We start from the raw sequence: 72,089 nt of genomic DNA, 5'->3' as shown, positions 1-72,089 counted from the left end.
CCTGTTAAGAAAAAAGCTAGATAGCAGTTCATTGGATGTGCTCAGTGTACACAGTAAACATGAAGCATTTTAAAGTTCCAAGAAAATACACCTGTGACTATGATTAAAGATGGCTGACTTGACTAAACACACATGCTTCTCTTTCTTTGCAAAATCTAATTGAAATAAAGGTAAATAGGTATTAGCTAGAAAAAAAGTAGAGAGTACCCTGATGGGTAAAATTTTTGTGGAATTTCTGGAAGAAAGTTGGAATCAGTAAGAGAGGGAATGAGTGTTTAAAACACACACGTACGTATACACACACACAAACACAGATACACACAACCCAAAACAGGCAGAGAGGACTACTGCAAAGATAAGAGCCATGCATTCCAAAAATCTCCAGAGGAACTCGAGAGAAGTTCTACAGTATTTCATAGGAAGTTATCAGAGAGCAGGGGCTGTCTAAATAATCAAGGTAATTACTTAGAAGACTACGGAAATACTGACCCAGTCATGCCCTGCGACCTCACCTTATTCCCTGTGATGCCACGTACCCAAGTAATTTACCCCAGGCCAAAATCAGAAGACCTTTTCTGAAGGAATGTTGGCTTTACGGTGAAACGGGGGATACAGAGCAGAGCCCAGATAATTCTAGGCCTCTGCAGTAAAGATGAAAAAAGAGTACCTCCTTCCAAAACTGAGATAAATAAACATGAAGTAAATCCACTTACAGAAGAGAATCCAACTAATAAAAGACGTAAGTGGCTGTCCTTCCAAGATTCAATTGAACTAAGCTGAGAATGGAACTCAGACTCTCACATTCCTGAAATACAAGCCATCCACAAAGCATAAGTGAGAAGTTTCAGCTTTTATCAATTATTTCACGGAAAGAGTGAGAAAACCTACATTCCATGTCCCATAGGAATAGCTCATTAACTGTCACACACATTTAAGTGTTTTCCCTACAGACACCCACCCTTCATTTCCTTTCTCTCTGTTCTGGATGCAAGAATATCAAATATTTTCCTCTGTGCCTCTAGGGTTCTTGCTGATTCCAACATGTTCTTACTTTCTGTTTAAGTAATTATACTGATGCAACATGTTTTAATTCAAGCAGGCAAGCACACAAAGTGTTCTCAAGTTTGCATAACCCTATAATTAATTGTATCTCTACCTACAAATCATTTTGCAGTACTTTTGTCCTAAATATTATTTAATTGAACCATTTCTCTGAAAATCACTACTGACCATCACTCTTATACTGTTGCATAAATCTTCGAATTATTTATTTATTTCTCCATAAAATGAGTCCGTATATGCCTTTCCAACATCTGTCTCTCCTCTGCAATATTTCCCATTACCACACAGGCTAATTTTTTGCAAATGTTTTATGCATTCTGTATCTTATAAGACTCTTGTACAAAAGGAAATGGAAAATGGAATGGAAATTGGGTCCCCATATGGAAAGAGTAAAGAGAATCTTTGGGGATGTGTATGATTAGTCCCTATAAATCTTCTCTCCCTATGGACCAGTTGACATTTACTATCCTAAGACGCCTTCCATCTCACCTGTCATGCAGTTGTACATTAAGAAAAAAGACATTTGAAGGATTTTCCAGAATTCCAAGAAAGTTGCCTACGTGACATCCATTGTAGTAAATAAGTCTATAATACCAATATGGCTTAATTAGAACTTTTCAGAATGGCAGCTGGAAAAGATAATTTCCTTGAGAGGTCAGATAGCATCTTCAACGGCTTGAGATTTCCAGACCAGCCTCTGCAATCCACTATCCTGATAGAACTATGAAACCTAGTTTATTTATCTTGCCTAAATGAATTCTACCTGTGACAATAAGTGCCACTATTGCTTGTCTGTACATTAGAGATGTTAATTATTTGAGAATGTTGCTGAAAAAAACAGCCTCTGTGCCCCAAAAGATGAGTTCAGACTTGGAGGCAGAGTTTTGGGAATATCAGAAAAGAGCAGCTTTATTGCTTTGCCAGGCAAAGGGGAGTCACAGCAGGCTAACACCTTAGAGACTGTGAATCCGTCTTGGGGTTGTGGTCTTGTTGACGTTTTATAGAAAAACTAGATGGAGCAGAAGAGTGATAACCATCAGGGGCAGTTTGTGGTGCTTTATTCTTCGTCTTGATAAGTCCATCTGGCGTCATGGAAAACTCCCTAAGGAGTCAACCCATGACTTTCTTTCTGGAAAATAGCTTCTGGGTAAAAGAATGTATAGGGAAGGTTGGGGACTATTTTAGCAAAGCAATTAAGCCAGTTAAGAAAAAGAAAAACAAGATGTGTCAAAATGAATCAGCACACAGCCTTAGCATCAGGGAAGCCATTTTGTTAGTTATGCTAGTTAGGTTTCTACTCTTTCAAGAATATTCAGCGTTACCATGCTAGGGAAGTCCATTACTATGGCCATATTTTTGAAGGCTTGGCCCAATTTCACTTTAAACTGACAAGTTCTAACTATTCTGCTGGAATATCAATGAATCCTGTATATTCAAATCCAGATCAGTTACCTATTCACCTTCTGTTCCCTAGTTTGTACCTGATACATTAATTGTAGTTTTCATATATCATATATCATTTTGAAAAACATGTGAAATCTGGAACATCAGAAATGCATGCCAAAAATAGTAAACAAAAATCGTGAGCAGAATAAAATAAATTTTAATTGATACCAAGACTAAGAGATAAAAGTAGAACAAATACAGAAGGGCCATAAAGATACATGCAAGGCTTACAAATATAATTCTAAGTTTTCTATTTAAAATGAAAAGAAGACTAAGTGTTTCTAGTAGACACTGTTGATTGCTACTCAAGATATGTTCATCTTTTCTTATTAAGAAAACTCTTCTTTATTCAGGTAACAATGTAAGTTGGGGGTAAATTTAAATTCTGATTAACGTAAGCCAGCTGTGGTCATCTCATCTCCTTTGCCAGTAGCTGTTCTGCTAGTAGTTGTTCTAGTTGGGCATCTAACCTGGTTCTGGCCTGTGGAATGATAGGAGATAACTGAGGGGTCCTCTGGAAAGGTTTCTTTGAAATTAGCTAGAACACACTGAGAAAGTTTGGCATATGCTAGTCTTCTGGATGTTACTGTGTGAGGATTGACTCCTGGTGCTGTGGCACCCATTCAACAACCATGACATGGACTAGCCTAGTAACAGGCGTGGCCCTGAAGGTGCATAGCTGAAAAATCTAGGAAGTTGTGAACACTCTGAATCTCACTGAGTTGCTGAATTCACCATACTCAAGACGAATGATTGCCTGACATCTTGCTGAGATTGTACATTGACTGATGCTTTAATAATTGGCGATGGTGTTACAGATAATATTCATTGTCTATGAGGGAAAAAATCAGTTCTTTGGGAGAAGCAAAATTTCTCTAGCAATTGACAGAAAATTTTCTAAAGGATATTTTCATGTGAAACTTCGTAGGGAAGGCAGTGGGCATTGTGATGGACAGTATCCTCAAACAGCATTCCTGTAGCAAATATAAAGGTAGGTTTTGTAATAATTCTGTGAGAACATAGCACCAAAAAGCAGCTCCATGAAAGCAAACCATTGGGGCTATGCAATCTAGACAGACTAGTTTTCTCCTAGTCTGACTTTATTTCAAAATAAATTCTAACCTACCTAGAAGAGTTTTCCCCCAAAACACATCAGAGATTAAAATGTTGTGTTAATAGTGGATATTCTTCCAGAAGAGAAGAAGGAGGAGGAAAGTGGCAGGGAAGGAAATAAGAAAGAAGATGCAGAATGGTCAAGTAAGTGTAGAAGATTCTAGAATAACAATGTTAAACAATTTCTCAAAGGTTCCTAGTGTGCTAATGTGTGTTAAGAATGTCCAAGAGAGCATTTCTTACATTATTCTGACCCCAGAGCCCCCTTTACTCTCAGAGCTGAGACTAGAGGGAATATTTTTCTATATTCTTATCATACAGACTACAAAGAAAGTCACATTCCATATGTTCTTCTTTGTAAATCAAACAGTAGGAAACTGAGCAATGAATATACTGAACACTGTCAGAATCACCACAGACATCACTGCTATACAGTAGGCTTTCAACCAGTGCACAGCCAGCAGTACCAGCCTGGTTTCCCACATGCTCCCTCATGTGCTGCCTCCTGTAATCTAGACATTATTTATGTGAGTAGTACAGATAATACCCATTTTATGGAAAAGGAGGAGGCTGGTGAAAACTCTGCTGGACAGGTAAATATCCCACATACACATGGCCTTCAACCTGGAGGGCTGGCAAAAAATAAAATAAGCATTTATTGCTACTGACCTTACTCTAAATCTTAACTCCATAGTTAAAGGTTTGTTGAAATTTTACTAAGGCAACTTGGGGTTCTCTAATTTCCTTCCTGCAGTGAGAAGAGAAGCAATTCTACTTCTTTACTTGCTTTATTGGTATCTCGTGAGAACTCTTAAGAGTAAATGTTATAAACTGGAAAATATTTACTGAAACTTCTAACAAACTTTTGCTAGATCATTAAGTGGACAAAAAATCTCAATCATATATCAGAAGGGAGAAAAAAGTCATTATACACTTTTTTTATCAACACCCCAGACAAATCTGAAAATGAGTTAAAATCCTTGGTCAGATGATTCAATCTAGAATGTTAATATGATTCTTTTTGTATCTCACTCTCACCCTTCCCTGATATTAATTTATTTAAAAGTTATGTATTATTAAATGGAGACAACAGTTGATGATTAAACAATGTGGATTTGAACTGCAAGGGTCTACTTATACACGGATTTTGTTCAGTAAATCCATGTGACAGCACTACATGATCCTCGGTTGGCTGAGTCCATGGATCCGGAACCCCAGATATGGAGGGCCAATGGTGAATTTACACGAGGGTTTTGAACTGTTGCAGGGGTCAGTGCCCCTAACCAGCTCCCCACCCCAGCTTGCTCTGGGGTCAGCTGTAGTTAGAGACTAGTTAGTCTGAAAATATTACAAATAATATGGTCCCTAGGGAGGTGCAATCTCTTACCTGTTTTCTTGGAGGTCTCTTCTCTTGGATTCATCCAAGAAAAACATAATCTATTGTTTTCCCTACACAGCTCCCCACCACCTAATCCTAACCTTGCTCATAGGTCAGGATTATTCCTTTCAATAAGCTTTGATAGAGCACATACTTAGTATCAGATACCGTGACCGGTACTGAAAGCACAAGCCTGCACAAGACATGGTCTCTGATTTCAAGAAGCTCAGAGTCGTGTAAATCTTAACATTTGTCCGCCAGAGATTGATGAGTCCTTAACGGTCTACAATCATAATGAGAACAGAGAGTGGAAAATACGTATCGGTAATCAATAGCAATTGCAGCAAAGAACGGTTGATTCTTATTATTGAGGTGAGACATTTACTTTGAGTAATGAGGTTAATATTCAGAAATTGCACCTACAGAACACTAAGACAAGTGTCCGGTTTGATCATTTGAATCAAGAAATGGTTCAAATTCAATGATTTTTGTGCTCTGTCATGTGTCATTGTCATATGTTAAATTTGACAAATGAGTATTGAGTAGGTCCTATATTTAGACTGTGGTGTCTGGGAGTCTGGGTGGAAGAATAGGGAGAGAAGATAAAGGTAGGAAGAATGAATACAAAAGTGAAAGAAGTGTCTGGAGGGGCTCGAGAAATTTACAAGACAGTAGGAGGAATTAACACGTAATTTTCATAGAAGAGTTAATTTTCATAGAAGACCATATCAAAAGGACAAAAAACAAAGTGGTACGGAAACAGAATGGAAAACAAGGTGAAGGAGGGGCAATTGGGAAGGTTTTATGGGAGTAAGTAGCATTTTGACTTGGCACTGAAAGAAAAGTATGATTTTTATTACAGGTTAAATAGGAGAAGTTCATCCATCACCAGACATCCTCCAGCTTTAAGCTTTAATCTTCCACTCTCTAAAACTCTGCTTTACCATCATTCTTGGCAGACATCATTCTTGTTCCACTGACTCAGTCTTGAATTTATGGCATTTAAGTACTTATAGGGTTATCAGGAGGGAAGTTGCTTTTAATACCAAATATTCTAGGTCATAATGAGATTTGGGGAAAATCCACCTGTCATGGGGGTTATTTGACTCTAAATTTATATTAGTTTCAAGATGCTTAGATCACAAACTCATTCTACATAACTTGAAAAATAGAATTCATATATCAAATGTTGTAGCTTAAAGATACATGGCCAGCATGTAACGCAAACATCTTGAATTTAGAAGTGAGAAAACAGAGTCTGAAAGATGTTAAGGGAATTGCTGAAGGTCACACTGGAATTTCTGTAGAAGAAATAGTGCAAGAAATTGGGACACAGGTGACCTCATTGTTTTCTCTAAATCACACTCACCTTCCTTGATTTGCTGGATTCACCACTGGTTCAAAATTTCCCAGTTGCCAAGCCATTTGGCTCTGTGGGAAGATTTGTTTGGGTGTCTATACTGACACTCCATATCTACGAATTATTGTTACTGTGATAAAGCAGGAGATCATGTCTTTCACTGGAAACTTTCCACATATATCCAAAAATGGCTTTCACAGTACCCCTGTTGTCTTTTTTCAGCCACAACTTATGTATATTTTCCTGTCAAAAGGAATATGCTTTATGCACAAATTAGCATCTGTCTTGTTCATGCTGAATCTGCGTAATCAGTATAATAACAAGAGAAATGGCTCATAATTTTTGCCTTATGGTTTTTTTTTTTCAATTTGATAAATTAAAAAGTAATGCTAAATTGCAGTTGTGAGGATGCAGCTGAGAAGTATGTTTCACTGCTGCAGCCTCACACAGTCTTTATGGGAAGAAAAGCCACATCTGTTTCTTCTGTAAGCTTGTCTGAGGGATGATGACACTCAGGAGAGGAACACCAATTCAGGAATTCATGTGATTTTTATGAACCAAGCCAAACTCAACAACAACAACAAAAACTCCAATGTCCTTGAAAAGAAGTGTCCTTGAAAAGAAATGATATTTAGTTCCTCCAGCCTGTGTTGTATTCTCTGGCAAAAAAATGTGGACCAGATGATCCTAATTTCAAGCTGTTTAGATCACTTATGAGTAATTAATTTGCTTAAATATTAATAGGATCTCTATCTCAAGGGTTTTCTACAGAGAAGTATTAAGTTGCAATATTGTATCATATGATTCCTGTATTTGATTCTTATAACGGTTTAATTTTAGCATGACACAAAAATATTTATGTCCTAATATGTTAACGTATTGTACTGATGTGGAGAAAATTCATTGGCAGATGACTTTGTAGCTATGGGTAGAATTAAAATCATTTCCATAAATCTTATGTGATCATTTTTATTGCTAGACATGTATCTGCAGTCCAGTGACATAGGTAGGTAAACCTCTAGTAGGAAGTATAAGAAGCCAGAAAAATACATTGTCAGTAGAGAACTTTGAAAACATAAAAACTAAATAAGTCAGGATGCTAAAGAAATAGCAGTATCCCCTGTGAATTATATGAACGTATCTAATTCATTCTTACACTTTAATGTTCTAATGTATGATGAATGATTTGAAGCCCTGTATGTTTAAAAGGAACTACAAATTGTTCTTTGAATAAGCAAACTGTATGACCTGTTTGTGAAAAATAATTTTACTGAAATCATAGGCTACATTGCTAAGAGTATAATATTCAGATCAAAGGAGATCAAAAGTACTCAAAGCACATCGGGAAAGGCAAAGCTCTTCTTTATATTAGAATGCAGGTTAATAAAGGTTAAAGGGATAAAGTTAGAAATGCTGCACCTGCCAGTGTAATAACTGGTAAAGACAAGGGTCATCAATAGATGCTAAATCTATGGGTATAAATCAGATATAGATCAGCTGCAAATACTCAGACTTCTGATTACAAAAATAATATATATTTAAAGAGCAGTACTCCCATTATATGTCAGAGATTTTGTTAAGCACAAGAATTCAAGGAATGTTAAGAATGATGAGGTTTCTGCACTTACGGCTTTTCATTCATTCCCCTCATAGTTTTGGGAAACAGTGAAGACCAAGAGAACAAGTTTTTGTCCACTTTTCAAGAGTGTTCTCTTGTGCTTACAGAATAACTATAAAGGCTATCTTGAAAAGCCAAATCTTTATGAAAATATCTATGAAACTGTGTTTTGTCCTATTAATATCTAAGCACATTTCTAAGGAAACTGCCCTGGTGTTTAGGACCAGAAACACCATTACTATTTACTTTTAATTTCTTAAACCTATTTGTACTGTTTGGTACATATGTATCTTCCCAATTTATGTCAATGTGAATTTATCTGGGCTTAATAATTCCTATATAATTTTTCAATATAGGTGTTGAAATAATTGAATGTTCCCTGCAAAAGTAAGGTTGATAATTACTCTCTGTGATTATATGTTTAAAAGCCAAGCACATGTTGAATATCAGTAAATTAAGAGAATGGGCTTTTTTCAATGAATTTGTCAATTTTCTGTTCCTATAAGATCCTTTTTGAGGCTCTTGTCCAGGATCTTCATAAAGCTGGAGGGAAATCTGTTATTCAGAGGGGTCTGTGCCAGAGGAGGTGGTCCTGGTTGACCAAAATTGGTAGGATTTTTTTTTTTTGAGGAAGCCTCAGATACTGATAGAGGAAGTATCAAATTGTGTGGAGGAGAGGAATGGAGGGGAAAACAGTGAAGAAGTCCTGAGCATGTTAGAGCAAAGATCTTGGTGAAAGTGTAAACTGAAAATGATTCATGTGAAACAAAATCAGTACAAGTGGTTCAGGATCAGAGCTTTGAAGGTTTAGGGACAGGCTGTTACATGACCGAGTTTACTTGGTGAGCCTGACGGCTTCAAGGAATTAAAGAGAGACCAACCTATTTTTTCCGGACAGACTCAACTTCTGTACACTTCCAGAGAATAACAAAAGTTATCTTTAGCATTCATATTTAGACTAGGGCATCTTGCTTTTCCCCACAAAGTCAAACTAGTTTCTTCAAGTCTTTATTGGCATCTCATGCACGTGAGAGTCGGCTTTGTCTTTCGTCCTCAGCCTTGAGAAAATTGCTGCTTATTCACCCTTCACTACTCTGTTCAGCACAATAGGGTCCAGAAAACATTAGCCAGTCCCTTCCCATGAGTATGTGAAATGTGGAACTGTGAGAATTTATGCCCTTAAGACTTTGTTTGGTTATTATTTATCAGTTAACTCAAAAGTACTTACAAATGAAGTGATTTATTATCAGATACCACAAGAAGTCAGAGTTAGTTTCAGTTAGTGATTCTGAGATTGCTGTTTTATGGCCCAATACCATTCTCAGAGACACAGCTCTTCTTCCTCAAATTTTGTTTCCTGTGGTTACAAACGTTTCAGTTAGCTTCAAAATTCATATCCTGACATAGCAGCATATAAAAACCAGAAGGGACCATCCCCTCCTCACATGGGATGTCCCAGAATCCCCACAGCAAATTTTACCTCAGATCTGTCTCATGGACCAAGATGGAATGAAGTGATCTTTTCTAAAGCAACCATGACAAAGGCAATAGAACTGCTCCTATTGAGTTAGGCTGATCAAGATTTAACCCCTGGGGCTGGGAAGAATCCAAGCCTTCAGTGATTCATAAGGTTACCAGAAATAAAAAGTCAGGATGTGGATAGCAAGAAATGATTGAAGAGGAAATGATGCTTGAAGGGGCAACCAACAGGGTCAGGGACATAGTCCCTCTGTTTGAAATCTTTCATCTTCCTTGACTTCCTGTAGAAGTCTTACTCATCGTTCAAGATTTCTCCCTTGGGAAACTTCCCTAAACCTACAGGCTAAGTAATTTACTCTCCTCTGAGCTCACACCACCTCTCATACGTACCGACCTCCTTATAGAACTTACCACACAGGATCCTGTTGATCCTCCATTAGACCAGTTACCTCCATTAGACCATGAGTTCCTTCTAACAGGAATCTGCTTTCTCTACTCTGCAAGCCAACATCCATCCATGCTGAAGACAGTGTATGTTCTTTGTGACTACTTACAGAAGAAAAGGAGAGGAAAAATAGACAGCAAGGAGAAATAAAAGAGGAAGAATGGAAACATTGAAGATTGAAATTATAATTTTAACTGACAATTACATAGGCAGGGGTATTGATATTAAGCATAGGCATGAGGATTAGCTGGGCAATTTTAATGATATGTTTAACAATTTACAAATAAATAAATATTGAATGCTATTTTTATGCAATCTACTTTAATAATTCCTTTAATAACTTACCCTCTGGCAAAGTCACAGTGGCAGTCTCCTCTGTGTCCCACACAGAGGCGCAGCTTAGGTGATGGTGGGTAGCAGGGAGAGTGGTCTCTTCAGCTGAATAGAATTTCAAAAGTGGTACCTATGAATGTTTAAGATATTGTGTCAGTACAGTAGTTGTTAGGACTGTGATACAAAGATCTCAGACAAAAATAGTATGAAAGCAAGACCATGAGATATTTGGAGAGGGCAACCAAAGCATAGAACCTTTCTTCTGTTTTCTCTCTCAGTAACCAATAGTGCAGCCTTCTGGCCCATCTCACTCCCACCCACCCCCTCCCTGCCTCCTGCGTAAGATTAACCCTTACTAGGCTTCCTGTTCCCCAAGAGCATCTCATTCAGTAAATGTTTGTGTGCCCACCATGTGCCCAGCACTGTTCAAGACAGTTGGGATGCATCAGTGAGCAAAACAGAGAAAGATCCCTCCTCCTGAGGGATTTACATTCTAGAAGGGGACAGTTGAGTTGGGGAAGCAATAAGAGAGTCACCTCATACCCAAACCATAGTTGTATCTTTGGAGATAGATGACAAAAACAGCATTAATTTCCAAGAACAGTTATACCTGTTCTCATTACCGGGTCAGATAAAAGACTTTCAGTGAACCCATGAAGACTCAACCAGAGAAGAAGTCTGCCAGCAAAGACTGTAAAAAACCCATCCATTTTTTAACTTTCTATTAGGCTTCCCTGGACATATAAAATGGGCGAGGTAACAAGCTCTAAGATATTGCCTCGTGTACATCTGAGAAGGAAAAGGAAGAAAAAGGCAAAGGAAGAAATAGAGAGTTTTAACAAATAATAAAAAGTCGATAGAGCTAGCCCACTTGGCTCTACAGAAGATGGTATTCAGATAAACTGAGTGTGAGATTTAACTTACTATATGTGGCTAAATCGACGAATACCCGGAAAGAGTCTTTAACTGATGGTTTCATGAAGACCGCAAAAGGAATCCATTGAAATGAATTAAACTACTACTAGTTCTTAATGTGATGACTACACATTGAAAGCCATATACATGATATTTGCACATATCTTCAGCATGATTATATATAAAAAAATGATAAACATTGTAAGCTGCACTTTAACATGAGTTTCCAGGTCCTCTTTGCTAGCTCACTAGCTAAGTGATTTGATCTGCTCTGGCCAGAACAGATTTTCCTTTTCTTTGTGTTCAGGTTCTGCTCTTTGACTTCCCATTGCCTCACATTTCCAAGGGCTATTGCATTCACTCCCTTGGTCTCACCATCTGAAATTTCACTTGCTTCCAGATCACTTTACATAAGGTATTTCTCAACTCTGTTGCTAGGAAGTCTCCGCCATGTGCCCGCTGCTGTTTGCTTATTACTAAGAATCAGCTTCTCTTTTGACTTCTATGGCCCTGAAGCTCTGTGTCTCTAGATCATGTTCATGACCAGATGCCTTATACTCGGCTAGTCTTTTTGACTGAAAGAGTTATGGAGACCAAGAGGAATCTGAAGACCTGTCCCTTCCTTAAAACTAGATCATCACACTCCATATATTCATCTATCAAGTATCTCTTCCAGCTGCCTCTTCTCTCTTTAGCATGACCATCATCAAGGGCAGGATAATACTGAACTTGGTGGGTTGTGAGTACAGGTGGTGAATAGAGACGAACAAAAGGCCAAAATTAGAAACACAACTTGGAATTTGGGTGTGAGAGACCCAAAAATAAAGAGAATAGGAATCAAGGCAGGAATAATCCACATTTGCAAATAATAGAATTTGCAAAATAAGAAGAAATTTCATCTCACGTTGCAAGAAAGCCATGTAAACTAATATCTTTATTTTTACTTTATTGATTTAATCTTTTGTTAAATTATGGTGTTATTTAATGAAATATTTTAACAAATAGTATATCAATGGAACAAAAATTCAGTAACTTACTGCCATGGGTAAAAGACATAGCCTTTCATCTTCTCCCTCATATTTTAGCTGGCATTTAGAGCAGTAAAGTCTAAAAGATTAAAAGGAGAAAAAGTAAAAGTAATGCCATCCATTGAGGGCTTACAGTGTGCCAAGCACCTTACTAAAATATTAAGACATTACCTCGGTTTTCCTCATAATAACCCAATGTGGTAACAGTAATTAATTTTACAGATGCAGAAACTAAGGGCTAAAAAGTAAAATGCCCATGATGACAGATCTCTTAAGGGAAAGAATTGGGCTTTACACCTGACTTTCTGATTTCAAGGCCTTGCAACCAATGACAAGCTACACCAAAGGTGGAAATTGGGAGTCTAAAAAGCTAGCTTCCAAAACCAACAACATAACGCCATTTGCAGCAACATGGAGCTCCCGGAGAATGTCATTCAAAGTGAAGTAAGCCAGAAAGAGAAAGAAAAATACCATATGAGATCGTTCATATGTGGAATCTAAAAAAAAAAAAAAAAACACACACACACAAACAAAGCCTAAATACAAAACAGAAACAGACTCATAGACATAGAATACAAACTTGTGGTTGCCAAGGAGGTGCAGGGTGGGAAGGGATAGACTAGGATTTCAAAATTGTAGAATAGATAAACAAGATTATACTGTGTAGCACAGAGAAATATATACAAGATCTTACGGTAGCTCACGGAGAAAAAAATGTGGCAATGAATATATATATGTTCATGTATAACTGAAAAATTGTGCTCTACACTGGAATTTGATACAACATTGTAAAATGATCATAAATCAATAAAAAATGTTAAAAAAAAAAAAAAGCTAGCTTCCCCCTGAAGTAATCTCTGCATTCAGACTGTATCTCGTTTGTGACACTAGCGCTCTGATATCCTTAGCTGAACTTGAAGTGTTCTGTTTGTCATGCATTTCCCTTTGCTTGTCAGTCAGCTGAAACCATCCAACGTGAATGACGTCTTTCCATTGAGTCCAGTGTGTTGCCAGGCACACAGTGGGATACAGGCTAAGCTGGAGGAGGCTGAATTATGTATCAGACTCCTCAGTCTGTGGACTTTTAGATAAAGTGTATTTGCCAGGAGAGCTCTATGTTCTGTCACTTATTTGTTCCTGCCGGAATCGAGGTGGGTGCCCCACACTGCAGGCTGCAAAATAACAGATGAGGCTGTGTTGGTCACTGTGGAAACCAGACTTCTGAGATGAAAGAACCTCTTGGCACTGCTGTGTGAGCACACTTCAGTAGCATACAATCTCTGCCTTATCGAAGTCTGATTTCTCCCAATTACTTAAAGAACTCCAACTATAAAATGTCAATTTTCCAAGGCGCTGGTCTGGATACTTTTAAAGGATGTCTAACAAAGCTTTGAACAACTTGTGGTAGGTGGAATGATGGACTTCTGAAGATGGTGTAACTTCTGGAACCTGTGACTGTATCACCTCACATGGCGAATTACAGTCGAAGATGCAAGTAGGATTGCTAATTAGCTGACCTTAAAGCAGAGAACTTATTCTGGATTATATGGGTGGGCCCAATGTAATGACAAGTGTCCTTAAATGTTGGAGGGCGGGAAGCAGAAGAAAAATCAGAGTGATGTGATGGGAGAAGGACTCAATTCATGGCGATGGAGGAGGAAGGCCACCAGCCTTGGAATGTGGGTGATGTCTAGAAGTTAGAAAGGGCAAGGAAATGGAGTCTCCCCTAGAGCCTCCAGGAGAAACACAGCCCTGCCAGTACCTTATTTTAGCCCAGTCAGACTTCCAGACTACAGAACTGTAAGAGAAGAAATTTGTGTTGTTTTCAGCCACTGAGTTTGTGGTCATGTGTTTCAGCCAAAGTAGGAAACTAATACACCTATGAGAGATATTAGTGAATACTTGAAGACCTATGGTTTTGTGAATTTAGAAGTTGTGTCTGGGCCAAGACAGCTCCATGGTTAGAAACAGGCACAGGAGTACCAAGGTGGGGATAGAACAGAGCACAACCCTGGGATTAAACAGCACTTTGAAAGCTGATTGAAGGTATAAGAGCAGGGCTTCCTGGATCATGTTGCCAGTGTCAGTTACCTGAGCAAATTTCTAAAATTAATTTTGGTTAGTTACATTTGAAGTATGGAAATAATGGATCTGGGCTCTAGAAGGTTGTGAACTTATAAGAGAAAACAGCGGCAAACCATTAAAGGGAAAATATAAATGTTCAGTATTCTTGCAAACTTTTACTCAACTTCCTCTATCTGTATAATATAGAAAAAATTACTATATTGATTTCCTAGGTTCTTGGGCAGTGTTACAGAATTCTTAATGTAAAGCTAAGGAGACTCACACAAAATTTAGTGTATCCTAAAGTACTAAACTTAAACTAATATTAATTTTTTCTCAGCTGATAATTTCTGAGTGCCCACCACATTTAAGATACTAATGTATGTGCTATGGAATATAAATATATGTTTCTTCCATTTCTCAAGGACTTAATACTAGAACATGTATACATATATTTATAGAAAGAGAGAGAACGTACACACACACAAACAATTTTGTCATAGAAGATAGAAAGAGAGATACAAAAGATATAGATAGAAGCCATGTGAGGTTACAGTGCAGTGAACAACTATATTTGCTGCATATAGCCATGTTTCAAAGACAATCTTTAGCCCTCACTCTGTAGTTAGGTACTGTATAGTCTCCCTATTTTAAGATTAAGAAAGTCAGACTCAGAAAAGTGACTTACTCAGGCCAAATGGCCAGGTGGTGACTCAGACAAATTGCTTATTCTAAAAAAAGCTGGTTTAAATTGTCTCAGCCTTGTACCTGGTGCGGTTCTCTATGTTTTACTTCCGCATCACAACCTATGAAGTAGGTCCTTCTATTATTCCCATTTCACAGGTGACAAAGCAGAGGCACAAAGAGGTTAAGTCTCCTCTCCCGAAGTCGCACAGTCAGTAAGCGGCAGGGCTTACGACCCAAGCCCAGGCACTCTGGCTCTGCAGTCCTTTGCTTAACTACTATCCACACGAAGTCCTCACAGTGATTCTTCTCTAACAAACAAAGAGGGTTTCCCTATAAACCTGTCTTAAACTGGAGCCTAAAACACTGCCCAATAGGGAACCTTAGAACTTGTCATTTTTATGGATGTGAATTAACACTGTACTATTTTATTGGGGAGAGTGTTCAAACAGAAAAGAATCTCTAGCAAAGTCGTAAGGAGCAATTACTGTATTTGTGACAAGAGCCTCAGGCTCGTTGTGACTCCTGCCATGACTTCAGTGGAAAGATGTCAAGGCTTAAGCCGTTTATTCTGAAATTCCTGAAGGTTTGAGAACCCTCTCGTTAATTTTCTTGGTGTTGTGTAAATATTACATGAAACTGTGGTTGCTTGCTTTATTCACAACTTATTAAAACAAAGCACTTTTGCATGTGTTTCCTTCTCCTTTTATTTAGTTTTTAACATTCCTTTGAATTGCCCTTCAAACATATCTGTACGTTCTGAGAATTGGACAGTTGACTAAAACAACAAAATATGTGAAGGAGAATTTGAGTGAGAAATTCTCTAGGTGTCTGTTTCTCCACTTCAGAACAGTGTTATTTTCATCTGTTTGCATTTCCCAGGCTTGTGACAATGTCAGAGTGTTCTGGCAAAGTGATAATAGAAGTTTTCTGGAAAAACTGGAAGGAAAGGACACATCCGTCTTCATCTGGCAATCTGTGGTTAATTAGCTGATTTTCAGTGAAGTATGACAATAGGTGAGCACTGCCTTACTTATATACAAGACTGGGTTTATATCGGGCTGTTGGTGTGAGATTATTTTGTAATTATTTCTTTCCTCAGAATGAATAGAAATCCAAACTTTTTATTTGCAATTAACCTGAAGCTATGAGTTTTACTCTCAGCTCCGATTTGCTGTGAAATGATAATACGGATGTGGTAAGCAGTACCTTGGACAATGAGGAAAATAAATAGTCTTAAGGACCCCCGTTGGCTTGGATTTTGTCACCTGTGTTCTTATTTAATTCTCAGATAATCCTGTTTTGCAAGTAAACAAACTTAAACTCACAGAAATTGAAAATTTTGCCCAAGCTCACCTTGGTAGTTATCAAAGTTCTATCCATCTGGCATCATAAGAATCTTTAAAGTTACCGTATATACTAGGTACTGTTTACCAGCATTCAGATGAGCAAAAGTAACACTGGGGTTGTATTTTAAACTATTGAGTTTGCATCTGAATTTAAATTTAGATTCTGCTCATTAGTTGTATGATACTGGATTTAACAACTTCAGTCCATTTGAATCAATTTCCTTACTAGGAAGGTAGGAACAGTATTACCTATTTGCAGTTTTTGTTAAGAATATTAGAGATAATATATTTGAAATGCTCAACATAATGCCTGATACAGAGCAGCCACCAGTGAGTAGTAGCTATTGTTATTAATTTATAAGCTACTTTTCATTATGTTCCAAATACGCAAAAAAAGTTCAGTAGGGAAAAAAATGTTTACCCCCTTTACAAATATATCTCTGTGAGGAAGAGTTGTCAGTGAATTGCTAAACATGTCAAACTGCAGTTATCTTTGTGGTAGCACGTGCAAAGTAATTCAAGGACACTACAGTGAAGGAAGGAGTCATATAACCCACGCCAGTGCCCACGGGCCCAGGCCCGGGGCGTGCAACAATAGGTAACAAGGCTGACCCATTGGTAGGATAGTCTTTCTGGATTCATATTGGCTCAGGCATGTGGGTGTAAATAAACCTGAAGATTGAAGCTTCCCAAAATCTACAGCATGGTTGAGGGGAGTACTGGGGGGAGTAAAGCCGACTCAACGGCAGTATCGATGACCTGCCGTGAAATGCCACATGACCTTCTTAGATTTTCCAAAATGAAAGGGCCATATTCCAAAAAGACCACCAATTTATATCCCAATTAGTAGTCCATGGACTGCTTATTTTGTTAAATTTTGTCAAACCTCAAAAACTGGTTTTTTTCCCCCTCAAAGGATTAATTTTCTTGATTCCTTATCAAGCTAAAGCCAAAATTAAAAGGCAGGAGTAATACTTCCCTCTGATGAATTAAGAGATTAATTGATCTGAGATTTCAAAGACTTGAGCTAGCAGGGAAGTCAAAAATAAATAAACAACAAATAATGAGACAAATCTTGATAGCAGGACTCTCACGGCAGCCCAAAGTAAAACTGCAGCTGCTGAAGTTACTGTTGCCTGTGCTATAGAAGGCTTCTGAAAATGAGAAAGGGAAAAGCATCAGGGTCCATTATGACATTTCTACTTAGCCTTGAAGTGATCCTGAGTGTAATGGAGGTGCCTCTTAAAAACACAGATTTCAAAGTGTAATGCTGAAGACTCCAACCTACATTTTAAACAAGATCCCAGGTGGTTCTGAGGCAGATAGTTTTTAGAGCACATGGGGAGGAACATGGGCCCCCTGGCCTCCACTCTGGCTACGCACTGAATTAACTGGGGAGCTCCAAAAACCTCGGATGGCCAACAGCCACCAGTGGAGGGACTTGCAAAGTGATGAAAAGATTGTGATTTTCCAACATATTTTAAAACCTTATGAAATGCTTTAGGCACATTCAGGACCTTGCAGTGACTTCCATGGTACTTATGTTTCAGTTATTAGAAAGGTGTGGTTAACAAAAATTCTAGACACCCAGATTTTATGGGTGTCTTTTTATTTTTGCTCAGAGAAAAGGAGGAACAAAGTAAACTTCTCAGGCTGTTCGTGAAGAATCTGACAAATATCAGGTTTTATGAGAAGGTCTTCACTAAAATATAAATAAATACATTTTATTACTTTTCTGATAGTTTCTTTGCAGTTAGGATGCAGTTTTATTGCTATTGTTGCGACGTTATGTCCACAGTATGTCCCTGAGTTTGGACTGAGGAAAAGCTTTGAATTCTGATAGCACATATGTATGTATGCCTCTTTTCTAGTGTTAGAATTAGTGATTGTTCACTTAATTATTTTAACAACCTACTTGTAGAAGGCTTGACTCTTCAAGGTTCAAACCTACTTCATTAATAGTTATCTCTTACATAAGTGATCCATAAAACATTGACAAATAATTTTTATAAATGATAAATTTTGCTTCTACCACTATCAGTTGCTCCAAAGGTTAATGGCAGGCTTGTCATTTCTCCCAGAGTTTCATTAGGCGGGTATTGTTAGGAAGGTATTTACCAGCACTGACATGTTTACAGAATCAATAGTGGTAATGAGGAGCTGCTTTCTTCTGGCAGTGGAAGTAAAATACAGGTGTCATTTTGCTTGTCACATGCCTTGAATCAGGGATCTGGGTCTTCCTGAACTTGCCAGCTATGTTATTGGTTGCCCACAGGCAGACAGAGAATTTGGTAAATGACAGCAAACGACATAGATTAAGGTGATGGACAAGCCAGTATGCCTTTCAGTATGTTTCTCGAAAATAATATTCTATGGCCACAGGAGAGGAAAAGGGTTGGTTTAAGTAGGGCATGGTGAGTGGTAAAAATAAAGTTGGGGCAACCACATGTCACCTTATCTTTCTTTTCAGCAATATATTTTAAAAAACCACACATTTAATTATGTAAGACAGTGACTTTGCTAAGAGGATTTGGGATTGAAACTGGTTATTCCTGTATTTAATTGCTCTGTAAAGCCCCCAGTGTTTCTGGCTTGAACTAATTCAGGGGCCTCTCGTTCTGCTCAGTGACTTTAAGAATGTGACTCATTAAACAAAAACTTGGGAGCTTAGAAGAGATGATAATCCTCAACTGGATAAACATTTTTACCTGCATATTTATGAGCTCAATAAAGATAAGCATATATTTTCATATTGGATGATGTTAGATTCATTGCTTATTTAAAAGCAAAAATACAACAAAAAGTGCTGCATTTAGAGGCAACTGTCATTGTTGGTTTGTAAGATTACAGTATCTGAGTTCCCCTAGAATGCAAAGGGGGGACTTTGTTTTATTCACAACTTTCTCCTCAGAACACAGAACAGTGCCCACCTCAGAGTAGGCACTCAGTAAATACCTGGTTGGAGGTTGAACATTTAGCCACTGATAAACAGACTCTAATACTAAGAATTTACCACATTTTAACAATATGCTTCCCTTTGTGTCAAAGAGAGGAAAGTAGTAAAACATATTTGTAAAAAAAAAAAAAAAAAAATGGTGGGAAGTAAGAAGGCAGGTGTTGCAAGCTGAGGAAAAAGTCTCTGTACAAAGGCCCTGATAGAAAATTTCAAAGATCTCCAGGGGAATGAAAAGTTGGGTACAAAAAGGAAAGCCATTAGAGTTGAGAATATAGCTTAGCTGTTAACAGTCATAACAGTGTAAACACTGCAGATTGATCTACCCAAGACTACAATATGACAATTAGAAGAACGATTAATGAGAAGGATATTAATTTGTGGTGTGAGAATGCACCCCTTTTCACTACCCTGATAGAAAATGAAATGGCAAAGCCCCAGACTGAGTGAAGAAGCAGCAGTACAAGCATAAAATGTTAAAACATGGGAAGAAATCCCAAAAAAATTAGCTAAAAAAAATGGAAGTGGTGGCCTGTGAGCAGGGGAGAATAATGTGGCTGCTGGTTATATGTGTTTTGTTTGTTTGTTTTATAATAAAAGTTGCAGAAGTTCTTCAGAAAACCAGAATTACAAGGAGTGTCACGTTAAGGCTAGTGGATTGGCGACATCATCCTAGGACCATGTTGTTGGTTATCTGATGTTCCTGTGGCTGCACTAAGGAATCTTAATATCAAATCTAGGGCAGGTCCACATCCACAGCCCTATGACATGCATTTCACTCAGTAGCACAGTGCCAAATAGGTGTTAAAAGTGAAGAAATCATGGACTATAAAAATGAATCAGCTAATTCCACAGCTAGATTTAATCTGTGGGTAACAGCTGGGGCCTTGCTGTTGGGGAAACTGGGGCACCCAGAAGAAAAGTGTTTTCCAAGACTGGGGTTAGAGAACAAGCCTATTACTTCTTGCATGAATCTTTCTATCCAAGTTGTTTAACTCACTCCTTGACAGATTTACCTCCAAATGCTACATCAGATCTATTGCTCTAGACTGAATCATGTCCTCCCAAAATTTGTATGTTGAAACCCTAACTCCCCGGGAATGGTATTGAAGATAGAGCTTTGGGGAGATAACTAGGTCTACCTAAGGGTATGAGGGTGGGGCCCTCATTATGGGATTAGTGCCCTTATAAGAAGGGACATCAGAGAGCTAGCTTTCTCCTCTCTCTCTCCTTCTCTTCACCCCGGTCTCTCTGCCATGTGAGGACACAGCAAGAAGATGACACTCTGCCAGCCAGGAGGAGTGTCTTAGAGTTTTGAAACACAGAGCAGGATATTTGGCCTTGTCCTGGTACGTGCACTATAGTAGCTATCTTTCAAACTTTCCTCCAATCATGGATGTATTTCACTTTTCAGTTATGGGGAAAAAGTAAGTTGTTTATTAAAAACAGTAGAAGTTAATTTCAAACTTTTTTCAAAAACAATAGGAATTCTTTTTCATATTGTTACCATGTACAGGAACAATATAACCCAGCAATGTACGGGAAGCTTTAATTACTATATATTCAAATAATTTTATTACTCATAAATGGTCAATTATTACTTTTTTAGTATACACATGGTTACTTCAGTTTAATATATGAGTTTAGCTTCAGGCTTTATGTCAGTAGGAATGTGTCATAACTTAAGCCTCAACTCTGATATTTATGTGGGTATTATCAGTTGAACCGGTCAGAGAACCTAGATGGAGCTGATGTGAGTTAATTTGTATCAGTATAAAAAGAGCTAAAAGGAGAGGGAAAGGTTTCCAAAGGAAACTAACCCAGGGAATTTTGCTGAAAGAAGTAGAAATACAGGTTGACAAAAGAGTTTCCTGAGAGTCTTAGAAATTGAAGGGGAGTGAGCTATTCTGCTTTGATACCCAGTGAAAAAATGTGACCCAAAGAGAGAGGATTATCTCAACTTTGCACCCACTGTTTCCATTCCACCAAAGCTTCCTACTGTAAGCACCTGGGACCGTCTTTCCTCAGGGTGTTCTCTGGCTGCAGAAGAGTGTTCTGAAGTGCTGGGGTGTTAACACCCCCAGGGGAAGCCCTCAACCAATAAGAGACAAGAGTTGGTGGAAACTTTCCAGCTTCCCAAGTGGGGCAACTTTGAGATGCATTCCATAGGATTCCAGAGTTCCCCAACAAGAGTGACCCCCAGTTGCCCACAGTGGCGACCTGCCCCTAGGACATCCTCTGTTGGCTTCTTTCCTTTCTCTGTCTCACATCACACCCTCCCCTTTCCTATTAGTGCTTCCTAGAATCCTCTCCCAACAAGCTGCTTGTTAAATCCTAGTCTGTGGAAATTAAAGTCATCGGCTCTGATTCATGCTACACTCAGCTGCCAGAGAGAGCCTTTCAAAACACACATTTGATTATACGGGCTTCTTATTTAAAAGCCTCCCGGTGCCCTAACATTGCGCATATGACCTGCCCCTAACCCACCTTTCTGCCTGTTCTCATGTTGTCATTTTCTTCATCGGTCATTACTCTCCAGCCACAGTGGTTTCTGTGCTATTCTCAAACAGCATCCTGTTTTCTTTGGGGTACACTGTAAGAAACACCCCTGAAAATCTCAGTAATGTATCAACTACAAGGATGTTGTTAAGTGTTAGGATTTTAGGAGCCAATAAATAACAGTCTTCTTCAAATCCAAGACCTGACCAGTTGCGAGAAGCAGAGGCATCTGATGGATGAAGGTCAGTATTTCGACTTCCTGCTGAGAGGGCCAATGGAGGAGGAGTCTGTCTCTGGCGAAATGGACTCCCTGAGGCTTCGCCCACGACTGAGAGAGACTCACCAGCTGGGTCACAGGTGAAGGTAGACAGCAGCAATCTATCCCGCATCTCCCTGAGGCTGAGCTGCACCCTGAGATTTGCCCTGAGGAGCTTCAGAGAATTCAGACTCCCAGAAAGCAGGTTGGTTCCAAGAATAATAAATGAGGAAGGCTCTGAGCTATACACACTGTTTCTCTCAGACTCCTCAATCAGCTGAATCATTCCTCCCTATGGAGGGAGGGGGTGAAAGAGAAGCCTCTGGTGCAGGTCTCCTGCTTTCCCCCCTAGAGGGGCGTGCACCTTCCTTTCTCCCAGGCCCCTCCCACTAAAATACAGGACCAGGCTCACTAAGTTCACACCTTGTCTTCTATGCAGAGACTCAATAGCAAAACTACCCCTCAGGTTTTATACTTAAAATAGCTATTTAATAGCTAGTGTGCTCTTAAGGCTTTTTTAGACAATGTTGTTGTTGTTTTCAGATTAGCTGCCAGAAATGCACAGTTAAATTTGTGGCCCACTTCTAATAAATCAAATAGGACCATGATTAGGTACATTGGGTACCAGCTGTAGCTCAGGATCTCATTTTTCCTCCCTTAATTTCCACTTCACCTGATTCACGTACATTTTTTAACTTATTTTATTCTGATAGTAGTGTCTGTATCTTTGTGTGTACCTAAAACACTTCCCTGAAAAGCTTGGTTATAAGGAATATTCTTTAAATTATCATCATAATTTTAGTGGATGTATAATATTCATTTTTCTAGGTTCCTAAACCGCTTCTGTATTATTCATTTCTTAAGGAGGCTGTTTCACTATTTCACTGTTATATATAAAACTGCAATCGTCTTTATGCAGATAGCTTTTTTCCTCTATTATTTTCATTATTTCTCATCTCTCTAAGAAGACTTCATATGTGTTTGATAATTGGAGATAAGGGATGTAAGCAGTTTTCCAGCCTCTATGTATTTTTCCACATTGCTATCATAAAAAGTTGTGACAACTTACTACTGCCAGTAACAGATTATTTTAGCAGTTTCAACAAAACCTTCCCAGGTTTGGGTGTTAAACGTTAAAAAATTTTTACTAGTTTCATAAGTGTAAAGTAACACTTCTTTGTTGGCTAATAAGATCATTACTCCACAGTTTTGCTCATTAATTTTATTTCCAGTTATATGAAATAATTTTCATATCACTGACTTCATTGTTTCTATTATCTATGTGTTCTTTACCTAACATAGCATATTAGTCAGGATTCTCAAAAGAAACAGAACCAAGAGGGTATTTGTTTGTTTGTTTACTTATTTATTGATTATGAGGAATTGGCTCATGCAATCACAGGGGCTGACAAGTTCTAAGATCTGCAGTTAGCAAGCTGGAGACCCTGGAGAGCCAATGGTGTAGTTCCAGTTCCAAGGTTTGTAGACTTGAGATGTAGGAAGAACCAATCTTTCAGTTTAAGTCTTAAGGCAGATAAAATCTGATGTCCCAGTTTGAAGGCAGTCAGGCAAGAGGAATTCCCTCCCACATGTGAGAGGGTCAGTCTTTTGGCTCTATCCCGACCTTCAACTGGTTGGATGGGGCCCACCCCTTTTAGGGAGGGTAGTCTGCTTTACTCACTCTACCAATTCAATTGTGAATCTCATCCAAAAACACCCTCACAAACACCCAGAATAATGTTTGACCACTTGTCTGGTCACCTCATGGTCTGATCAAGTTGACACATAAAGGTCACCATCACACATGAATATTAATCTCTTGCCTTTTATACTTGCTACAAAAGGGAGCATTTTTAATAAAATTTATTGTTTTCTTTTCTAATATACCTTATATGTCAAAATGTATTAAGATTTCATTCTTTACAAGAATTAACCTTTAACCATTATGTTTTGGCAGGCTTACAATTACACACACATATGTGTATACAGCTATTTACATGTATACACACACACACACACATTTAACTCTTTGACATCAACTGTAGCATAAGATAGTATTTCTTATTCTAGGAATCCTGTTGTTAGTAGAACCAAATATCTCAGAATTAGGTAATTTCTGGGTTCTCATCAGAGAAGTGAGAAAGGGCAAGGCAGGAGACAGAGGGTAGGAATGTCCTGAAAGGCTTTTGTAAAGAAACTAGCTCAGCTACTAACTCAACAGTCGCCACATCAAACCACTAGTGTTTACGTAGAGAATTTACCCGCTTGCTGGATTTTACATGCATACAAGTGAGAGAATACCCTTCCCTGTGATCTGTTGGCAGTTTTTATTTCATGACTGAAGCCTTGAGCCACAGTTTTGAATAATAATTCATACCCCAGGGTAGTTAATGTGGCCATGCCATCAGCCCTCACTCACTCACTCAAGATTAATATTTTTTCCACTAGGTGATTCAGAAAATATTGACTTTGTATGTTTTATAGATGTATGTCTATAAAGAGACAAAAGCTATTAGTGAATTGGTAATTTTTTATACCTGTTTGAAAGTTTTTATTAACAGAAAAATACCACAGACTTGTTGAATCCAATATAGAATTGAGTGTTGTCCATTAACATTCCCTTAGGAGTCACAATGTGCTTCGGACAGTAGAGCAGAACCAAGGAAAGAAAGGGTTTAAGAATTGAACTTTAAGGCCCTTGATAGCTCTAACTTTCTACTATATAAGATTTCAATATATCCAGCTCATTTATTATGATGAAGTTACTTGCTGAATCTGGGACACATGGCTATCATATTAATGACCCTATCATTCTTTCTATGTCATGAAGATCTCACAGCAGAAAAATTTACGTGGCTCCTTTGACTCATGTTGGAGTATCACATGGTTCTTCAGTCTGTTATAAAATATTTGAATACCTATAACTGTACTCAGAACTAGCATCAAAGAGGCTGAGTAACCTGACATTTGGTATCACTCCAGGTTTTCCCCCCACTACTGTCATTGGCACACTTTCCTTGGGCTCACATTCTAAGACTGAGAACTTAGCCATCCAGACACACCTGACTCCAAACATGGCTGAAAATGTAATCCTCAGCTGGGCAGCCATGGGCCAACTACAATTCTAAAGTTGTGTAAGAACTGAGGAACAGATTTTGTGGACAACTAGCAGCTTCAGCGACATCATCTAAGAAAGTCAGACTTTATTTACAAAAACAGGCAGTAGAAGAGATTTAGCTCAATGGCCATAATTTACTGACCACCCTGAAGGTAGACTGTTATTAATTAAATATGCATGCCATAAACCTTAAAGCAGCCACTGAAATAACAAGACAAAGAGTTATAGCTAATAAACAAACAAAAAAGATAAGTGGAATTATTAAAAAATTCAATTAATCCTAAATAAGGCAGAAGAGGAAGTAAATAGCAAAGAAAATAGGGAAAAGGGAGAAAACAAAAAACAAGAAAATAGACTTAAACCCCACATTAATAATCACATTAATGTAAATGATCTAAACACCCAAATTAAAAGGCAGAGATTTTCATAGTGAATATGAAAGCAAGAACCAACTCTATGCTCTTACAGGAAATGCACTTTGACCATAAACTCAAACAGATTAAAAGTAAAAGGATAAAAAAACACACCAACACGAATCAGAATATTAGAAAAGGAGATTACAGCCCAAATGGCCATAAACAGGTGAATGAATACACAAATTGTGCTAGATCCAGCCAATAAAAAAGAATGAAATACTGACACAGAATACAACCTGAATGAATCTCAGAACAATTAATACTATGTGAAAAAGTTCTTTTTTTTTTTTTTCAAAGAGTAAATACTGGATGATTCTATTTAAAAAAAAAAAAACTAAAACAAATGCAAACTAATTTAGAGTAACAAGAAGCAACTCAGTGATTGGGGACAAGGTTGGAGGTGGTATGGGAGGGGCAAGAGAGAAAAATTACAACTGGGCACAAGGACACTTTTGAGGGTGATGGGTATGTTGGCTATTTGAGTGTAGTGATTATTTCATGGCTGCATACATATGTCAAAAATTACCAAACTCTACAATTTAAGTATGTGAAGTATATTGTATATGTAGTACAGTTATATCTCAATAAAGATCTTTTTTTTAATTCACGGAGAGACTTCACAGCAGGAGTGTGGTTTCCCACCAGTGTCAGTCTGTCTCACCAGTGCATTTGCATTTTGGCTTTGGTTTTCTTCTCACTTCAACCACTGATTTACCTCAAAATCATGAGATGTCTAAAGTCCAAGTACATACAAAAATGTTTTTACCACCCACTCATACTCCACAAGCATGCTCTCAGGAAAACATTCAGCAATACTTGTCTGCAGCTTTGTCTTACTGAGGTCAGTCAGCCTGTGTCTGGATGCTCAAGGTCAAATCACACGTATATAAAAAATATGATCAGTCCTGTCGGGCTTCTTTATTAAAATGGCTCATCAAATGTGACACTCAGAATATGGTTTGACCAAGGCAGGAGAAACCAACTAAATTGGCCAATTACACATAATTCTCCTAAGGTCACATCTACATAATTAAAATCACATTAAGTGTTCTTTTATGGGGCTGAGTGGAACCATTTTTTTGGCATTAACTTTATGAAGATACGGATTATCTAACCTATAGAAACTCCCTTTAGCAACCACTACATTACTGAGACCTCAGAAATAATGAGAAAAGTAATCATAAAGTAACACTAATTATGCTCTACATTTTATAGTCTTATAATTTACAACACACATTTGTGAGTTTTATCACACTAGAAAGTGAGTGATGACTCTGAAAATATTCTGAGGTTTATGGCAGAGGGCAGCATAATTTGGAACACAGTTTATTTCTATGATACTTCATATAAACTGTTGACATTAAGCAAGGCCTCATTGCCTAGTGATTCTAAAATTTTTTGTAAACAAGACTTAAAATCAAATAGAAAAAGGGGACGTTATAGCTCAAGAGGTAGAGCGCATCCTTAGCATGCGTGAGGTCCTGGGTTCAATCCTCCTCTAATAAATAAATAAATAAACAAACCTAATTACCCACCCCCTCATTTAAAAAAACAACAACAACAAAAAAAAATAAGAACCACACACACACACACAAATAAAATAGAAAATGCCAGTCAAAACAAGCAACATACTTTGTGGAAACTTGAGAGAACAAAATCATCAAATTCCTTTCTTCTTAAATAAACTTTTTATTTTAGAATAGTTTTAGGTTTACAGAAAATTGACAAGGATAATACAGAGAGTTACTACATACCACACACCCAGTTCCCCTAGTGTTAGTATATTAGTGTCACATATTTGTCACAGCTAATAAAGCAATACTGATATGTTAGTATTCACTCAACTCCATCCTTAATTCGGATTTCATTCATTTTTCCTCATACTATCCTTTTCCTTTCCCTGCTACAGGATTCAGTTCAGGGTACGTGGTACATTTGGTCATCATGTCTCCTTAGTCTCCTCTGGTCTTAGGCGTTTCACAGACTTCCCTTGTTTTTCAAGACCTTTTTTGTTTGTTTTGAGGAGATCTGGTCATGTATTTTGTAGACTGTCCCTCAGTTTGGGTGCGTATCATGTTTTCTCTCTTAGGTTGACTTTGTGGGGTTTGGGGGAAGAAGACTACAGAGGTGAAGTGACATTCTTGTCACATCACTTTAAGGGCACATGCTATCGAGGTGACTTACTACTGATGATACTAACATTGATCACCTAACTGAGATCACATTTGCCAGGTTTCGTCACTGTAAAGTCACGTGGGGTTTTGTTTTTTTTTTTAATGTGCTTCTACTCTTTGGGAGCAAGTGGCTGAGCACAGCTCAAACTTAAGGAATAGGGAGCTAGGATTTGCCCCTCTGAGGGATTAGTAGCTACATAAATTACTTGAAATTCTTCTGTACAAGAGATTTGTCTCTGCCTTATTTATTTATTCAATCAATTATCTATAAGGTGTGTATTCATGGATATCTCATACGTGGGTTATAATCTAATACTTTGTTATTGGTTTTGTTGCTCAGAGTGATCCATCTTTGGCCACTGGGACTTCTTTCAGTTCGGCTTCTGTATCCCTTTGCTGTGCCCCTCCCCCATGGTGTTCAGTTTTTGAGAACTCTTTTTTCTTTTTAGGACTGCAGACGCTGTAGACTCTGTCCTCCAGCCCTAGAATCAGCCATTTTGACAAAAATTGAAATTAGTAATGGCTTTTCTGAAATTCACGGATAAGATTTTGTTGTAATTCATACTGTGATCTTTAATAATCATTTATCTTTATCCATTGAAGTCCTTGAGTAGTTTACAGTCAAATCATAGTTGAAAAATAGAAACACTTCTTAACAAATCAGTTGTTAACTTAAGTTTAAGCTTCTAAACTCAGTTTTTTTACTCTGTTTTGTAACTGAAAATTCTGTTACCCACAGCTACCCCTCTCTTTTATTACCTGTCCTCCTGATGCTCTGATATCTGGGATTGGTTTTAGTCATGGAGTTTAAATATGAAAATGTAAAGAGATAAAAAGTCTAATGCAATCTCAGAAATAAGTACAGCTTAATTTTAAATTCTTTTACAAATTTATTGCCACTCATATAAGAAAAAGTAGGACAGTTTTGCACAGATGCAAATTGTCTCAAGGGCCTCCTGTTTCATACATTTAAGTGTGAGTTACAGAAAAACTCCAGTGGATAATGATTCCATCAATAGTAGGTAGAAATTTCTCAACATTTATCTTGAGAACGATGTTCTGAAATATCTAGGTATAATTTGAAGTTAGAGAACTATCTTTAATTTAGAAGTAACTTTAAGTGATACTGTAGAGTGGTGCCTTTTTTTTTTATTAAATATAGTCAGCTTCCAATGTTGTGTCAATTTCTGGTGTACAGCATAATGTTTCAGTCATACGTATACATACATATATTTTAGATCAGCAAAAGTTAAATCTTGAATTACTTTGAGGTCAGATCATCACAGCTTCAAAAGTCACACTTCATTGTGAACAGGGTATGGTAGAACCATAATCTGCTGGAGCTGAGAGCCACCTGTTAGGTGGCATAGACCCATTTTACAGAAGATGTCAATCATCAGATCATGAGAAATTCACTGTTTTTAGTTTGTGTATAGAGGACCATTTGTAGAATGACTATGAAATCGGTACTAAAAATTTTTAATGTATGGGGTGATGAGGGTAACTCACTAATTCAGTTAACAGATAAAATCATATTAAAGAAGTGTCCAACTTTTCCTCAAATACATACTGTCTTTGTTAGAAATTTATTGTTTTTAATCATGAAGTCCTGAATCAGCTTATCTGTTGCACACCAAACAATTTCTCAATCTGTCATCATGCATTAATTCTTAAACCCTATTATCTTTAACTCTATCAACATAGAATACACAGATTTTGAAAGAGCACTAGAATGGAAGTCTGTAGGTCTAAATTTTAGACCCATTTCTGGCAGTCACTCTCAAGTGCTCTTGGCCAGGTGATTGAACACAGCTCTGCCTCTGTTTCCTTTTCTGTAAAGCAACGAGGTGAGTCTGCAGCGCTCTGAGATCCCTGCCAGCTTTAGCATTCTGTGATTCCATTCTTTTTATCTCTAAAAGGAATCGTTTCACATTGTATATGTCCGCTGTGTGCCTGTGTCTGAATAGCTTGTCATTCCTTTGTGTGTTTTTCTTCCTGGAATTCTGTTTCTATAGAGAGAGTAGCTAATCACTTAAAGAGGGAAGTCATCCAAAGTAAAGAACTTAGCTTCCAGGACGTGTGACTTTGTAATGATGCTCTTTGCTTGTTTTCATATTCTCATTTAACAGTTTAGGAGCAGTTGCCAGGGTAAGTAGCAATGCCAGGATAAGAAGAGGAATTTAAGGGAATTAAGGAAATGTGCCATAGATTGCATGTCTTAAGCTATCAAAGTATATTCACTCTCGGGAAAAACTGCTTTTTTTTTTTTTTAATTTGATGTCGCCTTGTTGCCATATGGTCTGTATCTGGCACTTAGTGATAGCAGGCAGCCCGTTTCTTGTCATTACTATTGTGAACAGCAGGATGTAAACGGCATGACCTACACCAGCTGGGCATGAAGGTGTTAACTCCCTCAGTACTTAACTAGAATGTACACCATATGCATGTGTGTAATTAGCCTTCTGCTTTTTATGTCCCGACCTTGAGTCATTTTCTTTTTTTTGAAAAAAAGATGTTATAATTTAATTTTGTGTTTTCGTAATGATGCGATCTTTTTTTCAATTGAGAGACGTTATTTACTTTTTTTTTTCCCTTCAATAATCGCCCTCTTATCTGAGTTCATCACCAGGAGAGAAAAATTGCTCCACATTATCTTGAGTAACATTTGGATGAGCTATCAGTCATCAACTGAAATTAACCTGAACATGTCTCCAATGAGATGAAGAACATTTAGGCATGCCAGCTGGAAGGCATTTACAGTTTCATTTTTCCAACTGCCTCAGAAAATCTTTTCTAGTGCACATCTGTGAAGGTTTCATAATGATGAGAGTGATGTGAGCTTTGTGTGGCATTAGGGCACTCACAGCCATTTAAACCACCCTGAAGTATCAGAAATGTACCCAAAAATTAAGAGCCAGAAGCTTTTCACTGCAGCTCTGCCCTCTGGTTTATGATTGATTGAAAGGCTACGGCCAACTTTCTAAAAGGCAGCTCAGAGCACGGAAACCTCTTTAGTGTCGTGTTTGTTCTCTCTGATCCCTTCATTTTGATGATCATTAACCTTAAAACTGGAAGGACCCTGCAGATCACCAGGTCCAACCCAATAAATTTTATAGCTGAAGAGACTGGCTTCAGAGACTGAGGGATTACCCAAATCTATACACCCACCTTGTGACAGAGTGAGGGCAAAGCCCAGGGCTCTGCTGTGTTTGTTACATTAGGGTACTTTCCTTGTTCTTTCAAAATTGTAAATAAGTGAATTATGTTGCTAGATTGTATTCACATGTCAAGACTTTCATGAACTGGGATTACAAACCAAAGGTGATGTACAAAGCAGTATAAATATACTTTCAACGACATAGAAAAATTATCTTTGGTCACTGTGAAAACTGCACTTATCCTGTGGTAGATAGACTTTATGTACACATATAGATAGATTATCAAAAGCAGTGATCCATAATGTTTATTATCTTGTTAGGAAAATAAGAAAATTAGTTAATAGCTTTAGTTATGTTAATATTCCAAATCAGATCCTTTTTGAAATTCGCTTCTGTTTAAGAAAAAGAGGAATTTAGCACCACCTGTTAAAATTAGAGTGTGACGATTTCACAATGCCTCAGAGACTTAATGTATTCTTTCCCCTGTTTCTAGGAATTCCTATATTTAAACTATTTCAGATGCATAAGAATCCGCTGTTTTTTTTTTACTTGACGTATAGTTGATTTGCAATGTTGTGTTGGTTTCTGGTATACAGCATAGTAATTTAGTTATACACATATACATATATTTCTTTTCATATTTTTTCATTATAAGCTATTACAAGGTATTGACTATAGTTCCCTGTGCTATACAGTAGGACCTTGTTGTTTATCTATTTTATGTATAGTAGTGTGTATCTGCAAATCGTGAACTCCCAGTTTATCCCTCCACCTCTCTCTTCCCCGCTCTGGTAACCATAAGCTTGTTCTCTATGTCTGTGAGTCTGTTTCTATTTTGTAAATAAGTTCATTTGTGTCATTTTTTTTAGATTCCACATATAAGTGATATCATAAGGTATTTTTCTTTCTCTTTCTGGCTTACTTCACTTAGTATGAGAAACTCCAGGTCCATCTATGTTGCTGCAGATAGCATTATTATTCTTTTTTATTGCTGAGTAGCTATAAATATATATGTGTGTGTGTGTGTGTGTGTGTGTGTGTGTGTGTGTATACATACATACCCATAGGAACAGGGTGCTGATGTACACATACATACATACATACCACATCTTTTTTATCCATTCATCTGTGGATGGACATTTAGGTTGTTTCTATGTCTTGGCTATTGTAAATAGTGCTGCTATGAACACTGAGGTGCAGGTGTCTTTTTGAATTAGAGACTCCTCCAGATACGTGCCCAGGAGTGGGATTGCTGGATCATATGGTAAATCTGTTTTTAGTTTTTTAAGGAATCTCCATACTGTTTTCCATTATGGGGGCACCAAACTACATTCCCACCAGCAGTGTAGGAGAGTTCTCTTTTCTCCACACCCTCTCCAGCATTTATCATTTGTGGACATTTTAATGATGGCCATTCTGACTAGTGTGAGGTGGTACCTCATTGTAGTTTTGATTTGCATTCCTCTGATAATTAGCAATATTGAACATCTTTTCATGTGCCTGTTGGCCATTTGTATGTCTTCACTGGAGAGATGTCTGTTTAGGTCTTCTGCCCATTTTGGGATTGGGTTTTTTGTTGTTGTTGTTGTTGTTGTTGTTGTTGTTGTTGTTGTTGTTATTGAGTTGTATGAGCTAGAATCTACTATGTTTTTAAAGAGCTTTGCTAAGTAGTTTTTATTGGAATCTTTAAAATCTAATGAAGCTTTATTACATGGTGGAAACCTACCTGGACTCAAATCCAACCTCTGTCATTTACTGGCTATGTGATTTGGGGGAAAACATTCTCAGCATCAATTTTCCCCAACAAATGAGAAAATATGAAAATCCTGCTCATCAAGTCACAGTGTGAATTAACTGATAATCCATAGCTTAGACCCAAGCATATAAAAGGTGCTCAAAAAATGGTAATTCCTTGGTCACTTCTCAAGAATCTTCTCTTAAAAGCCAGTCTTCTGATTGTTTACTGAGTGTGCAGTAATCACAATACCAGAATATATACTTTGGGAAAGCAAAAGAAGTATTACATGTGGTGCTGTCCTCAGAGTTAGGAAGACAAAACATCTACACTCATGAACAAAACAATCAATATTAGGCAGCATGACTAAGACCAAATGGGTAGTCCAGGCACTCATCTTAAGTGGGTAAGAGTGATGTCTAACCAGAAGTTGGATTAATTAGGAAAGACTTTGAAGCCACCTAGGTTGAGCCTTACGGGATGAACAGAATTCAATAATGTTCACAGAAATAGAGAGAAGAGCACTGGGCTGGGGCAGAGAGAGAGGACAGAGCTTGTGAGCCTAATCCATGGAATTTCAACTATAGCTATTGTCAACCTGCTTAGAGAGGAAGTTCATATACAGCACATACAGTTATGCATCAGTACTGTAAAGAGTCCTAACGGTGGTGATGTGGAGTTAGGTCCTAGATATTACTAGATCATCCTGATTTAAGGTCATTTCTACTGTATACCCCCAAATTAGAAGATTTTAAAAATTTGGCCCTGGCTACATTGCTGCCACCCAAAATATGTTCACCCTTAATATACTTCCTCACATAGTGGGAATGCAAATGGTGCAGCCAAAATGGAAAACAGCTTGACAGTTCCCAAAAGAGTTAAACAGAGTTACTATATGACACATCGATTCACTGCTAGGCCTGTACACATAGAGAATTTATGTGTCCATATGCATAAGTGAATGTTCATAGCAGCAGCATTTCAAATAGCCAAAAAGTAGAAACAGCCTTAATGTCCATCAGCTGATGACTGGGTAAACAAAGGCGGTATATCCACACAATGGAGTGTTCAGCCATAACGAGGAACGGGGTTCTGATGTACACTGCAACAGGGCTGAACCTCGGAAGCACGCTAAGTGAAAGACACCAGACCCAAAGGCATACTATATGTCCCACCTTTATCAATGTCCAGAATAAGCAGATCCTTAGAGGTGGAACGTAGATGAGCGATCGTCAGGGGCTGGTAGGAGGGGAAAATGGGAAGTGACTACTAGTGAGCACAGGGTTTCTTTGGGGTTGATAAAAACGTTCGGCAATTAGATAACAGTGATCAATGCACAACCTTGTGGAGGTACTAAAAACCACTGAATTATACACCTTTAAACAGTGAGTCTTATGTGAATTATATCTCAGTTTTAAAAAATAGAATCTCAAAGAGCAGAACAAATAAAAGCCCACTTATTCTCACTGAAGACTGAGAAGCCCCCGGCCACTTGGCACCTTGGCCCCTTTATGCTTTCTGGTACCTTCAGTGGTCCTGCTCTGGATTCCTCACTCTCCAGAAGCTTGTGGCCCACTCACTCGCATAAGCCTTGAAATGTTTCAGGGGTCCAGTACGTCACCTCTGACACTGCTCATCACACCAGGAAGCAAAATCCTTCTTCAGTCATAATTACTCAGTTTCGTTTGGATAATACGATCACCCTGCCTAGAAAAAAAGCGGCTATTGAGGTCAGATTTTTTTTTAGAGCCTTTCAAAAGTGATGTTTTCACAAAGTCACTGAGAACAATAAAAGATCAGAGATGGGCAGTGAAGTTCTCCTGAAGAGCTTGATCTTTACCATTGACACTCCCCAGCATCTAACTTTATTTTATTTTATTTTTTGTACCTGAAAATTGTCTAACAACTTTTTGGGCACCAGTACTGAAATAAGCCTACAAATATCTGTACATCCATGGGCTCAATAAAACAAAGTGGAGTATATTTTTGAGGAAAGCCAAACATAGAAAGGCTTACGAGGTTGGGGGAAGCGGGGCGGCACCGACAGGTTTAGGTGGTCTGGCACACACGCCAGGGAAGACAAAGCGCAGGGCACTTGTGCCCACGGACAAGCCATTTTCCTTATCTAAATAAAAATCACTTCTTACCTTCAAAATTGAATTGTAGTGTGGGGAGTTCACGAATGTATACTTTTAGCCACAAAGATACAGCTTTATATTAGTGTTTACAAGCAAAATTACAAAGGCAGGCATTTAATGCAGCATGTGGAACTAAAGGCATGAAGCATGCCTTCATTTATGTGATTGTAAAGATACTAGCTCCCAAAATGTAATTTGGTAGAGTTTTTATATTGTTTGTTTTGTTGTTGTTGCATTTGTGACTGTCTAAACAGCAACTTTTGCTTCTATTTTGTGTGGGTGTGGGTGTGGGTGGGTGGGCTGGCCAGTGCCATTATTCAGATACTTACAAAATTCCTATAGCTTTATCTTTTCAGTATTTTTCCTTATTATATTAGGGGAGATTTCAGCATGACTTTGGACTCACATAACCCTTCCCATTTGGGAGAACTGAGAAGACCTCTGTATCAATCTGAATGAAAGATGTAAGTAAGTAGTTAACACTTATGCTCAGTACAGGCTGGTACTGTGCTAAGCACTCTGCATGTATCATCTCATTTAATGCTCACAGCCCTGTGAGATGAGTTTTATTGTCAGCACCATTTTACAGATAAGGAAACTAAGGTGTAGAACAGTTAAGCAGCTTGCTCCAGGTCACATGGTAATTGTCAGAGCTGGAATTCTAATTAATACAAATGTATTTATGTGCTTGCGTGTGTGTCTTCAGACAAAGACAAACAGCACACATGCTTATGCCAAATATTAGTGTGCTCCTCTCAACACAATGTAGTCCTTTCCTTCAGTACTTAGTAGTAATAACTTCCAAAAATAATGACAAGACGATATCAAACACTGATTAAAAGCATTAATATTTACCTAAAATACATATTTTTAAGAGCTCAGAAAGGAAGAAGCAGATCAGCTGGAAAGAGAAGCCAAGATGAGATTATTATTTCACCTTTTTTTTTTTTTTTTGAAGTTTCTATTGGAAGCACTGAATTCTATTTAACCTTTAGTTTTATCCTCTGATTGAACTAGTCCAGAGAGCACAAATGTTACTACATTTTTATGGGTTCTAAACCTGGACGTGTTACTCCTTTTTAATACATTAGCATTCAGAAACTCAACCCTTTTCCTTCTAAAGAAGAAACCTGTCCTTCAATCAATGTCTTGAAGATTTGTACACTTGCTATTATTTTCAAAGAACTATCTCCAATGCATAATTAATTGAATACATAAAGGATATTAATTCATCCCCATTATAAATCACTTCACTACATTCCATTCCTTTCTCCTCTTAAGTTTTTAGAATTATGCTTATGTCATGCTCAAGATTTTTACTTCTGTGTACAGCTGAAACTATAAGTCATGATAAGTGTGTCTAGTGTGAGCTTTCACCAAAGGGATGCTGTGGACAGATAAAACCAAAATTTGCCACATATCACATCAGCCACCTGGGGCTTTATGACTGCCATTAACATACGAAAACCCCTGTAAAGGCAGCTTTAACTTTGTACAGATTTACCCTTTTCTTTAGCTCACTGCCTCTCAAACGCTCCCATCCTGCAAGTTTTTCTTGAGGCACCTGTTCACATTTCATAGAACTTGTGTCCGATAGAACACATCTTGGGGAAGCGTTACTGGCAAACGCAGAGCAGCCCTTCACATACCTGACTAAGCTCACTTATAAGGAATTAAGCAGCAACCATGAAGTACGAGCAGGCCTCTGAAGTAGCTGCAAAAAACAGCTGGCATAAAGCAAATGCACCTGAGTCTGTAAGTAAGCTTCCTCAGTTCTTTATTCACACAGCTGGGTCCTGGAGGTACCCAGGAGAGCAAACAGCAGCAGGGGGACAATCACAGAACGTAGCCCAGAGAGACTGTGCGCACATAGGGAAACAGTCCTGTCCACTCCAGTAGACTTGGGGGGGGGGTGTATCACTGTGTTAAAGGCCAAAAAGATTTACATTAATAATGATAACACTGATTCTTTTCTAGAGGAAATCATATTCAGTATATTGCCCCCAAGTAAATAAAGCAAAGTGAAATACACTTCAGAAAAAAATCAGTATGATCCTAAAAAAACCAATGGGTCAATGATGAAATCATAGAGGAAACTAAAAAATACTTTGACACAAATGACAATGAAAAAACAACCACACAAAATCTATGGGATGCAGCAAAAGCAGTTCTATGAAAAATTAAAGTTGAAAAGTTCTTTTGGTGCTTAAGAAAATTCATCTTTATAGGACCCTTTAATCACAAACAATAGGGGAAAGTTCCTGATAATTATTATGGTGATTCTCTTACCCCAGGAAAATGAACTGTGGGAGGCACACTAAATATGTTTAGATTTAGAGCCTGAATATGATTAATTTATAATGTACAGTTTAAAATTAATGAGAGAAAATTTTGCAGCCATCTGCAGATGATAACCACAAAAATACTTCAGCTTCGTGTCATTAAACTAATCTACACGAAATAAGATAGTTTACTCAATAAAAAGTGGCTTCCCCTCCTCCTACTTTTAATGAGTTAGCTATAGAATACAGTTGCCAGATTTAGCACACAAAAGCACATATGCCCAGTTAAACTTGAATTTCTCTGAAATTCTCCTCAAGCTAAACTTAACTAAGTGTCATGTGTTTTTACCCGGTAACTCTATATAAAAAATATAATATGGATAAAAAACTGTAGGGAAGTGAGTCTTCACATTCATAGGGCACCTGGGGAAGATGGACAACTAAGGAGTTGAACGTTTTAACACAGAAATAGGGGAAATAGATTCTAAAATTGCTAAACCCTGGTCGCTGGCTAAGGCTAGGCAAAAATGTTTTCGGGTGACCCTCTGAAGCCAGACTTCGCTCTATTATGTCCTCAGAATAGCAGTCTTTGCCAGAGACCCAGCAATAAGCTGTGGTCCCGGAGGAATTACTACTACAACTTCACCTTCTGTTGACAACTAACTTGGGAGGTGTTCAGTTGGGGAGAAGGTGTTGCTTTCTTCCTTATGACAGTAAATGTGCTTCTGCTTTGAAAGCCTGGGTGTGTGGTCACTTGGTTTATCCTGAGTGTGTGGAGTTGAGTGGGAACAGCTAGCTGTTCCTGTGGGCCCAGATATAGGCTAGGATTTAAACTGAGTAAGATACCCTGGAGAAACCAAAGCGACAGTGTCTGGGGCCCAGGTGAAGACAAATGACAAGGTGGATCATTGTGACACCCTGGACATCGAGATTCATGTGTAAAACTCGGCACTTGGATCGAATAGTGTTCTTGGGCAAATTACCATGCCTCTTGTGCCTCAGCATCCTTGTCTGTAAAATGGGTATAATAATGGCACTTACTTCATAAAATTGTCTTGAAGTTATAATATGGTGATAGAACAGTGCCTGTCCCGAATAGGCTTTCAATAAATGCTACTAGTCTACACAAGAAGATTTTCCTCCATCTTATCTTCTGTTCAACCTGGAGCTTTCCCAGAAAAGGAAGCCAAAGGCAGAGCACCTTTCCTAAAGCAACTAAGTTATTTGCAGTATTGGCCTCACTGAAATTTTTTTTTTTTTTTTTAAATTCTCATGGCCTGAGGTATTTAGTAGCTTCGGAAGAATCTTCACAGACAATGATTTAGGTTTTCAAACATTTGAGAAATGTCAGAGATTTATAATTCAGTCCTGATTAAATGGTAACTGGGTCTCTCCTTTAAGCTGGAACAACCACATAGCCTAGAAAAGACTTCCCAACTTAGTTGTCAAGTTCGAATCAGGAGTAGAATTACCTGTTGAAAGGATCTGGCTCGGATGGTCCTGAGCTCCCAGGTGACTGAGATGCCGTATGGGAGTCAGAGGTGGCTGGCTTTGGGTTGACCGTGGACCCCGCCACCCTGGATGCTTCCGCGCCCTGCATGCCCACCTCCCCTCCCCCTGCGGGGCTGAGGTGGCTAAGTTAGTTCAGCCTGCACTGAGTGTCCGGAAGAAGGCAGCTGCTTTATTATGCTGCTGCTTAAAGCAGGGCATTTAGGAAGAGCCCTTATGAAGCACCTGTTCTCACTAAATATTTGGTTGGCATTCTTTGGGCTGAAAAAATAGTTTGTACATACGGTGACCTTTATTCATTTCCTATTCCTGAAAAGCCTTTCATTCAACATTGCCTGACAGTTTTTACAAACTAATTAGGAGTAGCTGAATGAGTTAATGGAGATCCCACTATTTTTTCCTCCCATTTTCTCATTATTCTGTAGTCGTAGTTCCAAAATTGAGACTTCAGCAATAGAGCACCTCTTTGACGCAGAAGGTCAAGCCCTCACCCGTGCTGTTTCCAGCACTGCATTATTCATTTGGATTGGCAGTTCTCTTAATTAACACCTTGTCTGTATTTACTGCAAAGGTTCAGAGTTAGGAACTAAAGCCAAGAGTGTAGTGTCTTTAATATGAATTTGCTACATTTCAAAATAGAGATGATTTTGTCTAAGACCTCAGCCCAGTAATGTCTCGAAAATGCACTGTAAGCTTACATTTTCTAACTATTCATTATTGATCATCCATTTTTAACATTTTTTATTGATTTATAATCATTTTACAATGTTGTGTCAAATTCCAGTGTAGAGCACAATTTTTCAGTTATACCTGAACATATATATATATATTCATTGTCACATTTTTTTCTCTGTGAGCTACCATAAGATCTTGTATGTATTTCCCTGTGCTATACAGTGTAATCTTGTTTATCTATTCTACATTTTGGAATCCCAGTCTGTCCCTTCCCACCCTCCGCCTCCTTGGCAGCCACAAGTTTGTATTCTATGTCTATGAGTCTGTTTCTGTTTTGTATTTAGGTTTTGTTTGTTTTTTTTCTTTAGATTCCACATATGAGCGATCTCATATGGTATTTTTCTAGATCATCCATTTTATACTAGGCAGAATGAGTTTATCATTTCTCATTTCTAGTAATTTAGATAGGGAAAAAGACAAGTAAACTAATACACCTCCGTTGCTAAAATAAGGGGCTATAAAAGGTAAGGTGAAGGCTGGTGTTGTTTATAATTATAAGCTACTTCAATGAATATTCATGAGAGCAGAAATTAACTGCACATTTAACGTATTCTTCCAGTTTAAAGGAAAGAATTGAGTAATTGTCTTAAAGATGTACAATGCTTTTCTTGAGCCACTAACATGAAATAATCTGAATAGTACGTTATTTGAAGGAGGTGCAGATAGTAGCCAGGGAGGAAAGAATTGGAGAAGCATTTTCTTCTTTGCTGTTGGTTTCTGCCCTCGGGATATTCACACCTCAACGCAGCCCCTTTAACTCTGCGGTATTCGTAACATGTCTCAGGTCTCACAGGCATTAAGATATTAATTGCTGTCTGATCCTCCTAATTAGCTTGACTGATTGTTGGAGCCTGGAGCAACATCAGGAGTCTGACAAGGTTACTTGCAGACTGACATTTTATTGTTTTATTTATCACTTATTAATTACTGTTAGCTGCCATGTCATAGTGATCTATTTCAAGAAAGTGGAACCACCATTAGTGTGCTTTGCCTGTTAACATGATTTTTGTTTTCTTTTGTATTATTTTTTATTTACCCATATTTAACACAACAGATTTTCAAATCCATTGACAAGAATATAGCATTTGGGGACATTTGAAAATTGTCAAATAAATATATTTCTGGTTTGCAAAAAATATACTGGTAACATTGAGTCAAAGCAAAGTGATGAAAGTGTTACAGGATAGCCTTTGCTTGGTTCCAGTCACTAGAATAGAAATTTTCTTGTAATTCAAACTGTGCTGTGTTTACAAACCTTGAAATAGGTGAGGTTAAGTGTCATCTTCATTCTCTCTCAGAAGCAAGGAAAAGTCTTTTATGATTAAATCATTTCACAGATTTGTGATTTTACTAAATCAAAAATTGATTTCTGCTGTCTAATTACTTGAGATAGTTTTCTAGGACCCTCCTTACCTGGAAAAAGGGGAACAAATCAACCATGTTTTATTTCACTGATAAAAAATACCCAGAACAATATGATGATTGGAAAACGACCCTGAATTTTAAGTTAGTTCTTGTGAATTTGTGGTAACTTTTCATATGATGACACATATTTCTGATTCCCTGCGAGAGACTGAATATACAGACACATAATAGCCAGACCAGATATTAAAACAGAACTCTGTCTTACAACCTGCAGCAGCCAGTCCAGCAAGCCAAACCACAACCTAGATAGAAATCAGCCCCAGAGGGTCAGAACTTGATCAATAACCAACAGCTTCCCTAATTTTTGCCCCTGCTACCAACTTAGGACCAATGGGATAAAGCCAAATACATGACCTTAACCAACCTCATAGGATGTCCGACTTCTAGTTACCTGACCTCCAGCTTCCCCACACCAACAGTTTCCAATCAGGGCGCACCTGAAGCCCTCCTTTTTTCCACTCACAAGCTGTCCCACTTCTCTGCCTGCCTCTGAGTTTCTGCCAAACACAAATTATGGTGGCTGACTCTCTTGCTGTAGCAGGTTCTGAATGAATAGCCCTTACTGGCTGTCATTTGACTGGTCTTCATTTATTTCCATGCTTGGGAGTAGACTACATTTTTCTAAGCCATATTCTTAAAGTTTATTACTCTTTTTTATCAATATATTCTTATGCAACTCTTGGGACAGTCTCTATAAGTCAGTGGCACCTTCCAAAAAAACATGATTCCATTTTTCCCATCATTTATCCAATTTGAGAGTGATTTTGACCCCCAAAGTAATTAAAACTATTTTTAAAAGAACACTCCTCCTTTACTGGGTGTGATGTATTAAAGAACATTCTGCAATAGAGCCAAGGGTTTATATTGCTTACATCTAAAAGGAAGAATAGGATTAAAAAACTTTTTCCAGAGAAGTTTTTCAAAGACAGAATCAGAAAGTGGAAAGACATATTCTGAACAATGATGCTTTTATGAGCTTCATGGCTTTCTTAATCATGAAGTGGATAGAGAGATTGATGTTAAGCCTGATTTCAAACGATGTAGAAATTCATAAATTAGAAATATATTGGCAAAATCCCTAATGAGAAATGGGCCTAATTTACATGCACAACTGCTTTAGGGTTTGTTTGATAATTACCATTACACTGTGCCATTACCATAGTAAAGCCATGATTACATGACACATTTCCACCAATACTGCACCTAAAATTAAAGGACATAAAAGTAACATTAAGGAAACCTAAGGCCACAAAGGTCAAAGTTGAAGCCACCTATCAGCTTCAGGAATCCCGTTTCTACTTGGGTATTTAAATAAACCATTAGGTATGTTAGTATAGAATAGTGGAGTTCAGGAATATACCTAGTTCTTATCTAATCCATTCATGCTGTGAACGTGTTTCCTAACAAATCTGGGAATATCAACATTCTCTTAAAAACACACTACAAACTAGATTTCATTGACATCAAGAAAACAATATATTTCCCTGTTAGTTTTCCAATTTAATTGCCACAAAATTATTTCTTGAATTAATATATTTTAGTTTAATATATTTTAAGTATTTAATTTCCTTATTTGTAGGAAATCAAATGCTGTAAGATACATTCAGTACTGTATTCAACAATTACTCTAACTGCTATGAGCAAATATCAATTTGATAAAGTTATTTCTATCTTAAGAAAGACCTAAAAGTACACAGCCAGTCCCATCTGCTCAAAGGCAACACTTGTATGAGGCATCACATCGATTCTCTGAAACTTTGTAGTGCAATTATACTATAGACCTTTTTGTCCACCATTATGATGCAATCACAGTGAAAGTCATTCTGGAGCTATCAGGGTTAAGAGAAGAACAAATCTCTGTTAATTTAATTCCATCCCTTTTTTTTTAAAAAAGTATAGTTGATGTCCAATATTGTGTTAGTTTCAGGTGTACAGCATAGTGATTCAGTTTTTTTTGCAGATTATACTCCATTACAGGTTATTACAAGATAATAGGTGTAATTCCCTTTGCTATATAGTATATCCTTGTTGCTTATCTATTTGAGATATAGTAGTTTGTATCTGTTACTCCATACCCCTAATTTGTCCCTTCCTCCTTCCCTCTCCCCTTTGGTAATCACAAGTTTGTTTTATATATCTGTGAGTCTGTTTCTGTTTTGCATATACTTTAATTTGTATTATTTTTTAGATTCCACATATAAGTGAAGTCATAAAGTATTTGTCTTTGACTTATTTCACTGAATGTAATATTCTCTAGGTGCATCCACATGTTGCAAATGTCAATATTTCATTCTTTTCTATGGCTGAGTAATATTCCGTTATGCATATACACACACACACACACACACACACACACACACACACACACACACACACACATATATCACATCTTCTTAAGCCAGTCATCTATTAACAGGCACTTAGGTTGCTTCCAAGTCTTGGATATTGTAAATAATGCTGCTGTGAACATTGGGCTACATGTATCTTTTCAAAGTAATGTTTTTGGTTTATTTTTTTGGATATATACCCAGGAATGGAATTGCTTTCCACAGTGGCTGCACCAATTTACATTCCCACCAATGATGTACAAGGGTTCCCTTTACTGCACATCCTCACCAACATTTCTTATTTGTGGCCTTTTTGATGATAGCCATTCTGACAGCTGTGAGGTGATATATTATTGTCATTTTGATTTGCATTTCCCTGATAATTAGCAATATTCAGCATCTTTTCATGTGCCTGTTGGCCATTTGCATTTCCTCTTTGGGAAAATGTCTATTTAGTTCTGTCCATTTTTTAATTGGGTTGTTTGTTTTTTTGAAGTTGAGTTGTATGAGCTGTTTATGTATATTGGGTATTAACCCCTTATTGGTCATATTATTTGCAAATATCTTTTCCCATTCAGTAGGTTGTAATTCCATTTTGTCAATGGTTCTTTTTCTGTGCAAAACCTTTTAAGTTTAATTAGGTCCCATTTATTTATTTTTGCCTTGTTTGATTTGGGAGACAGCTCCAAGAAAATACTACTACAATTTACATCAGAGTGTTCCTCTTATATTCTCCTAGGAGTTTATAGTTTCAGGTCTTACATTTAAGTCTTTAAATCATATTGAGTGTGTTTTTATATATGTATGAGGGAATGTTCTAATCTCATTGTTTTATATGTTTCTGTCCAGTTTTCCCAGCACCACTTGCTCAAGAGATTGTCTTTTCTCTATTGTATATTCTTGCCTCCTTTGTCATAGTGATCATAGATGTGTGTATTTATTTCTGGGCTCTCTATTCTGTTCTGTTGATCTGTGTGTCTGTATTTGTGCCAATACCACACTGTTTTGATTACTACAGCTTTGTTTGTTTTCCATTTAAGTGAGGGAGTTAGCCAAGAAAGAGAAAAGACATGGGGTACAAGTAACAGGAGATCCAACAAAAGAAAAGAACCAAAGGAAAGCCTCATAATGATGCTGAAGGACACACTAGGATGGCATCTGTGATACTGACGTAGAGAGCAACCCCATGAGAAACTTCTCTGGAGGGAAAAAAAGAAAACTGATGGAATATCTGAGGCAACTAAAATCTTGAGGAATGATTTGGACCTGAGGTCAGCAAACGACAGCTTGTGGGTCCAACCTACACTAGCAGAGTTGAGTAGCTGTGACAGATACCACAAGGTCTAAAGAACTACAAGTCTAAAAGATTTATGGCTCTTTATAGAAAAAAGTTTGCCAAAAAGGTTTGAGGTTGAATTAGCCATGAACACATTAGGAAACTAAGGAAAAGAAGATAAAGAATGGCAATTAACTCCAGAGAAAACAGAAATAGAAAAATAACAATTTATCATATGGCTCAGCCTTGAATTGCATTTCATAGCATTAATAATATAAACATTGAATATTCATATAAGCAAAATTATAATCCTTGGGGAGGATGGCGAGGGCTGAGGGAGAAAAGAGACCTCAGTCCTTGTCATACATAGTGGAAACTGAATAGATAATGGCTAACACTGAAAAATCAAGGAGTAACAATCTTAAAAAGCATGACACCAAGAAAGTCAACTAAAGGACGTAAAAGTGGTTGCTTCTGAGGAAGAGGAAAGAAAAAGAGTTGACACTGTTGTTTTGGAAACAAACCTAGTGTAGCCCTTGGCTCTTAAATTATGTGCGTATGTAATTTTGAAAAAAAATTAAATTCAAACTAAAATCAAAATAATTTGAGCCTGGCATAATATAAAAACTACTCATAAAACAACAGTCATTTCAGAAAGTTTTCAGCCCTGGTCTATGTGCTGCCCATGTGCATTCAATTCTCCCACTAGTCCTCAGTAAGAATAATTACCCAAAATGACTCATTCACATGATCTTTGCACCCTAATGAAAAACATTTCTTGTTGTATAGTAACAGTTAAGTCCCAGTGATTCCAGGAGACTTTCAATATGATAGATATTCTGGGAATTATTTCCCCAAGAAGTCTCAGATAGTACTGGAAGTGTTTTATTATTATTATTTGTTTGTATTGCCACTATAAGTGACTGTTTCTGTTCAACTTCTTTTCTTATAAAGTGGGAAAAAAAGAGAGAAAAGACAGAAATACCCTAAGATTATTATTGAGATCAAATGTAAATAAAAATTCTTTGGTGCTAGGTAATAAGAGATTTTTAAATTATTACATTAAAAATATGTGCATTATAGACCAAGAGAAGTATTTGCTGGAGCTGTTATTACTCTGTTCTGACATTTAACAGATTCACACAATATTCTACACAACTAGACTGACTGCCAAGCTATAACCAAAGCGTTCTTGTTTTCCTGAAAAATAGTTTGTAATTTAGAATACTTTTTCCTATAATCACCAGTTATTTGGCTTACACTTAATGCTTTTAATTTTCACTTTGATAAGTAAATAATATGTATGCTATTAAGACTGACTTCAAGGAAAAGGAAAGACATTCCTATGGATGATCGTGGATATTGCACAAAATCGAGCTCCTCTTTTGTTTGTGCATGTATAATTCAAAATACCACTGCATTTCATGTTCCCTAATTCTTCTAGCAATAATCTGTCCTTTTCATAGTACATCTAAGACTTGATTCATCAACTATGAGATCATTACTATTTGGGTGCCTGCATTCTAGAATGTAAGAGTGATAGAACACAAAGACAATGAGTCTTGTGTTGAGAAACTTTTACGAGCACCAAGGAATGCATATAATATGAAAGAAGAGATGAGCTCATGCATAAAATGTATTAGTGTGAACTGAGGTATTGAAAATTGGTATGCCTTGATGTCAAATAAAGATCTTTATCTCCCTTGACTTTTTGAATATAGAGACTGCAGGATTGAATGATGTGGTTACAGTCATCTGAAGTCTAAATTTTCCAACTTCTTATACCTTTTGTCCAAAGTGACTACTGTAATCAAAAAAAAAAAAAATAGAAGAATCAGTAAGTTTAAAGATATATTTCAAATTGTTTTCAGTGGATTTTTTAAACTGCACCTACATTGTATCAGAACATGAGGGTGAAAATTGAATTCGGTCAACCAGAAATTTTTGACTGCATTACACCAAAAATACAGATGGAGGATAAGAAAATATAAATCCTAAAGCTTCACAGAAGACTTTTATGTTTTATTTTTTGTCCCTACTCTTTCTGCCTCCCTAGGCTCCCATTTAATACCACTCCACTGAATCTTTTTACTTTGTACCCTCTCTTTCTTTGGGACTTTAAAGTTTCTGAGTGAGCAATTGCATTCCCATTTATCCTTGAGAAGCTTGACAGAATTCTTGCTCTGCTTTTGTTTCCCCTTTTCAGATTATCATTCTACTTCCCAAGATTGGTTTCACTGCTGAAGTATCTCCTCATATCTTTCCAGTCATAGGACACATCATTTTTCTCCTCTAACTTGAGATTAAAAGAGGAAAACCACTTAAAATAATATAGTAATTTAAACCAACTAGCACCCTTCTTTCAAGCAGGGAGGTTTCATGATTCAGCATGTGAGTCACCTAACTTGCCCCTGATTTTGGAATTCCTACAATTTCAACTACTTCAACTGAATCATCTAATGTTGAACTTTAGTCTCAAGATCTCTTTTTTTTTTGGTTCCTTTACTCTTGGCTCCTTTATTTGGCTCTTGGTCCATTGTCCTATTTATTTATTTGTTTGTTTGTTTGTTTGTTTGTTTAAATTGAAGTATAGTCAGTTACAATGCATCAATTTTTGGTGTACAGCACAATGTCCCAGTCATGCATATATATACATATATTCATCTTCATTTTCTTTTTCATTAAAGGTTATTATGAGATTATTTAATATAGTTCCCTGTGCTATACAGAAGAAATTTGTTTTTTATCTGTTTTTATGTATATATAGTGATTAACATTTGTAAATCTCAAACTCCCAAATTTATCCCTTCCCACTCCCTTTCCCTAGTAACCATAAGATTTTTACTATGTCTGTGAGTCTGTTTCTTTTGTAGATGAGTTCATAGTGTCATTTTTTTCCTTTCCTTTTCTTTTCTTATTTTTTTTAGAGTCCTCATATGCATGATATCATATGGTATTTTTCTTTCTCTTTCTGGCTTACTTCACTTAGAATGACGATCTCCAGGTCCATCCATGTTGCTACAAATTCTTTTTTATTGCTGAGTGGTAGTCCATTGTATAAATATACCACAATTTCTTACTCCAGTCACCTGTCAATGGACATCTAGGCTGCTTCCATGTCTTGGCTATTGTAAATAGTGCTGCTGTGAACATTGGGAGGCATGTATCTTTTTGAATAAGCGTTCCCTCTGGATATACTTCCAGGAGTGGTATTGCTGGATCATATGGTATATCTATTTTTAGTTTTTTGAGGGATCTCCATACTGTTTTTCATAGGGGCTGCACCAAACTACATTCCCACCAGCAGTGTAGGAGTGTTCACTTTTTCTCCACACCCTCTCCATCATTTATCATTTGTGGATTTTTTAAATTATGGCCATTCTGACTGGTGTAAGGTGATACCTCTTTGTAGTTGTGATTTGCATTTCTCTTTGATACTTAGCGATATTGAGCGTTTTTTCATGTGCCTATTGGCCATTTGTATGTCTTCATTGGAAGAGTGCTTGTTTAGGTCTTCTGCCCATTTTTGGATTGGGATATTTATCTGTTTATTTAGGCTCTGGCTCCTCTGTGGTCCTTGTTTCATCACTGGTCACCAAAATCTTTTGTTCATTAAATTGAATTGTTTATTCAACACACATTGATTGATTTCCTTTTTTGGGCGAGGCACTATGCCGGGTGCAGTGAGGACTTTAAAAAAGAAATTCAAACATAGGTAGCTCCAAGGAGCTCACAATACAATAAAGATAAACTTGCACACATGAAATTAAAATACAGGTAAAGAATATAAGAGCATACCATAAGAGAGATGCAGAAAATCTGAATTCTGAAAGAAGAGGGATTACTGGGATAAGAGGAAACTTAGGGCAGAGAATAAGAAAAATTTTCCAAGGAAAAAGTGAAGATGGATAGGACTTGAAAACTCAAGATTTGTACACATTGAGGGTGGGCGGTAAACAGAGAAAAATGGTTCAGGAAGGAAAGCATTCCAAGGAGGAAATGACATGAGTCGTATCAGGCACAGAATTCTAATGTGAAATATTTATGTTTGCCTAGAGCTCAGTGTGAAGGAAAAGAAGACCAGTTTTAAGAAATTAAAAAAGAGTAGCCCCCTCTGTTGTATTTAAAACCATTTCATTTAAAACGATTTTACTGGTTTAAAGAGTTAATGAGATATTTATCTACATAAGAATCAAGGACTTTTGTCCTGTGAAATAAATGTTAGTAAGGACAGGTATAGGACTGTCTCTTTAGGATGTGTTTATAATCCATATGATAGTCATCAGGAAGTTATTTCACAGCAACACCAACTTATGCAGTCTCCTGGAGATGCTCAGTGGTAGTTCTCAAGCAAGAGCCAGGGCTCTTCACAAATGAGAGATCTGTTTTCAGTTGACTCCAAACAGAGATTCTTCATGCTTAAAAGACTTATAGGCCTCTTCTATTTATTCACTCAATGAATGCATTTCCATGAAGTAGTGATGTTAGTCCTGACATGTAAAACATGACTAAGAACTAAGTGAAGGGGTCATGTGTGGGGACAGGTTTTCCAGGGAAAGGGTGCAGAATGCAGAAAGACTTAGTGATGGGAGGGAGAATGGCACTTTCAAGGAACTGAGAGTCTGTAGCTGACACAGAGGAAGCAAGGGGCAGCATGTGGCAAGATAAAACAGGAGATCACAACAGGGCTTTTGCCAGGGTAAGGCTTTTCAGCAATATCCAAAGATCCATGAGGAGCCGTAGGAGAGTTTTAAGTAAGAGAATGACATAATCAGAACTGAAGATTTTGAAGACCACTGTTACAGCTGTGGAACAAAGTGACTGAAGTGGAGCAAGAGTGGGTGTACATCATTTAGGAGGCTAGACAGCTTGCTAGCCAAGAGATGATGGTACTTAGACTAGGGTGTTGTGGTGGAGATGAAAGAAATTAGGTGGAGTCAAGAAATTGTCAAAAGACAAAACTAACAGGGCTAAGAAGTTGATAAAATAGGGTAATGAGAGAAAGGATGTATCCAGAATGGTTCCCCATGTTTCTAGGTTTCAGAACTGGATAGATGGTAGAGTCATTTATAGAGTTAGGGAATGATGAAAGAGTGTCAGGTTTTGGAGGGGAAGATAAGTTTATTCTCGTATATGAAAGGCTAAGTAGCCTCGAAATACCAAGAATGAACTGGATGTCTGGCAGAGAGAATAGAGAGGGTAACAGAAGCCACAGGATCAGATAGAACACTCAGGGAGAGAGTGTCATATGACAAGAGGGCAGAGCACAGGACTTAAGGACTCTAGCATTTCAAGTCTGGTTAGGAGGATAACCAGGAAAGTGTGACATCACAAAAGCCAATCGAAAGAGTGCTTTGGTCACCAGTAGAAAATCTTTCCTGAAGGTATAGTGCTTGACATTGTGTACCACCCAGATCTCCCTTTCAGGAAGAATGTGCTCTCTGTGAACAGACCAGACACAGTTATTTGTTACTGCTGAGGAACACTTGCCTCAAATAAAAGCAAGAAGGGCCATCCCAGTGCCAGAGTTCCCACCAAATCAGCTGAGACTTCTGGTGCAGCCGCATCACCCTTCAACCTCTTTCTCTGTCCAGTTCATCTTCCCACCTTCTCTTACAGATGTCATGAGAGCACACCCCAGTAAACTTCTTCCATTCAAAATCATGTCTCAGGGTCCATTTTCAATCCAACCTAAGATGAATGGTCCTAGAAATGCAGTTCTAAAATGAGAGCTGGCAATAAGGATCCAATCACTGGTAGCAGATGCTACGCAAGATACCTCACGTCACACTGTAGCTGTGCAACTGGTAAAGCAGTCAGCTACCATGCGACCCAGCAGTCCCACTCCTGGCTGTATATCCAGAAAAGACGAAAGCTCTAATTTGAAAAGATATGTGCACCCTAACTTCATAGCAGCACTATTTACAACAGCCAAGACATGGAAATAACCCAAGTGCCCATCAATACATGATTGGTTTAAGAAAATGTGGTGTATAATATATATACACACACACATACATACATATATATAATGGAATATTACTCAGCCTTAAAAAAGAATGAAATATTGCCTTCTACAGCAACATGGATGGACCTAGAGAATATCATACTGAGGGAAGTAAGTCAGACAGAGAAAGACAAACATTATATGATATCATTTATATGTTAAATCCAAAAAATAATACAAATGAATCTATAAACAACAGAAACAGACCCACAGACACAGAAGTTTTGTGAAATGAAGATTAATAACAGTACTCTGTCTCAAAGATATCTTATCCTTTTTGTCACAAATTGGGAAGATGATGTTGCTCTACCCTGTAGGGTATGTTTTTATTAAGCATAATTTTAATTAGGAATTAGGAATTAAGAAACTAAGATACAAAAAAGTTATGACTTGTCCAAAACCATAGACATGTTGATGGTTAGAAACAGGATACAAACTCAGGCAAGGCTGACTCCAGAGTCTGCGTACAGGTTCACCTTTCTCTACTGCTTCTTCAGAAGACAGGGATTATTGACTGGGTGGTGGCTTGCAAAAGCCTACGTGCACATCTCCATCCATCCGTCGTTCAGTGATATCATATTGGTAGCTTAAAATCAGCCATAATGGCAGTATTTACATCACAGATACCAACAAATATTACAAATAAGGAAACTTTTCTTTTTCAGAAAGCTGACTGTTCAACATTTACCAAAACACCATTGGATTGGCCTCAAAAGGAGGGACACCTCAACTATCATAGGAATAAAGGGAAGTGGGTGCAGGTCCACAAAAACATGTAGGCTCAGTGATAAAAAATAACCAAGGGGATTTCTATTTTTCTCTGTGAGGAAGATGGGAAGGTCACCTGCTAAAAGTGAGGGGATAGGTATAGTGTCAGGTGTTTGTGGAGATCATCGTTATCATTTAATATAATTCCTACAATAGTACGGGCTCATGAGAGGAGAGCTATTACTCTCATATATACCCTTGACCATTCATCATCGGACTGTAGTTGTTAAACAGAATCTCATCTTGTTACAGAGTGTGAATTTAGTTATTCTTGACAAATTATTTTTTTACAAGTCTAGAATTAAAGAACTCTTTTAATTATTATTAAACATAAATCATTTAATCAAATAGATCTTATAGGATCGATTCTTAGATTTAAGGTTTTCGCACTCGAGATTGCAAAATATAAGCAATCTTCCTTTGGAATTGTATCAAGTATTGTTTTTGCCCAGATGCCCTGCCAGTTAACTCTTTCTCATATTTTATCTGAGTGACTCTGAGAAATGTGTGTGTGTGTGTGTGTGTGATTTTTTTTGTTGCCCTCTCTTTCTTTTTAAAAAATTAACTGTAAGATCCTTAAAATGAAGCAGCTCCTCTGCATTTTACAGAGTGGTGAAAAGGAAACAGAAGAGAGGGTGAGAGACGAAAGGACTCTGACTCCCCAACAAGCCTATTTGGAGGGAAGAGAAACCCTAGGGTGGACTTAAAAAATAATTAAGCTGAAGTTAATCCTTGAGATCCATTGGACACTGGAAAGAGCAAAGAGATGCCACAAGCTGGCTGAGAAGTGATGTCGGGGCTCAGTAGGTGGGAGCCAAAGATTGGCGCTTCTAACTGCCAAGCTGTTCGTCAGTGACATCAGCGCCTGTTCCAGGTCACCAACTCTCACACTCACTGGCATCTGTGACTCTCTCTTTGAATTTTATGGGCTCTGAAATAATCATGTGATATATATGACTTGTCAGAAAGAGTAAAAAGAAAATGAAAATTTGCAAATCTATCATCACTTTAGAAAAGAACTTGGTGTCTTAAAGTTATATGTTAGACCCAATTGGGTGAAGTGGGTAATTTCTACTGAAGTATACCATTTCTACCAGTTAGAGAGAGAAAGAATAGCAATTCTTGGGAAAGAAAAATCTTTACGTAGTTCTTAACCCTGTATCACTTTATCAATATAACCTTGTAAGCTAAGAAGATCTTATTTTTTCATGAGATAATGACATAACATTAGCTTCATAATTATAACTCAGAGTGAAATTTAACACTAAAGAGAGAAAAATAAGCTTTGTCATCATAGGACTAAATTGTCCCTAACACCCCCTCCAGCTACAAGCGTAGGACATATCTGAGTGCTTAGAATTATTTTTCCAGACAGTTTTCTTAATAGGAGGAAAGATCATGCTTTAAGAGTTATAGTAGCTATTTTTATGGTTTGCTAAATAATTAATCTGATTCACAAATAGGACATATTCTGAAAAGTCAGCTTTCATCCCCATGGTATTACTGCTTCATTTTATAACTGTTCACAGTACCAAGTTTACAAACACTTGCTGGTGCAATGATGCAGCAAAAGCCAGGGCATAGATTTGGTGGAAAGAAATGTCAAGTATGTAAGAGGAAAGAAAATAATCCTAACGGATGAATGATACGAATTTATCTAGACAACCGGTGGGTCAAGCCAGGAGTATTACTGAACATTTCGTTCTGTTACACCTTACAGTCCCTTTTTATGTAGCTCCTTTTCAATATAATTGTATTCACTCAGTCAGTAAGGATTTACCAGGCCCCTTCCTTGGGGATGCAGTGCACAAATGGAAGACATGGTCAGATAAAGAGGTAACTGTAATACAGTATAGAAACACAGTGTTCCATTTCAGTACAATTCATTTCTGATCAGAGATAGGGCATGAAGTCGAAGAACAGCCTTGGTGTGTCCCATAGTCTCATCTGGAAATGGGAGAGAATGACACAAACTTGGGCTGCATCATTCAGCTCAAACACATAGCTTCTATGTCTTCAACCATAATAGTAGCAGGTAGTGCATGGCTTGATGTTTAATATTACCCATAATATTGTCCCAAAATACGGAGAAATGTAGAGTTAACTTGACCTGGTATACCAGTGCAGTCCAGAAGAGTAAAGTAGTCATGGCAGAAAGAATGCTGGTCAGGGGCACGTGGGAAAAGCTAGAGGCACTGAAGTGTACGTGGCTTGTTTGTGGAACCATTTGACTGGTTGCGCTGCCTCACTCCTCCCTTCCCCACCCCTTCCTCTCTGTGTTCCCTTCCCTTCACTATATAAACTCACCCGATCTTGTTAAGGGGTAGATAGGTGAAGCTTGAATCAATTCACCTTTGTTCTAGATTGCTTCCAGCTAATTGCTCGTGTGACCTGTCTGATATATGTTCTCAAGAAAAGAAACTCGTTTGCACAGCATAAGGATGAATCATTCAGCCTGGAAGGTCTGGCCTCATGGAGTCAGAGATGTACCATTTTTAACCAACTTAAATCAATCATCTCGTTCACCCAACTCACAACCTGTCCATGTGCTAGAAGTTCAAGACAACATATCCATCTTTAACCCCACCCCCAGTGCACATGCAAATGTCTTGCCTGAAGTTCCACATGCTTTTCCTCCCTCACTCCCACTGCTTCCTTATAATGCCTCCTCCGCAGCTTCCTGCCTCCCTACTGCTTCCCTTCTCATCCTGACATACCACGGATGTTCCTGCCTCCCCATGTCTGTTTAGAAGCGTGACTCAGCAAAACTTCCAGATCCTTCTGTCCAAGCTGAAGCCTCCCTCACAGAAGTCCATCTGATGATCCCGAGGCCCATTCCTCTCTTCCATAGCTTACCCTTAGGGAGAATGGGCTCCATCTGGTTTCAAATCTTGACATGGACTCTACATGACCTTGGGAAGGTTGGCAACCAGCTGGTCTCTGCTTCCTCATCTGTAAAACAAATATTTCACTTACTTTATGAGGTCATTGTAAGTATTAAATAAGATAAATCAAGTAAAGTGCCAGGCGTCATGCCCAGCATACCGAGTGCATGATAACTGTTATCTTTTATTAGTAGAAATAACAATGACAACAGTTACAATTAATTAAGCACTTACTGTCTACCAGATGCTGTGCCCTGCATAACCTTGCAAGGTGGATATTATTATGATCAGTTTGCTGCTGAGAAAATAAAGCCCTGAATGGTTAGAAAATGTACCACAGGCCACATACTGAGTATTAGGTAGAGCTAAGGCTTGAAGGTAGTTCAGGCTAATATCAAGGCTGGTGCCTTTTGTTTGTTTGTTTCTAAATTCAGCATATTCCCCTTAGTTGTTAAAGTAAAAGAGAAGAAAAATACATTTATAGGATGCTTTACTGTAAGCAGGCCCTAACCTGGTCTCATTTTTTTTTCAATGACTCGTATGTAATCCAGATGGCAGCTGAAGTCGCTCTACCCTTTGAGAAATAGATAAAATTTTCAAGAGCTTTTTATTGTGTACTTTACAGGAAGGCCGATCTTGCTCCAGGACTGTTTTTCCCTCCTAGAAAGTCCTGGCTGGAGTTCCAGTGCCATGCCTTGGCTTCAACCTCTGGCTCTTGCTGAAATTTTCAATCTTATTCTTATCTCTCCATCCTCACCTGTAGATTCTGTTCCATAGTCACCCACACATGGGACTCTTGGCTTCCTTCTAAAACAAGTATGTAAGAAGATTGTACTTTTAGATTTGGAGCAATGGAGGATGTTTAAATCACAGACATGCAAACAGCTTAACAATGAATATTCAATTTCCTTGGTCTCAAGACACCTTTAGACTTCTTTCCACTGGGAATCACTCACTTTCCCATTTTCTCCTGAAGGTCCATTATCTTGCTGTGTGACTTCACTCCTTTTCCTCCCCTCAAAACTCTCCAAATATCCCCTTTTCTCTGGAATACTCTTTACATTTTCTGTCCTTTTATCCCTAAGAGTTTTAGAGGTGGATTTATTGTCCCACTGCTATAAACTTCGCCATCATTTACTGCCACTCCAAAAGGGGAGAAATCACTCTAGTCCGTTGAAGTTTGTATGTCAGTGTTTTTCCACTAATTTTTCCCTTTTTTTAAATTGAAGTTTAGTTGAGTTACGATATTGTATTAGTTTCTAGTGTGCAGCATAGTGATTCAGTTATACATATATATATTCTTTTTCATTATAGGTAATTATAAAATGTGAATGTAGATTCCCTTTGCTATATAGTAGGACCTTAATGTTTATCTGTTATACATATAGTAGTTTTTATCTGCTAATCCCAAACTCCTAATTAATTCCTCCTTGCTCCCTTTCCCCTTTGGGAACCATAAGTTAGTTTTCTATGTCTGAGTCTGTTTGTAAATAAGCTCATTTGTATCATTCTTTTAGATTCCACATATAAATGATGTCATATGATATTTGTCTTTCTCTGCCTGACTTACTTTTCTTAATATGATAATCGCTAGATCCATCCATGTTGCTGCAAATGGCATTATTTCATTCTTTTTTATGGCTGAGTAGTTTTCCATTGTGTATATGTGTGTGTGTGTGTGTGTATGTATGTATGTGTGTGTGTGTATATATATATATATATATATATATATATATATATATATATATATATATATATATATATATACCCCACAACTCCTTTATCCGGTCATCTGTCAATGGACATTTAGGTTGCTTCCATGACTTGGCTGTTGTAAATAGTGCTGCTCTGAACACTGGGGTGCATGTATCTTTTTGAATTGGAGTTTTCTCTGGATATATGCCCAGAAGTGGGATCACTGGATCATATGGTAACTCTGTTTTTAGTTTTTAAGGAATCTCTGTACTGTTTTCCTTAGTGGCTGCACAAGTGTTTTCACACTATTAATTGGATATTTAAGTGTACTGTCAGTTCACATGTTTCACCTGTAAATATAGCATATGCCTACTTCAATCTTAAATTCTTTGAAAGAACCTTCTCATACTCCTTCATCTCTCTTGCCCTTTCAGTATATAAAGTTTTGCCGATTAAAGATAACAACAATAATGTAGTATTTGCTAATTATTAGATCTGACTAAAATATGTTATATAACCATAGAAAAAAATTTCCCTCTCTCTGAAACTCTTTTCATAGATCAGAAACTTCATCAAACCTGGATGTCACCAGTGATGCACTATTAAGAAAAGGCTAAAGAAAGAGAAAATTAAAATGAGAAAGAAGAGAAAAACAATGGAGATGGTAGGGAAAAAGAAAAAGTTAAGGAGTAGAGAAAGAATAGGAAGGAGATGGAGGTGGCAGTTCAAATGTGTAAGTTTCCTACCCAACATCTTAACACTCTTCTTCCTTTTTAGCAAGACTAAGTTTGTACAAGGATGCACCTCATAGGGATCTGGGGATAATTCCTGATTGTTCTAAACCAATCATTGTAACCTTATTTAGGCAGCCACATTTCATGTCAGTAAAATGTGAGAAGAATTATGCTGAGGATAAATCTTAGAAAAGTTTTATCACACTTAAAAAAAAGGACAAGCACAATGAAACATATATATGTTGTATATCTAAACAATGTGGCTGGACTGAGCCACCTAATTTGTGACCATTAAGGGATCCAACTTGAGGACAGTGGAGTGAAACATGAAAAGAAAACGTTCTTGAATCCATCATAGAACAACCAAACCAATCAGCCTTGGAACTACTCTATCTCCTAACTTCTGATTATTTAAGATAAACATCGTTATTTAAGGCAATTGTGTCAGGGTTTTATTACTTAAGTAATAATAAGTATGGTAACTGAAACATAGGAGTTTTAAGCAAGGAAAAGTTACATTTGTATCTGTGTTTTAATGCTGTTAAGCTGGCCGAGCTATCTAGAATTCATCTGTCAGAGGAAGCAAGAAGAGCAGTTAAGAAACATACCCATTTATTGAAGTGAAATCAGTGAGGACGAACATGAGAGTCCAGTGGGGATAGAAAGAAGGGAAAGACTGCAAATGATATTGGAGAAGAAAAATCCCTAGGACCTTGACAATTGGTTAAACACAGGAAAGTAAGAGAGAGACAGAAGAATTTCTGAGAATGTGGTGCTCAAGTAAGGAAGTCAAAAAGGGAAACTTACTGGAAGAGTCACAGAAGATTTGTTTTAGACATAGGGTAGAGATACTGGCATGCATTTGAGTGGAGAAATCCAGCAGGCAGCTGGAAATACTGAGATGGAGATTCCAAGAGAGGTGGAACTGATGTTGACGTTCACACAGTGGGAACAGTTGAATAACAAAGAGTGGAATGTGGCCGACCATACAAAGGGTAAGGAGTGGGGACAGGGAGCAGCGGATGTAAGAGAGAGGATAGAGGACTTGGAGAAACACTTATATTTAAGAGAAAGTACAAGGGGAAAACATCAGTTAAAGATGTAGAAAAAGAGAGAAACTAGGATACAAAAATGCAATTGAAAGTGAGGGAAGAGAGATTTTCATGCAGAAGAAGGATAAAAGAACGCACACTCCTGGAAGGTAAAGGACATCAACACTGTGAAGATGGCAGAGGATTCTGGGGTTGGGGGCCATGGGTTCACCAGTTGAGGTAGTTTAAGTGATGTGGTAAGAGGTGAAGCAGACGCCAAGCAGTCAAGGAGCGAGGGGTTTAGAAATTGAAAACAAATTCTGTTTTGAGGTGTTGGAATTTTAAAAGGAGAAAGATGTAAGGATCAAGGTATAGGAAAAGTTTGTTTATGTGTAAAGAGAATCTGAATACTTTGGAAGATAAAAGACAAGTAGTCAGTGGAGAGGGAAAGATGAAAGATAACAAGTGCTTACTCTGTTCCATAGGGCCTGAGGTTATAATGCTATTTGCCTCCCAGCAATTTACTTAACAGTTATATATGTGTGTTTATATGTATATATAACACACACACACAAGCAATTGATTACAGAGCAGGAGTAAACACGGTTCTTTCCAGCTCCGAGAGCTATTGTAGACTCCCAGCCAATGAGTCTTAGTGCTGCCGAACCTAAGTTTACCATACCATTCTGAATCACAGTTTTTGTCTGCCACAACCTCCCTCCCTGATACTTATTTTACTTCACAGAGGACAGCAAATGGCTGGCCCATAGTTTGGACTAATAGTGGCTGACCAAGTGTGCCAGGGCTAGAACCACCAAAAAGAAACAAAGAAAAGCATGCTGGGTGTACACAGAGACATTTTGCAACAGTTCCAGTGGCCATCAAGGAAAGAGTTAAGTTAGCAGAGGGTAATAATCAGCAGACAGGGCTGCGTTGGTGGCAGGCCACTGACAATTAAGAAAAGCTTCATAAACTTCATTGCAGCCTGAGAGCATTGGCCACAAATTATATGACTTGTAGCTGAAAGACAGTGTGGCTAAAGGCCAGTTATAACTTTAAGGAATTTGAAGAAAATAGAAGATATTCTTCCAAAGGAGAATTCTGGGAACAACTTTCAAAGAGACTATACCACAAATATTCCATATAGCCTTGATTCATTTGTACCTCCATTTCCAAGAATCTGTTATTTCAGGCTAATAGAGATCTGTGTAGGATCGAACAAGAGCCCGGTGGAAGACAGATGTACAAACAAAAGAATTAGCATTGGAAAGGACAGATTTCCTCCTAATTTTCCACATCTGTAAAATGGGTAACAATACAGGAAGTTTTCCAATGGAGAAGAGGCGAACCAAGATGATAGAGGTTGAGAACACCTGTGAGACTTGGGTTACAGGGAGGACCAGATAGAGATCTGGAAAAGATGGAGACAGTTTGGAGCAGAATTTTGATGAATGCAGTAGGAAGATTTCTGCCTAAAAGTAGTGAACTGTACACCAGAAATTCCCATCCTGAATCTCCATCAAATGACAATAAAGGAATGAAAAAAGGCAATAATGTACCAGAGTAAAGCTAAGTAGAGAGGAGCTTAAAGAGGAGATCAGAGATTTTAGCAAAAATTTGAAAGCTGTCAAGCAGATGAGTGGATATTAACTGACTTAAAAATCGTGAAAAAAATTTGAAGCATATGCTTGTAATGGTAGAAATAAGAGATACCATGTTGTTTCATTACAGTAAGTCTCAGGAATGTGAAATATATGGTACTTCTAAGACCTGAGATGTGATATGACACTAAAAAAGAAAGATTTGCTTTAAGTCTTCTCTGAAGAAGTTGGCCACTCAGATCCCCTCTGCCACAGAGTGCAGCAGGATGACCTTCCATCTCAACCCAGCAGGGAGTTTCCTGGGTTGGTGTCAATGATGGAAGCTTCCTGTTGCATCAGAGGCAACAAGGTTCTGGGTCAGCTGGGGTGTAGTGCTGTTCCCAAGCTAACTCTGCTTTGTGGCTCTGGAAGATGCTTCTGAAAATGCAGCCTTAAAAACTGTCCATCAAATCTGTGAACTATCTGATATCCCTCAATTAATTCCTTCCTAGTTAAACTAGCTGAAGCATGAGGATCTGCTAAAGCTTAAATGATGCCTACCCTATGATTCAGCAATTTCACTCTTGGGTATATACACAATAGAAAGGAGTGAGTATATATCTAACAAAAGACTTGTAAAAATATTTGTAGTAGCTCTATTCATAATAGCCAAAAACCCAAAGTGCCCATCAAAAATACAATGAATAAAATTTAATATATTCATACAGTGGAATATCATATAAAAAAGAACACACTACTGCCACACATAACTATATGGAAGCATGTCATTGACACTACTGAGCAAAAGAAATCAGAAAGAGAAGAGTACCTACTGTATGATTTCATGTATATGAAGTTTAGGAATAGGTAAAATTAAAAATAATCTCTAGTAATAGAAGTCAGGATAGGTGTTACCCGAACAGAGGGGTTGAGAAGAGGCACAGAATAGGCTGCTTTGGGGCTTCTGAAAATGTTCTATGTCATGATCGGGTTGCTGGGTACAGAGTGTATACATATGTGAAACGTCATCGGGCTGTATTTATGTCATGCTTCAACTTAACAAGGAAGGAAAAGAGGCAGGAAGAGAGAGTGAGGTAGAGAAAGGGAGGGAGGGATGGAGGGTGAGGAGACTAGCTGGAGTAGATTCTGTGGCTGGCAAACAGAAACCCTGACTTAAAACAAGAGTAAGTAAGAAATGAATACTAGTCTAATGTATGATTAAATGGCAAGAATGTATAGTGGGCTTCAATCTGTACTTTCTCCAGCCACAGTCATCAGCTCTGGGGTAAAGTTAGAGGAGGAGGACTAACGCTGAGTGCCTGTAGTGTGTATTATTGCGAGGCACTTTCCATGTGCTTTCTCACTTACGCCGTATAATCGCTCTGAGGACAGTATTGCTACCTTTATGTTTTAGAGTAGGTGATAGGTTCAGAAAAATTACATCATTTGCATGAAAGTAAAGAGCTAGTTAGTAGTAGAGTTGAAATTTGATTCAAGTCCTCCTGACTTCGGTAACAGTTTGCTTTCTGCACCACTCTGCTGGGAAAAGTAGGAATCCTGGGCTTAGAAACTAGAAAAGCAGATACAATGGGAGGTCAAAGGGTCATAGTCATCTAAGGGCAAACTCTCTACTGGGTCCAGTCTAGGTAGAAGAGCAAATGTCATCAGGCAATAAATTGGAAAATAAAATTATGTTAAAGGACCAGAGGCTATTCTTAGTGTGAAGAGCTGACATCATATGAGAGGAGAGAAGTTGGGGTGAAATCTTAGAATCTTTGAGATAGAAAAATCAAGAGTAATGAAAATATTCAAGTGGTAGAGAACAGTTGAATACATGAATACCCCAAATATATGAAATTTTGCCATCTTTTAAAAGCAGATGTTGGAAATGGAGCACAGGCCTACCCTCAGTCAAGGTTCATTGGCAATAAATCAAGGGAAATATGCCAGAAATTACAGAGTGTCTCATAGCTTCATGGAAATAAGGAACAGGCCTGGTTCAGTGAACTTGTAGTTCCCATGCAAGAAAAAAATGTGAAATGTGAAGGCCAGCTTACGAATGGTGTGGACTAGTAGGTCTGTCTTTCAAATTCAGTTTCTTTACATTTTAGTTTGTGAAACTAGACACCTATTTGATTTCTGTATTTTGTTTTCTTTTGTGTTAGTTCTTCCGTAACAGACACCACCCACAAATGCATTGTTTGGGAAATGTCTGGTCGTTGTCTCAGTTTGGCAGATACTGACTGTTTGATTCTTTCTAGTTGTGTAACAGTAAGTGTAGATGAAGCTGAAGTTCCAGAAGCTGATAAAAACGTATTCTGAACTTTCCTCTCTCCATTCCTTCCTGTCTTTTTCTCTCCTCCTGCTGTTTCCTTTTTATAGAAATATAAATCTGAGGGAGAAAGGGAAAAGGGAGGCTAGGAAATTTCTTTGCAGTGGGGGTAACATGGTCAGGAGAATGCTGACTACTTACTGCTGTTGATGAGTCTTTATCTTAGGTTTAAGTCTACCCTAGGTTAGAATCAATATATAACATGTTCATAATTGCTTTCATTTTAGATTAGTCAAAGTGCCGGTAAGCTGAACTTTCGCATATTGCCTGGGGCCCTTCCAGCCTCTCGTAATTAATTCTCCCTAAAAGGTGTGATGAATGATCTCAAGCCCATAGGTCGTGAAGAGGCCACTATTTGAGCCTGCAGATCATGCCGGGAAACCAAGTTACCTGGTGAACATCCATCAAAATTGCTGGAGTAGAATTGCTCTATTTCCTTGTATTTGAAATAAACGTTCTTCTCTCCGTGCAGTTTAGTATCGTTCATGAACAGAAAGGATTGCTTCATACCACACCTCTGTGGTCACATACTTATTAAGTTGAGGTTTGTTTCTACTGTCATTGCAGTTAGATTTTGATTTTTCTTACTCCTGACTGCCTTCAAGAAAGAAACAGAAAATACAATGATTAAGGAATCAAGCAAGTATGTTTTGTTTTTGCTCTTGTGTTCTAAGTAAAGCACAGGGAAACACCCTTCTAAATGGAGCCCACATACTTAGTCATGGACCTTCCATGACTTCATAAGTGGAGATCTTTGAGAATGACTCACACTTTCAGGCAGAGAATTCTTACTAAAAGTCCAATATTTTGGAGGCATCTCCATCAACTAGAAACATCCAGAGATACAGAAATTACTAGAGTGCCACGTTGTGGTGAATTTGGAAAAAAAAAAAAAAGTTATAATATTCTCTGTCTTTTACTACAAAAAAACAAATAAAAAGAAACCCCTTTATCAGATCAACTGGTTCCTGACACTTAAATGTATTTGTGGATACAAATTAAAGTGATTAAAAGTGAGTCTTTTTGCAAATGCACAAGTGCTGTTTTCTAAAACTGCATGATTGCATCATTGAATTGACACCCCCATACAGGCTTCACTGATGAGCACTGATGCAAATGAGAAAGAATATTTAGCTGTTTGACTTATTGATACAGTTGACCAGTAAATTTCAACAATTAGTCACTTCAGTAATATCTTTCTCCATATCAAGTTTCCCCAACCCTTGAAAACTGATGAGAGTTATCTGCCTCTTCTAATCCAAGTCATAGAGGTGAAGGCAGGAAAAACCCAAGGGAGTTATTAGGTTAACCATCTTTGAGTTGGCAGTTATATAAACGGCTGGAGACAAGCTAGGGTCATCCCTCATACCTGAGTTAGTTCTACACCTGAACTCGGGGTTTATTTCCAGGGGCTGTGGAAAGAGAACCAGGAATAGTGCTGGGAGTCTCCAAGGGCAACAACACAGAGAGTAGTGCCCGGCTCGGGTCGTCCCAGTCAGAACCAAGAACCAGGCTCAGCTGTAGAGGCTCCGTGTTGGAAAGATGCCCCTTTAACTGCCCAAACTCACTGTTTCTTGTCAAATTCATACTGAAATTTCAGGTCTTTCAGAAAGACATGTTCAACTTAGCTAAAAGAAGATTGTGATATATTTTAATATTAACACATTCAAATTCCTTGAGGGCAGAAACTTTATCTCATTCAGTGTATATATACTCTCAGTTCCCAACATAGGATCTTGCACAGAACAGGTGATCATCATTTGTTGATAGAATAGTTATTAAAGGCATTTAACCAGATTCCTAAATATGATATTGTGCCCAGTATCACTGTACTGAGTTAGATATTAATATACATATAGTTTATCAAAAATACAATGTTATATTTTTGATAGACTCAAAAACTTTATATATAGAATTGCCTCTCTTAGACCACTGTCTCCTATAAAAATGGCAGTTCCATGTGGTTCAACTTCATAACTTAATTTGGTTTTATAGCATTTATATTTTTCAAGGCATGTTCATAGTGGGAAAAAATTCTCCACTACCCTCTTACAGTCTCCAGCTGAGCCTAAGAAATAAACTGACAGAAAACAGGTTAACAGGAGAAAAGCACAGAAATGTTATTAAATTTTTCCATGTACATGAATGAGAAACTTCACAATAAAACCAGAAGAAGTAACAGAGCAGGAAGCTTTTCTACCTTTTAGACAAACAAATGAAATATTTGTGAAGAATTGACAATACGGAGGGGTTCAGGCTGGGGGAGCAAATGATGAAGTGACTAGGAAGTTCTTTTTCATTATAAGTTGCTTTAACAAGTAACAAGGTTACTTTAACAAGGTTTGTTTGTACAGATTTTTCAGTCCCAAATCCCCCATCTCTGGTGATAAGAATGTCTTCTTTCCTCCTGGTACAGAGAGGGCACCTTTCATTTGAGAGTTTTTTCTCCTGCCTTCAGGAAGAAAAAGGAAGGTCAGAGTGTCTTTCTTGTACCTGCTGTTTCTTAAGTGCCTTTAATTTAAAGTAAGCCAAAGAGGCATATTTTGGGTAACATATTCTGTATTCCTTCACTACATAAAGTGTTTAGTTTTTACTACAAGGAGGTTAAGACAGGAGCACGCATGTTTTACAGATGAAGCCCAGAGACGTTAAGTGCCTCCCCAGGTTAACCAACGTTGCTGACAGGACCGAGGTTAAAATCAGCTCTCTTGTCTCAGTTAGCTCATTCCACCATTCTTGCCAACAGTCTTGGAAGTAATAAAAAAAAAAAAAAAAAACTGTTTCCTCCTCATTTTCATATATGATGTTCCCATAAAGAGCATCAGATATTGTGTGTTCACAGGTTGGAAAAGATACCTGTCACTTTAAGAGCTGATAGACCTAAAAAAAGAATGAAATAATGCCATTTGCAGCAACATGGATATACCTAGAGATTATCATACTAAGTGAAGTAAGTCAGACGAAGGCAAATATGTCACTTATGTGGAATCTATAAAAAAGATACAAATGAATTTATTTTCAAACCAGAAATAGATTCACAGACATAGAAAACAAACTATGGTTACCAAAGGGGAAAAGGGTGAAGGAAGGAATAAATTAGGAGTTTGGGATTAGCAGATACACACTGCTATATATAAAATAGATAAACAACAAGGACCTACTGTGTAGTACAAGGAACTATATCAATATCTTAAAACAACTTATAATGGAAAAGAACTTGAAAAAGAATATATATATATGTAATGTGTAATTGAGTCACTTTGCTATACACCAAAAACTAACACAATATTGTAAATTAACTATACTTTAAATAAATACCTCACATACACAAAAAGGCCTAATGGACCAAGATGCAGTTTGAACACTGAAAATGAATATTTTAAGACAGAGCAATAGGGAAGGAAGCATTATAACAAAATCGTTATTCAAACCGTTTAATAGGCTTAAAGTCCAAATCCCAACAAGCCGTAAGTCACCCCTACCAAAAGCTGGAATCATTTTTAAAGAGGTTACCAAGACAACGTTTTGTTACTTATCCATCCACACACTTGTTAGGTTTCAAAATGACATTATTAAAGATTTTCCACTACTATCCTCTGGGAAATTTTCAACTGCCCAATTTTACTTTTGCCCATAGGCAACTAGAGTGACTTTACATAAAATATTCCTCTATGCTATAAACCATGTAAGTATTTTATCCAGAAATAATCTCGCTGTTACTATTTTCTGCTTAAAAAAAAAAAAAAATATATATATATATATACACATATAAATGTATATATTTATATGAAACAATCTCAAGGACATCTGGGTTTTTTAGGAAGAAATTTAGTTCTTAAACAAGGATAAATATTATTTTCATCTACAAATAAGATTGAAGCTCATCAAAGTCTGACATAGTGAAAAACAAAACCTAAATACATTTTTTAGGATCAAAAATTCAGATAAATGTAGAATTAATTAGCATTTTTTCATATTTTACTTAAATTCTAAGTTATTCTTACCCCCCCAAAGATTTAAATTAATAATTACTCAAACTGAATTTCCCCAGACCTTAAGTTCAGATTTTAACTTATGTCTAAATACTATCAAGTTAAAAACTGACTAAAGTTTTCACAATTGACTTGTCCTATGGATATTTGAAATCAATTTTTTATATTGTATTTTTAGGAACAAATGAGAAATAGATACAGTAGTTCCTAAAAATATCCTAAAGCTTATTATGGTTTTCTTCCCCAAAGTCTAAAAGTACAATTTATCTTCTGTGAAGGCTTCTCTGCTGGGCAGTACCACTTCCAGAGGACAATTTTAGAGGTAACTCTCCTGGGTATGTGAGTGGAAGAGGAAAGGAGGGGAGAAACAAGAACGTTATGAGCAATGGGGAGGCTTGATTCAATGGACATATTTGGACAAAAGATTTGGTTCAGAACATGTGCTTGAAAGAGATTTTAGCGCTGAAAGAACAGCAGCATAAAGATGCCATGGCTTCCGCTTTTCTGAGGAATAAAAAATGGGAGGGGTTGCTCTCTGGGCAAACGAGCCACTTCTGTGCACCGTGACAATACCTTGAAGTTCACCCCCCTGGGATTTGCCTAAAATGCAAAAGTGACTTTTCCCAGTTAAAAAACAAACAAAAAACCCCTAATGTTCCAAATAGCATGTGCTTCACTGTTCCCTCAGCCTGTTGTATGGCAAAATCTTGCTTTTATGTACTGCCAGGAGTGAATCCATTTACATACAATCTACATGGCATCACCAAATTTTCAGAATTATTCCAGATGGTACGACACGGGAGTAACCACGTGCTCGTGGAAAGAACTTGTAACTGTCACTCAGTGTCCCTGCCCCTTTGTGATGCATAACACTGTGGGGTTAACATGTCATCCTGATTGGGGGTTCCGGGGAGGACCTAAATTTCTCATGCATTGCATCCCTGTTTCTTTCAGGGTCTTCCTGCTCTCAGACAAGTTAATCCATTCACCACCTCCTTTAAGCAGAAATATACTACCTCCTAAGCATAGGATACCTTATAGTAACTAATCTGTGGGGGTGGGGGTCTGTGTATGTTTTATTCATCAACAGATATTTAGTATTTCATAAATAAATTAGACTCATTTTAGGCAACAGAAATACAAAAGTAAGAAAGAGCTCGAATTCTTGGTCCAGCCCAAGGTGGAGGAATCGAGAAGGTGCATCAGGAGGCGGTTGTCCCAGTTGCTCAGAGGTGAAGTGAGCGGAGGTTCACCTGTGGTTACCCCGCCCCTGGGGCGGGGCTTGCAGCATGGTTCCCGGCCCCCAACCCAGGTGCCCGCCTCTTCCGCCGCACTCTGCGCGGAGTCAGACAGCCGCGGTGGCTCTGAGGCGCCAGCCTCAGGTAAACTGGGTCGTCCTCCGCGTGGTAACCGCCTTCACCCTACCGCACACTAACGGCCCGAGTGCGGGGCGCCTGCTCACGTGCCTGCACCCCAGGCCCTGTCGTCCTGGACGGTGAGGGGGTCGTGGCTGGGGCCCTATTTCTGACAGACCGCGTGATGGCGGCGCGGGAGAGGGTTGCGGGCAGAAGCGTCCTCAGGTGCAGAGGCTCGGAGGTCAGACTGAGCCAGAGGCATTCGGGAGATCCAGGGATCCGGGTCATATCAGCACGGAGCAGGGTGTGAGGAGTCACACCTGGGATGAGGAGTTGTACTTTCATTCCAAGGGCTCTGGGAGCCGTAAGGGTTTTGAATAAAAGTACTTGATCTGAGCGGAGATTTTCAAGGTATCCCACACTTTGCGCCGGGCAAAGCAGATGAGGTTGGGGCAAGGAAGGTGAGGATGGATGCCTGGGTAGCCGTAAGGAGGCTGCTGCAGCGCCTTCCAGGAATGTTCTGATGGCGGATGGACCACAGTAGTGCCAGGAGAAGGGTAAGAAAGTGATTAGGTTCTAGACACATTTTAAGGATGTAACCAACAGAGTATTTCCTGCTGTGATTGATAGTGAGTGCAAAACCAAGTTTAAGAAATTTTTTTTTGGTTTTGTTTTAGATTTTTTCGTGGACATCTTGAAAATGGAATTCAGGAAGTCAAACTAGGGAGCAGGTTTCAGAGTGGACATGGTTGATTCTGAGATGTCTCAAGAGTGGAGGTGTCACATGGACAGCTGGACTGGGGTTCTAGGGTTCTGAAGAAGGGTCTGGGTTGGAGATGGCCACAGGGCATAGAGTGTGGTCTGGACTAGGTCACTGGAGATCAGATTTAAGAGTAGCAATCTTAATTAAGAATCAATCTTAAACTTATTTCAAATGGTCCTTGGAGTGAGAGGAGAGGGCTGTGGCTGAGGGCAGGGGGGAAAGGGTGGACATTCCTGAGACTTCCCTCCAGGAAAGAGGGGCATTCTGTCTCTCCAGTGTCTGAATAATGAGAATGCTCTGTAGGGTATATGGAGCCTGGCCTGGCACAGAAGATTGGGTGCTGTAAAATCGCCGTCTGGTTGATGCTGTTACCCTTGCTTTTGAAAAGCTTTTGAACAGCTTGTTCTAAGTAAAACACTCTGAAAAGCTCCTCCAGGGCCCAGAGGTGATTCCACTTTATTCAGTCTTGCCAAAGCCACAAAATACCTCAAATGCCATGTGATAGATTGTCCCAGCCTCTTTGTATTTTTGACTAAGTAAATGTTCCAAGGAAGACAGGCTCATTGGAGGCATCTCGCCTCACAAAGAATTCCTCTAATTTGAGTTGTCCCAGCGTAGGAAGTGTTTCTGCCCACACTCCCTATGTATCATTTGTGGTTTTAATGAATGTAGAGGAGGCAAAACTCTACCTACCTCAGGTTTCCTACCTCTACTTATCTCAGGTTTTCAGCTGGGTTTCTTTAAGGAAAAACAGACTAATGAGAAAAACAAGCAGTTGATTAATATGTGTAGCACACAACACATGGGAGAAACCTAAATCAAAAGTAACTCGAAATCATGGCTTAGAATTCGAGTTTATATAGCATCTTCAACAAAGAACAATTTAAATTTGTAGCAAAATGACAAGACAATGAAAAGCAGTTAGGCGTCCAAGGGCAGCAAACTGTAGGGAGGTAAATACATAGGAGGAACTAATACAGTAAAATTTGATTGCAGATTCCTTTGGTGCGTCTCTGGGCTGATAATCTATCTCCTATAAAAGGAGAATTTATATCTTGCCTCTAGGCAGAAAAGGGGGAGTTTTTTCTGTTTGCTGTTTCTTCACTGCCTTCAGCTCAAGATAATTTTTATGTCAAAGAGGCATATTTTGGGGGTGATATACTCTGATTTTTTTCCTGAGTACAAAACAGCCAGAAAAGAAAGTCTGTGTTATTTAAATCCCTAAATTATTCTCACTTTGTATCCTCTATCAAATTGATTACATAAGAGAATTAAGCATTAATTTCTCAAGGAATCCATTGTAGGTAATGAATTGAGTTTTCTTCTATGCCTTTTGACTGGTCCTAGGCAATTACGTTCCTTGGGGTGTTTAAGACAGTATCAACTGGAATCATTTTCTATAGGAACCAGTCCTCTCATGGAACCCCATTTGAGAAATACTGCTAATGATTATGGTCTCACCAATTCCCATCTGTAGGAGTGGGCTTTCCCACACCAGCTGGGTGTCCTTCAATTCAATTCAATTCAATTCTGACACTATTTACTCAAGAGTTACCATCAGATCCCACAGGTTAAGGCCTTAGTTCCAAAAGTCTTTCCCTCCCTCACCCTTTCAGATGCCAGTTTTAAGCCTGTGTTGTCACCTGGGCTTCTGACTAACTGGTTACTGGTTGGAGACCCAACAGCCTCCTCCTTGGGTTCAATCAGTTTGCTTAGAGTGGCTCATGGAACTCAGAAACATTTTAGTTACTAAATTACCAGCTTATTATAAAAGAATACAACACAGGAACAACCATATGGAAGAGATGCATATGGGGCAAGATATGGGGAAAGGGTGCAGAGTTTCCATGCACACTGCCCTCCCCACATCTTCACATGTTCATCAACATGGAAACTCTCTGAACTCCATTCTTTTGGGTTTTTATGGGGGCTTCATTTCATAGGTATGATTAATTAATCCTTGACCAGTGGTGGTTGAACTCAATCTCCAGCCCTTCTACCCACTCAGAAGTCAAGGGGTGGGACTGAAAGTTCCAATCCCCTAATCACATGGTTGGTTCTCCTGGTAACCAGCCCCTCCCTTCTGTGCTTTCACAGTCACCTCATTAACATAACAAAAGGCATCTTTATTGCTCTCATCACTTAAGAAATACCTAAGGTTTTAGGAGATCTGTGCTAGAAACTTCAACAACAACCAAATATGTATTTCTTGTTAGAAATCATATCACACTGCTCTAATAAACAAATATACATGTGTTTATAGAGAATTCAGAAAAATTATGATCTATATTGTGGCTGCATTTTCACCTTAGTGAATGCAGTTTTTCAAATGTTCAGCAGTGTAAAATCAAGATGAATGTATCTTCTGAATATTATATTATTAATATCATCTATATGCTTGTTCTTTGATTTTCCCTCTCTAAGAAAATAGACAGGAGTGAGTAAATTACACATTTGTACCCGCAGTTTTTCAGTTTTTTGCTTTAAATATTTTTTATATTTAAATTATAGGGAGAGATTGTCAGACATGTATGGGCAAACTCTATGCAGTCTATAATAAATGATCCTTAATTACAAAAATAGGTGTAAGCTAAAGGAATGGAATGAAATAAGACATGAATACTAACTATAAGAGGGTTGGAGTGGTTATATTAATGTAAGAAAAAGTCAACATCAGGAAAAATAATATTACCAAAAATAACATAGGGACATTTTATAATAATAAACAAGCAATTTAATCAAGAAGATATAAAAATGCTAAATGTATTTGTACCTAAGGAGAGGCCTTCAGAATTTTTTCCTCTCAATAATAGAATAGGCAGAAAAACAGAAAGGATGTAGAAGACGTGACAAACAATATCAGCTAACTTGATTCAATAGGTATACATAGAACATTACTCCAGACTGCTGCAGAATACACGTTCTTTTCAGGTATGTGTGGTATATTCCCCAAAATAAACCAAATGCTAGGGGCATAAAATAAATTTCAGTAAGTTTTAAAATTGAAGCACTGTAGAATATATTCTCTAAATAAAACAAAACTAAATTAGAAATTTTTAAATATCCTAGAAAATCCAGACGTTTAAATATTATAGAACTCTTAAGTATCAAAGAGTAAAAGAAATAAACCAGTAGAAGATAAATTAGTAGAAGATTAAATTAGGATAAATTTGTGAAACAGGCGACAGTAATTTAAATGTATCAGTAACAATCAGAATATATTATGTGGAAACTTGATGAGTAGGATGTAGCAAACTACTGTGTACAAGTTCTCTCTTTACATGTATGTATAAATACGCACAGGTGTGTGGTAGACAGACAGATATAGATGTAAATGAACTCTATTCTGTGTTAACTCTAAATGTGTTAATACATAGAAAACAAAAATTGATGAAATTTTACAAATCTATAGCATCAAAAAATAAAATATGTAGGAATGAATGTAATGAAATACATGCAGGTTCTTTTATTATATTCATTCCTAAGTATTTTTTGGAAAACAGTTTTTTTTTCAGTATTACAGAAAATTTCAAAGTTTAGTTGAATCTACAAAACACTTCTGCTGAGAGAAATTATAGATGACCTAAACAAATGGAAAAAACAAAAACAAAAACAAAAAGAAACAAAAATAAAAAGGGAAGGCAAGGTCCCTGCTTCCATAGAGCTTATATTCTAGTAGAAGAAGACAGGTTGTAAGGGAAAAGATAAGCAAGGTAGTTTCAGAGTCAGTAATTAAGTCATTTAATTTACAATGAGCTATGATGTCTAAGCAATCATTTTGCATATTAAGAAAAAAAATTAACCCATAAATTGTTTTCATATGTAATGAAAATATGAAATACAAAGGCTGACCTGTTACAGTGTGTAGACACTCAAGTAAATTTATGCTTTCCATTTTGCAATTTCCTTTTCATGTTTTGGGGCCATTAGTTGCTTTTTCTTGTCACAGACATTTTCATAGGCTCTTGAAAAGGGCTTAGAGCCTTGGCACTGTGTCCATACACTCTGCTGAGTAAGCAGACTCTCCTTATAGACTATATAAAGGTCTATATTACATGCTGAGGGTGATGGTAAGATTTACTACAAACCAGGGGAGCCCAACCTTCTTCTGCCCCAACATACAAGGATGCACACTCCCATCAGGTACAGGGCTCAGCTCGGAGGGTATTTCTAACTCAGGGGCTTATCAGAAACTTCAGGATGTTTGGAGATTAGTAAGTCAAAGAGAAGCATACATATGGAAAGCCACTAATGAGATGTAGTCCCACTTTGAAAATTACTGCAGTGTACATCTACAGTAACTGTTGTTAAAGTACTTTTTTGCTTGCATGTTAATTGGTGTTGAAAGGTTAAATAGTAGCAGCCTGAGCTATTGCTTCAGGAAGGGAGGACAATTAATGATGTTGCGCTGGAAACATCATGGCTGTCATGGGATTACCAATGGGGGAATTTATTTTCAGTTGTCCCCCTAATCAGGAAGTTATACTTCTCATTTAAAAAATGTAGTTTTAATTCATTGCTTATCAAAACAGCCCTCAGAAAGCAAAGAGGGCAGATCCCAGGAAGAAACACAGACTTTAGTCAGGAAGACAGTTCCGCTTTTTGATTCTAGAATCAGACTTGTGAGTCATATCCTAGCTGTGAGACCCTGGACAAGTTAGTCACATCTCTG

The sequence above is a fragment of the Camelus ferus genome, chromosome 1 (genome assembly GCF_009834535.1).
Source record: "Camelus ferus isolate YT-003-E chromosome 1, BCGSAC_Cfer_1.0, whole genome shotgun sequence".
Taxonomy (NCBI): Eukaryota; Metazoa; Chordata; class Mammalia; order Artiodactyla; family Camelidae; genus Camelus; species Camelus ferus.
The sequence above is the reverse complement of the archived record's forward strand: the minus strand, read 5'-3'. Positions refer to the sequence as shown.